Source organism: Onychostruthus taczanowskii, unplaced genomic scaffold (genome assembly GCF_017590055.1).
Source record: "Onychostruthus taczanowskii isolate IOZ18803 unplaced genomic scaffold, ASM1759005v1 scaffold97, whole genome shotgun sequence".
NCBI classification, from domain to species: domain Eukaryota; kingdom Metazoa; phylum Chordata; class Aves; order Passeriformes; family Passeridae; genus Onychostruthus; species Onychostruthus taczanowskii.
The window spans coordinates 737659-806248 of NW_024507768.1; the positions used below are offsets into that span (position 1 = coordinate 737659).

The 68590-nt window shown below is 55.1% G+C and overlaps 2 protein-coding genes across 2 annotated transcripts; one reads left to right on the forward strand and one right to left on the reverse strand.

The window, feature by feature from the left end:
* The first annotated feature begins 3768 nt into the window (after positions 1 to 3768).
* On the forward strand, positions 3769 to 28276 carry LAMB3 (laminin subunit beta 3). The gene is made up of 24 exons (XM_041427176.1): positions 3769 to 3817; positions 4069 to 4193; positions 4644 to 4730; positions 5685 to 5836; positions 14630 to 14747; positions 14887 to 14960; positions 15064 to 15243; positions 15948 to 16011; positions 16280 to 16455; positions 17408 to 17531; positions 17768 to 17956; positions 18036 to 18191; positions 18646 to 18845; positions 19687 to 19798; positions 20077 to 20449; positions 20988 to 21148; positions 22117 to 22325; positions 23249 to 23452; positions 24042 to 24186; positions 24982 to 25189; positions 26160 to 26301; positions 26431 to 26607; positions 27292 to 27445; positions 27836 to 28276. Exons 3-24 carry the CDS (start codon positions 4682 to 4684, stop codon positions 27970 to 27972), a joined length of 3504 nt encoding a protein of 1167 aa, XP_041283110.1. The 5' UTR covers positions 3769 to 3817; positions 4069 to 4193; positions 4644 to 4681; the 3' UTR covers positions 27973 to 28276.
* A 436-nt stretch (positions 28277 to 28712) lies between these two features.
* CAMK1G (calcium/calmodulin dependent protein kinase IG) lies at positions 28713 to 42619 on the reverse strand. Its single transcript, XM_041427177.1, has 14 exons — positions 42367 to 42619; positions 38695 to 38811; positions 36485 to 36613; positions 36159 to 36233; positions 35470 to 35608; positions 34342 to 34465; positions 33773 to 33848; positions 33199 to 33311; positions 32287 to 32365; positions 31759 to 31846; positions 31073 to 31322; positions 30715 to 30892; positions 30187 to 30303; positions 28713 to 29256 (listed from the first exon to the last, which is right to left on the reverse strand). Exons 2-13 carry the CDS (start codon positions 38784 to 38786, stop codon positions 30210 to 30212), a joined length of 1437 nt encoding a protein of 478 aa, XP_041283111.1. The 5' UTR covers positions 38787 to 38811; positions 42367 to 42619; the 3' UTR covers positions 28713 to 29256; positions 30187 to 30209.
* Positions 42620 to 68590: the final 25971 nt, after the last annotated feature.

Below are 68590 nucleotides of genomic sequence, written 5' to 3' on the forward strand. Positions count from 1 at the left end.
GAGTGCAGACTCTGCCCTCCCCTGTGCCAAGATCCTGCTTTGCATAAGCAAATTATCCCTGTGCCAGTTTTTCCACTGTAAATCGGCTGCTCGTGCAGCAAATGTGCTTTCAGGAATTGTGCTTCAGACATTTGTTAATCCTTCAATGGAAAATGTAACAGCAGCATTAAGTATTGTTCCGTTTCTGTGTGCTTGAACTATAAAACCATCCTCAAGCAGCATCCTTCTCCTTAGGGGAGGTTTTGCATTTCAAGGGATTAAATGTTCTTTACGCAGTGCCCTGTCCCTGATTTCCAGTTCCTTTTGTGTTTCTGTCAGCTCCAGAGAGACAAGTTAAAAACTGAACTGAGCAGGAGCATTCCTGGCTGGCCAGGCTGGCTGAGGGTGTCCCAGCAGCCGAGCCCAGCGCTGCTGCACTCGCACAGTGTCCTTGGAAAAGCTCCCAAGGGAGCGAAGTACTCGTGTGCCTCTAATCTGAACAGAGAGTAATGTCAGCCTGGAGGAAGGAAAGCAGAGCCACTCGTGCAGGAGTCACAGCCTTTCCCAGCTGGGCTGCAGCGCCCGAGTGTGCCCAGCCCTGAGCTCAGCCCTGAGCTCAGCCCTGAGCTCAGCCTGGGGCTGCAGAGCGGACCCACAGAGCCCGGGAGGGTGGGTGAGCACTGCAGTGTTCATCCCCCTGCAGAGCCTTCCTCCCTGTGCTCGTCCATCCCATCCAGCGCCTTCCTCCCTGTGCTCATCCCCTGTGCTCATCCATCCCGTTCCAGAGCCTTCCTCCCTGTCCCCATCCATCCCATCCAGAACCTTCCTCCTGTGTTCATCCATCCCATCCAGAGCCTTCCTCCCTGTGCTCATCCATCCCGTTCCAGAGCCTTCCTCCCTGTCCCCATCCATCCCATCCAGAGCCTTCCTCCTGTGCTCATCCATCCCATCCAGAACCTTCCTCCTGTGTTCATCCATCCCATCCAGAGCCTTCCTCCCTGTGCTCATCCATCCCATCCAGAGCCTTCCTCCCTGTGCTCATCCATCCCTTTCCAGAGCCTTCCTCCTGTGCTCATCCATCCCATCCAGAACCTTCCTCCCTGTGCTCATCCATCCCATCCAGAACCTTCTACCTGTGCTAATCCATCCCCTTCCAGAACCTTCCTCCCTGTGCACATCCATCCCATCCAGAGTCTCTTCCCGTTCCATCACCGATGCCAGAGCCCAGAAGGAGCCTGGGGAATCTGCCTGGCCAGGGGGGCTGGAGACCCAAATTCTGCAGGCAGAGGCTGGCAGGGGTTAGCCAGTGCACCTCGTGACAGGTGACACTCGTGGCCTGCCTGGCAGGGCTGTCCTGCAGCCTCCTGTGATGGTTTCTGTCCCCAGCACTGTGGCTTCACCTGGAACCCAAACCCATCAGTCCCTGGATGGCTCCAAAGGCTGCTGCCAGCGGGGCAGGTGTGCAGTGTCCCCTGGGCAGTGTCCCCTGCTGGTGCCACCCCTGTGCACAGGTAGAGCATCACCTGGGGCACAGCCTTCCTGCCCTGCAGGGCTAGCACAGGGATCCTGCCTGGCACAGGGATCCTGCCTGGCACAGGAATCCTGCCTGGCACAGGGATCCTGCCTGGCACAGGAATCCTGCCTGGCACAGAGATCCTCCTGGGCACAGGGATCCTGCCTGGCACAAAGATCCTCCTGGGCACAGGGATCCTGCTGGGCACAGGGATCCTGCCTGGCACAGGGATCCTGCCCAGCACAGGGATCCTGCCTGGCACAGAGATCCAGTCTGGCACAGGGATCCAGTCTGGCACAGGGAATCAGTCTGGCACAGGGATCCAGTTTGGCACAGGGATCCTCCTGGGCACAGGGATCCTGCCTGGCACAGAGATCCTCCTGGGCACAAGGATCCTGCCTGGCACAAAGATCCTGCCTGGCACAGAGATCCTGCCTGGCACAGAGATCCAGTCTGGCACAGGAATCCTGCCTGGCACAGGGATCCTGCCTGGCACAGAGATCCTGCCTGGCATAGGGATCCAGTTTGGCACAGGGATCCTGCCTGGCACAGGAATCCTGCCTGGCACAGGGATCCTGCCTGGCACAGGGCTCAGGCTGCCCTGCTCCCGTGGTGTCCCTGGGCTCCTGGAGAAGAGGCTTTCCCCAGCCATGTCCCCGCTGCCGCAGGGCAGGGGATGTGCCGTGACTCAGAGCACGGCTTCCTGCAGGAGTTAATGGTGTTTGTTTTCCAGGGAATGTCTCGCCCAGCCCTCGGAGGGCTGTGGGCACACCTGGCACAGGTTAGCACAGGCTGGAGAGGAACTGGAGCCCTGTGAGCATCCCCTGTCTGTCCCACCCACCCCAGATTGCTCCAGCGCTTGCATTTATTTGCTGTGGTGCATTTTCAGCAGCAGTTCCGATCTCCATCTGTAACACGTTCCCTCCCTGCTACCCAGGACAGCCCTGGGGCTGTTCCAGCTCCTGGCTGCCATCACGGCTTTCAGGGATCCCCTCTCCCCGAGCACCCCCCGTCCGCAGCTGATTTTCCCTTTCCCATTTCCATGGTTTGCAGTTGATATTCTGAAAAGGAGCCTTTTCCTGGGTTCTGTTCTTGTTTGAACTTGTGCAGCCTGGGACCGCAGGTGATGTTTCACCTTGCCGTGGCTCTCCGGGCTCGGTGGGATCCCTTCACACACACGGGGGGTCACAGAGGGGCTCGGTGTTGGGGCTGTCCGAGCAGCTCGGGGCACGTCTCATCCCTGCCTCCCTTTCCCTTCACACATTCCAGAGTTTCTTCTCGCCTCCCTTTCCCTTCAGACATTCCAGGGTTCCTTCTGGCTTCCCCGCGGCCGCCGGGCGGGGCAGGGGAGGAGGAATGCGGCGTTACCGCATTGCTGAGCAGGAGCTGAGCACGCCCAGGTGTGCCCAGGTGTGCCGCACCTCAGCCCAGCTTTCACACTCTGTAGCCCCAGGGACGAGATTTTTTTTTTTTATTTTTTTTTTTTTTTGGTTTTGTTTTTTTTCCCAGCTCTGTGTGGAGCCCTGCTCGGAGCTGCTGGCCCTCAGCTTGTGCCTGTGTCCCCCAGGGTGGGGATGGGACGTGGGTGACACAACAGGAGGAGACACCTGGGGCCACATGAAGGGTCCTGCTGAGCCCCTCACCATCATGGGAGAGGAGCTGACCTTGGGGTTATCCCACTGCAGGACACGGAAAGGGCTCGATAAAGTTTTGCCGAGGATGAAATGTCAGTTTTAGCTGAAATTCAGCGTGTGGGCAGCGCTGGGGGTGGTGGCTGCTCTCAGCTGCCCTGCCTTCAAACAGGGCTTTAGGAGTTTCTGACTCTGCTGCCGCTGTACAATAATAACAAATCGATAAATAACAAATGCTGCCGTTTCCATTGGCATTTAAATGCTGGAGCTGAGGTGCTGGGAGCAGCACTGCCCTGCCGGCCGGTGAGCACAGCGTGCCAGCCCTGCCCGGAGGGTGGGCGAGCTCTGTGCAGCGGCTCCAGGAGCCCAGCCGGGTTAAACCGAGCCCAGAGGGGATAAACCGAGCCCAGATGGGTTAAACTGAGCCTAGATGGGTTAAACTGAGCCTAGATGGGTTAAACAGGGCCCAGCCGGGTTAAACCGAGCCCAGATGGGTTAAACTGAGCCCAGATGGGTTAAACAGGGCCCAGATGGGTTAAACTGAGCCCAGATGGGTTAAACGGGGCTCAGCCGGGTTAAACCGAGCTCAGCCGGGTTAAACGGAGCTCAGAGGGGATAAACCGAGCCCAGATGGGTTAAACACAGCCCAGCCGGGTTAAACAGAGCCCAAATGGGTTAAGCCGAGCCCAGCCGGGTTAGACTGAGCCCAGCCGGGTTAGACCGAGCCCAGCCGGGTTAAGCCGAGCCCAGCCGGGTTAGACCGAGCCCAGCCGGGTTAAGCCGAGCCCAGCCGGGTCCCCCCGGTGCCCGCGGAACTGCCCTGCCCGCCGTGCCCGGCTGCTCGCGGTGCCCGTGCCCGCCCCGGAGCTGCCGGGAGCTGTGCGCTCACAGGGTGTGGATGTCTGGGGATCCTGAATCACTCCTTTGTCATCGCTGCACCCACAGGCACCTTCTCGGCAGGTGAGGCAGCGCGTTTAAAGCCTGCGAGGATCGGCCGGCGCTCAGAGCTCCGGCGGCTGCGGGGGACACAGGGACACGGCGGGGGACACAGGGACACAGGGACACGGCAGGTGAGGTTTGTGTTTGCTGGGGTGTGTGCTGACAGCATTTCCCCCCCCGGGCTGTCCCACGGGGCTCCTTTCCCTGCAGGAGACGCTCACGGGAGGTTTTTATGGATTTCTCCTTTTCCTGGAATGTCAGCTCGGGCTGGGATCTGGGATCTGGGACTGGCTCTGGGAGCGCAGGGCGAGGGTGGGGCTGGGGCGCAGGGAGTGCCCGGAGGGTGCCCGGGGGCTGCAGGGCTGTGTGTGCACACTCCATCCCCTCCAGCCCCCCTCCTGCAGGGGCTCACTGCATTGCAGGCAAATTCAGTTTCAGCACCTGATTTTCCTCTTCATTATTCTTGATTTTTTTTCCTCCATGCGCTTCTGTGTGGATTAATTAAAAGTATCTCCCTGTGAGGTGAGAAGGAAGGAGGATCTGGACTGAGTTTTTGAACTGAAATTTTCTGCTCTTTTCAGCCTCGTTGCAAACTCCCCCCAGCTGTGTCCGTGGCCGAATGGAGCCTCGCTGCCAGCCGTGGCCGTGGGCTGTGCTTGTGCTGCTGGGTAAGGCTCACCGGGGCTCCCAGGGCAGGGCACAGCTGGCCAGGAGCAACGCTGCTGAGGGAGCTGTGGGGCAGCAGAGCCTGGGCTTGATCCCAGTGCTGGGGGGTGGCAGGAGGCTGTGCTGTGTCCCACCTCCAGGGCTGGCTCTGGGACTGGGGGACACCTCCAGGGCTGGCTCTGGGACCAGGGGACACCAACCTGGGCTGCCTCTGGGAATAGGGGACACCAACCTGGGCTGGCTCTGGGAATAGGGGACACCAACCTGGGTTGGCTCTGGGAATAGGGGACACCAACCTGGGCTGCCTCTGGGACCAGGGGACACCAACCTGGGCTGCCTCTGGGACCAGGGGACACCAACCTGGGCTGCCTCTGGGACTGGGGGACACCTCCAGGGCTGGCTCTGGGACCAGGGGACACCTTCAGGGTTGCCTCTGGGACTGGGGGACACCTCCAGGGCTGGCTCTGGGACTGGGGGACACCAACCTGGGCTGCCTCTGGGACTGGGGGACACCAACCTGGACTGCTCGGTTTGATGGGCAAGGCACAGAGCATCCCTGCAGCCCCAAACCTGGGGCCAGGGCAAGGAAGTGTTTTGGAAGTAACTCTTAGTACAAAGCACTATTATTAAAAAATAAGGGTTTCACCTCAGGGTGAAACACCCTTCTCTTGGTTGGCACGTGCACTGGGAGGGTGTCCCAAGCTTTGGTGCAGCCAGCATCTCCCTGTGCTGTGGGGCAGGTTGGTGTCTGTGCCCCCTGGCCCTGAGCATGGCTGGTTTGGGGCTGTGGGGCTGGTTGCTGTCTGTGCCCCCTGCCCTGACCCTGAGCATGGCTGGTTTGGGGCTGTGGGGCAGGTTGGTGTCTGTGCCCCCTGACCCTGAGCACGGCTGGTTTGGGGCTGTGGGGCAGGTTGCTGTCTGTGCCCCCTGCCCTCAGCCCTGTTCCCCTGTTGCAGCTGCCCCGGGGCTCCTGGCAGTGCAGAGAGCCTGTTCCCAGGGAGCCTGCTACCCTGCCCCCGGGGACCTGCTGCTGGGACGGGCCCCTCACCTGAGAGCCTCCTCCACCTGCGGCCTGAGCAAGCCTGAGACCTACTGCACACCCCATGGAGGGAAAGCCTTCCTCCCCCCATCCTCCTCCCTTCCTCTCCCCTTCCTCCCCACCCCGGCAGGGATGTGCCTGGAGGGGGCTCTGAGCTGGCCCAGTGGGATGATCTTTAAGCCCCTTCCCAACCCAAATCATCCCGTGGTGCTGGGGTTTGTCCCCTCCCGGCCGTGCTGGGTCAGTGTCCCCTGGAGCCCCTCGCTGCCACCCTCCTGGGTGAGCTGGGCACGAGGGCAGTGACAGGACACGGGCAGCAAGGTTCTGGCAGGGAGCACTGGGGGCAAAACATCCCAAAGCCTCCTGTGCCCGGGCATTTCAGTTCTAAACTGAACTGGTATTTGCTTGTCATGAATGAGAACATTCCAGCTCTTTCACAAAGGCTTGGGAAAGCTGCTTGAAGGTGTTTTCAATCCCTGGCTGTGTGGGGGCAGGAGATCCTGCTGGGGGGATGATGCTTCATCCAGCTGCACATTCCCACCCTGCCACTGAGTCAGAGGGACAGTTTAGGGATAAATCTGCCCAGCACAGGGCTGGGAGCTGCAGGTGTGATGTGTCCCTGCTCTGAGCACTCCCTACAGCCTTTGTGTCCCTGCTCTGAGCAGGGACTCCCTACAGCCTCTCTGTGGCCGCTGTTAACCCTGAAAGTGCCTTGGGAGGAGCCCCGAGGGTTCAGTGCAGGACAGGCAGACTTGTCTTGGAAGAGATGCTGCAGAGGAAAGGAGTGGCAGCTCTCCAGTGGGGCAGTGTTTTCTGCACTGCAGCCCAGCTCCTGTGAGTCAGCCTTGTGGTTTTAGCTCCCCTGCAAACTGGAGGCCAAGATGTGGCTGTGAGTGGGTTTGTTGTGGAGCCAGTGATGTCCTGGCTGGGCTGGACAGATTTCCACTGGTCCCTGAGCTCAGGGTGTGAGCATTGAACCCTCCTGGATGCTGGGCTGGCTGCAGCATCTCTCCTCCCTCACGTCCTTTTCCAGGCTGACAGCCACAGCCAGGCATTTCCTCCACTCCCTTTTTCTGGAGCTCTTCTGCTGCTCCCAGGGGTCAGGATTTGTGCTCACAAATAAACCCTTACTGCTTCCCGTGGCTTAATTCATTTTTCCTTCCAAATTTCTGCTTGTAGATGAGGAAAAATGCTCAAAAATGTGCCTCTGAAATCTTCATTTAGCAATGACTTTTGGCAGTGACTTTGAGAAGGGGGCGTGGGGGCCGTGCTTGGGCAGTGAGTGAGGACAAACCTTGATGACTCTGCTCTTGCTAAGAGCAGCTGGAATGGGCTGGGTGCCCCTTTGCCTGGCCCTGGGAGCTCTTTCAAAGGGCATCGCTGTGACCCTCTGCATCATTTGTGATCTCTGAAGAGGGGCCTGGACCCCTCTGTGCTACCCTGGAGCAGGAGTGACCTGCTGGCTGCAGGGGTGGGAGGGAGGGCTCCTGGAGGAAGGCAGGGAGCAGGGCTGCAGTTTTCCAGGCTACAAATCCCAAATCTATTTGTTGTTCATGTCCCTTGTCCCTTGCCTTACAAGCACCAGGGCTAAAGTTGGCATTGTGTTGAGCTGGGTTCTCCAGTTCTGGCTCTGGGAATGGGCTCTTCCCTTCCTTACACTTTGCTCCTTTCCTTTATTGAAATGAGAGATCCAGAGCTGCTGAGAGCAAATCCCCTGATTTCTGTTCTGCAGCTGTAATTGCTGATGCAGGTTTGATTATCCCAGCTCTTAACTCGGGACAAATCCCCACGGCTTCAGCATTTCCTAATTCTTCCCTCCCTTCCTCTACTTCCCTAATTTAAGCAAAACCGAGCTCAATTTCCCTATTCCCACCCTATAAAAAGCAAGCACGTTTAATTTATAGACTCCTAGGGCCCTTTTTTTGGTTACAAGCCTCGCTCTTGTTCGGTTGCCAAATAGGTACAAATCTGGGGGCGGTTTTGCAAGCTCAGCAGAGGGCACGGGACGAGGGGTGGCTGCGGTGCCCGGGCTGCCAGCGCTGCTCCCTGCCGGCCCCAGGGCCCTGTTTCGCAACTCTGGTGGTCACTGACGGACCGCAGCCTGTGCTCCGCTGTCTGCCCGGCTCCGGATCCCTCTAACCTTTATTCTTTGCGCTCCCGATTGCTCCGCGCCCGGCCGGTGAAAGCCGAGCTCATCCCCGGCGCTCCCAGCCCGGCAGGAGCAGGGAGGGACGGGAGGGCAGCGCGGTGGGAAGAAGTCGGGCTCGGCAGCTGCTGCTGGAGCCACCAGGGCCAGGAAACTGGAAATGGAGGGGAAAACGAGCGGGGCTGGGTTTGGGGGCTGGGAGGTGCTCGGTGCGGCAGGCTGTGATGGGCTGAGGTGCGGCTCAACCTCAGCCAGCGCTTCGTTGAACCCTGGAACAGAATATATCAAATATATCTGAAATATAGGTAAATATGAACGTAGGCACAGCACTGGGAGCAGCCCCCACTGTACCTGCAGCCGCGGGGAGGCACAGAGTGGCTTCCACAGACCCCTGAGCTTCCCTTGCCATGCTTGGGCAGTGAGTGAGGACAAACCTTGATGACTCTGCTCTTGCTAAGAGCAGCTGGAATGGGCTGGGTGCCCCTTTGCCTGGCCCTGGGAGCTCTTTCAAAGGGCATCGCTGTGACCCTCTGCATCATTTGTGATCTCTGAAGAGGGGCCTGGACCCCTCTGTGCTACCCCTGGAGGCACAGAGTGGCTTCCACACACCCCTGAGCATCCCTGTGAGATCCCGTGCCAGGGAACAGGAGAGGAGGCAGGGCAGGAGCAGAGCTGGGTCCCTGTGCTGCTGCTCCTGCAGACTGAGACTCCTCACCCTCCAGCCCTGGGAGACTTTTGTGTTCAAAATGTTGTTTGAGTGGGATTTTCTGCCTGTCTCACCTGAGCTTTGTGGGCGCTCGGTGGATGTGGGGGGTGGGCAGTTCCCTTTGCCAGCTCGGGTGTCACGGTGACACGGAGCCATCCAGGACTGAGGGGATTGAGAGGAGAGGTTCCAGAGGAACCTGTGGCAGCCAGGGAGGGAGATGTGAGCCCGCTGGGGCTCCTGGCACAGCACAGGGGGCCCTGCTGCTGATGGATGGTGGCAGCTGCCTGGCAGGGCTGCTCTGCAGCATCTCTGGAGCCTCAGCACTGACTCCTCTTTGGCTGCTTCCAAAAATACCGGCCAATGCCTGCCAGGAGGGCAGTGCCAGACAGGTCTGGGCTGTGCTGGTGCTGGCTGGTGCCTGCATCTGCTGGGCCACCTGCCTGAGTCCCTCAGGGAGCTGGGAGCCCACCCCAGCACTGGAGCAGGCAAAGCTGTGCCTCCCAGCTCCCCTCCTTCATACAAACCCACAGCAGGCTCTGGACAAGGGCAGGGCACCCCCAGAACCACTGACAGGAGCAGGGCACCCCCAGAACCACTGGACAGGAGCAGGGCACCCCCAGCACCACTGGACAGGAGCAGGGCATCCCCAGAACCACTGACAGGAGCAGGGCACCCCCAGAACCACTGGATAGGAACAGGGCACCCCCAGAATCACTGGAGGGAGTAGGGCACCCCCAGAACCACTGACAGGAGCAGGGCACCTCCAGAATTACTGGACAGGAGCAGGGCACCCCCAGAACTACTGGACAGGAGCAGGACACCCCCAGAACTACTGGACAGGAGCAGGGCACCCCCAGAACCACTGGACAGGATCAGGGCACCTCCAGAACCACAGGACAGAAGCAGGGCATCCCCAGAACCACTGGAGAGGAGCAGGGCATCCCCAGAACCACTGGATAGGAGCAGGGCACCCCCAGAATCACTGGAGAGGAGCAGGGCACCCCCAGAACCACTGACAGGAGCAGGGCACCCCCAGAACCACTGGATAGGAACAGGGCACCCCCAGCACCAATGGACAGGAGCAGGGAACCCCCAGAACCATGAAATAACCGTGGCTGGATGGCACCAAAGCGTGGCTCTAGTCTGGGTTTTTCTTTGTCCAGCCAGGGTTTGCCCTGCACAGTCTGTGCTCCTGAGGGGCTGGAGGAAGCAGCAAGCACAGGCTGCTCTGTGCTTATCCCACCAGGCATTCGGGCACACCCTGCTCCCTGCTGCGGGATGTGCCCCTACCTGCCCAGGGAAAAGCCTCTTTCCCGGGATTTTTCCCTCCTCCCTTCTCTGCATCTCATTTTCCTGGCCTCAGGGCTGCAGATTGGCACTTGCTGGGAGACATCTCCTCGCTGCCTCGCACCCCGTGTGGGATCAGCTGCTGCAGTGTGGGGTTTGCAGCCTGTCAAACCATCCTGGCAGATTTTGGATGAAGTTTTGCTGATGTGAGAACAGATGGGGTGAGGAAAACAGCACCCACGAGCTTGCTTTGAAGTGAGGGAAAGGAACTTCATTGCCTTAAACCTCATCCTTGGGAGGTTTGTCCCACTCCTGCCTTTACCCCATCTCTGCTGCCCCCCTGAATTTGGGGTACAACCAAGGTGAATTTGGGGTAAAACCAAGGTGAATTTGGGGTAAAACCAAGGTGAATTTGGGGTAAAACCAAGCTGGGGGCAGAGCCCTCTCTCTGTGGTTTGAGCATAACCCCAGAGCTCATTTTCAGTGTCATTTCCAGCCAGCCACAGTGACACTGCTGTCATGGCAAAGAGAGTCCCAGGCTGGGACTTTGGGGTGTCCTGTGTGGGGCTGGCAGCTGCACTCTGATCCCTTTGACCTCCCTGACTCTGTGCTGGACCCGTGCCCCCAAATGAAGTCCCAGTCCAGTTTAGGGAATAGCAGCTAAACTGGGAAGTTTAACCACCCTGGCAGAGCCACGGGAGCTTCTGCTGCCTTCTGCCATGGCAAAGGAAGGGATTCCTTCCCTGCTGCAGGAGCCTGCAGCTAACAGTGCAGGAACAGAGAACTGTGCTGCACAAAGGGGCTACAATGGGGAATTGCACAGCCTGGCTTTGCAGGGCCTTTGCCCCCCAGGGAGCCTTGCTGCCCCCCGTTGTTTAATAACCCAAAATCTCTGTGTGTGTATGAATTCCCACCGCTTTCCTCAGTGTTCCCAGCCAGAACTGGAATGGGCATTGCTGCCCCTGTGGAATCCTGGCTGTGCACAGTGCTCTCTGCCTGGTCAGAGCTGGCACCCCCGAGGCCCCACAGCCAGGAGAGGTCTCTGCCCCACGGCTGCTCAGCCCAGCTCCCCTCTCTGCTGGTGAACAAGTGCGGTTTATTCTGGGCTCTGCTCCTGTGCCAGGAGGATTTCATTTCAAGGGCTCTCTGCTCCTGTTAAAATGGCAGCAGGAGCTCCTGAAATAACTTTGGTCAGCGGCCACCGGGTTGGAGTGAGTGAGGTTTGAGCAGGGAGGCTGCTCAGGAGCTGGGTCACCAGGGCAGGGCAGGGGGGAGCAGCACAGACCTGCAGACTGCCACTCTCGGCCACTTTCAAGCTGTTCTCCGTGGACTTTCCCCCTTTCCATTTTATTCCTGAGACGTGACTCTATTTATTCTGAGCACAGGAGTTTTCCCTCTCACAGAAGTGGGCTGTGAATTATCCTTCAAAAGTCTGGAATGAATTCCCCTTAACCCCAGAGCCTCCATAACCCATATTTTGGGTGAGTGGAGCAGCTTGGAGGCACAGAGGGTGAGAAGTAATTTCCTTGCACACCCAAAACCCCTCTTACCTCCCTGAAATAGCCCTGTCAGCCCCCAGCCCTACTCAGCAGAGCTCCTGGCCACCCAAAATATGGGTTATGGAGCCCCAGAATAGATCCCAAACCTCCCCTGCCAGTGGGCAAGTAGAGCTGCAGCCCTGGGTGCCCCTGGCCACCCAAAATATGAAAATGGAGCCCCAGAGCAGATCCAAACTCCCCTGCCAGTGGGCAAGTAGAGCTGCAGCCCTGGGTGCCCCTGGCCACCCAAAATATGAAAATGGAGCCCCAGAGCAGATCCCAAAGCTCCCCTGCCAGTGGGCACGTAGAGCTGCAGCCCTGGGTGCTCCTGGCCACCCAAAATCTGAGTTATGGAGCCCCAGAATAGATCCCAAACCTCCCCTGACACTGGGCACGTAGAGCTGCAGCCCTGGGTGCTCCTGGCCAGCTCCCAGGGCTCCTCTGAGCCTGGTCAGAAACAGAAATGGCAAAGAGCAGGGAAAGGTACGTGCTGCTGGGGCTCTCCTCACTCTGGGCTGTCATTTTTGGTAATTCCCTCTGTCCCAAGGAACTTTGAGACACATAGTCACAGCTGGCAAGAGCAAACCCTGCTGTTGTGCAATGCAGGGGTTTCACAACTTACTCAGAGGATGTGGAATGAATTTGGTTTCCAGTAGTAATTTTAGTCTTAATTAAAAAAACGGAGGAAAAAAAAAAAAAAAAGAAAAGAAAAGAGGAGATTTTTGCAGCCAGCAGAGCCCTGGGCTGCCTGGGAAGGGTTTGTCTCACACCCTTGAATCTTTATTTTGATTTAGCACCAGGCTGGAGTGGGGCTGCAGCTGCACTGTGGCTGCTGGAGAGCTGTCCCTGCCTGTGTCAATGGTCTCACAAGTATGCACCAGTCACTCCTAATGAATAATTTAGCCCAGATTAACCTTTCCCCTTGCAGAAAACCTTCCTTTCTCCTTTGCTCAGCACAGTCAGGACTGGTGGGAAGTTTAATCACCGCTGGCAATTGTTCACTAGATTATTTCTGTGGATAATTCCTGCAGCTCTCTGACAATTTGCTGCTCGTGGCCATGATCTGAAATGAGTTCTGCCTAGTCCTGATTAAATGATTTGTGATTCTCACTGGTAGAGCCAGGGAAACTCATGATTATATATTTTCAGTGCTGTGTTTGCTTACTTTGTGATATTGTTATAAATACTGTCGTTTGCCAACTCCTGTGCTGGGGTATTTATAGACAGAGAACATAAAGATTGTGGAAAATATGGAAACAGACGGGTTACACGTGAGGATGTCACTGTGCACCCAGCTGGGGAAGCTTCCCAGGCCTGGACAGGGCAGACTCAGCTCTGGGCTGTGTGAGGAACAAAAACACAGATTCATTTTTGTAAACCACAAATTAATTTTTAAAGGGGGAACCATTAAGTGTGGTGTCACTGTGGCCCAGTGGCTGCCACCCTGCTGCCCTGTCCCTTCCCCAGCCCCACGAGGGGCCCTGGAGGGTTGGGGATGGATTTGGCTCCTCTGTTTTAAGCATCCCAAGGAAGGTTTTAGCACAGGGGATGCCTGTGCAGTGCTGCTTGTCACTTGTCACCCCATGGCCCTGCTCAGGCCCTGAAAGCTGATTCCCCCCGGGGTCCCAGCATGCCCTGGAGTCACCTAAAGCCCCTGCAGCCCCTGCCAGCCTTGCAGAGGGTATCTCATTGCCTTCCCCGTGCCAGCTGTGCCCCTGCCAGGCCCAGACCCCCTCTGCAGACAGGGTGGCATTTCTGAGCCATCAGGGCTGGCTCCTGCCATCTCTGGCATGCTCTGCTCTATCCCCCTGATCCCTGTGGGATGTGGCAGTGTGACAGACGTGTCCCCCTGGGAGGTGGCAGTGTGACAGACGTGTCCCCCTGGGAGGTGGCAGTGTGACAGACGTGTCCCACTGCTCCACTTGGGAGGCTCCTCTGCTGCTCAGGCCACTGACACCTCAGGCTCCCAGAGGGTTTTTTGGGCTGGAGGAGATGATGCAGTTCCAGTGCCCTGCCATGGGACACCTTCCACTGTCCCAGGCTGCTCCAAAGCCCCATCCAGCCTGGCCTTGGGCACTGCCAGGGCTGGGCCAGCCTCGGTTTCTCTGGATAACCCGTTTTCCACCAGGCTGGAGGTGCTGAACCCTTCATTTCATGGTCTGAGCAGCATCTTCCCCCTCCCCGTGGTCTCTGCAGTCCCTGGCCCCACTCCAAGTGCTTCAGCTGGGGCCTCCCTGTGTCCTCTGGGATGCTGCTGTGGGCTCTGGCACCACCTAATTCCCCATCCCCTAATTCCCCATCTCCTAATTAATTCCCCATCCCCTAATTCCCCACCCCGCCAGCCCTGCCCTTCCCACCTTGGCCTCCCCTGGGTGTCTCCATCCCACTATCCTGGTGGTCCTCTCCCAACCTGCTTGCCCACCCCGAGCCTTGGCTGCTGTCCAGCCCTTCCCCGCTCCCGGCTCTTGCTCAATCTCTTTCCTGCTGCTTTCTGCCCGTTCCTGAGCCGGCGCAGGAGCCCCGCGGTGCTGGCTGCTGCCGCTGCGGGGAGCGTTGCCTGCTTGGTGACAATTTGGGTATTTGTTTGCTCCCGGGGGACGCCTCTCTCCCGTCCCCACGTTCCCCGTGCTCAATCTCTGTTTGCTCCTTGGGTTACTTGCTCAAGTGAAGGGCTGAACTTTGAGCCGCTCGACTTCCCACCCCCTGGCTTCTCACCCAGTGCGAGCTCTGCTCTGCTCCCCGGGGAGAGCCCTGGGGGCTGAGCATCGCCCGAGCCCTTGGATAGGAGAGAAAGGCCCTTCTGTTCACCAGACAGCCCCTGGGCTCTGTGGAAAGGGCAAACCAGTCCTGAAAGGCTGCAAAGGGCTTTCTATCCAGCGTTGGTGCTGTGGAAACCAGGGGGGGTTGCTTAAAAAAACCGCAATTTTGATGGTTCGCCAAAAATCTGTGTTAGTCAAAAGCATTTTGGGTTTAGTTTTTAGTCCATAAAACCTTGAGCTGTGGCTTTCAATAAGGTGTGGAGGGGAGCACCTGAGGCTTGTCAGACTTACTGATCGTGGTCCTTCAGCTCTCTCTAACTGAGCTGATGCTCCTTGGCCTCAATGAACCCACCCTGCCTTTCCTCCTCACCCCTGGGGCCTTTCCGGGGGGCTGCTGGTGTGGCCACTCCCGCTGTCCTTTCCTTGCAGTGGAGCATGAAGTGCTGCAGGTGTGACTCGAGGCTGCCCCACAGCTCCAGCGGGCACCGCGTGGAGAACGTGCTGTCCTCGGCCGGCCGCGCGCGCTGGTGGCAGTCCCAGAACGGTGAGAGCCACCAACTGCTGCCCACAGCCCGCCCCAGGGGAACAGGGAACGCTGCTGGGCTCCTGGCTGGGGACGAGAGGAGGAAATGGCTGTCACTGTCCCCAGCGTGTCCCTGTGACCGCGCCCTCTGTGCCCGCAGGTGTGGAGCGCGTGTCCCTGCAGCTGGACCTGGAGCAGATGTTCCAGCTGGACAGCGTCGTGCTGCACTTCAGGGTGGGTGTCTGTGGGCAGCTCCTCTGCTCGCCAGCTGTCACCCCATGGTGCCAGCCCCGGTGCCAGCCCCGGTGCCAGCCCGTGTGTCTGTCCCTGCCCGCAGTCGCCGCCCGCAGCGATGCTGATCGAGCGCTCCCTGGACGCCGGCAGGACGTGGCAGGTGCTGCAGTACCTGGCCTCTGACTGTGCCACCGCCTTCCCCCGCGTGCCCCGCGGCTCCCCCGAGGGCTGGCAGGACCCCCGGTGCCAGGAGCTGCGGGGGCACCCCGTGCATGGGGGCACGGTGGGTACTGGCGGTTTGTGGCAGGGACCCACGTTGGGGTCCTGGGGTTGGGGTGGGTGGGAACACGGGGTGGCCTGGGAGGCTGGCACACCTGGTGAGTGGTGGGGGATGGAAACCTGGCACACCTGGTGAGGGATGGGGGATTGGGGGAGGATGGAAGTCTGGCACACCTGGTGAGGGGTGGGGGATTGGGGGGATGGAAGCCTGGTACACCTGGTGAGGGGTGGGAGCCTGGTACACCTGGTGAGGGATGGGGGGGATGGAAGCCTGGCACACCTGGGAGGGATGGGGGATGGGAGCCTGGCACACCTGGTGAGGGGTGGGAGCCTGGCACACCTGGTGAGGGATGGGGGATGGGAGCCTGGTATGCCTGGTGAGGGATGGATGCAGGAAGCCTGGTACACCTGGTGAGGGGTGGGGGATGGAAGCCTGGCACACCTGGTGAGGGGTGGGGGATGGAAGCCTGGCACACCTGGTGAGGGGTGGGCCCTGTGGCACCCAGCAGTGCTGAGGGCAGCCCTAGGGAAGGTTCCTGCTCCTCTGCTGCTCTGTGACAGGCAGGTGTTGTGTCCTCTGCAGCTCTAAAGGCTGTCCCTGTGTTTAGTGACATTGTGCAGAGGCAAGTCCAGAGCACACAGTGCCCAGAGCAGGAGCAGACAGCAGCTCGAGTTTCCTGCTTTTTAACCTGTTTTTCCCCCTCTAAGGTGAAATTCAGTGTCCAAGACCTGGGGTCTACAATCAGCTCCTCTTACAGCCAGGCCGTCGGGCGTAAGTGACGGGTCTGCTCCAGAGCTGAGAAGGGAGAGGGGAATGAGGCTCCTCGTGCTTCTCCCTGCAGTGTTCAGAAGTGCTGAGCTGGGGGACCCTGAGCTGCACCCCTGGGCTCTCACAGAGCAGCATTTGGTCTTTGCTGATGGCTGACCTGCTGCTCTTTGTGCCACTTCCTCCTTCCCGTGCTCCAAGCCCTCCCCACCAATTGCAAGGAGCTTCTGCCGGGCGCCTGCTGCCCCTGACGCCCGTCCCCTGTCCCCAACAGGGCTGGGGCCCTTCACCAACCTGCGCATCAACTTCACGGAGCTGCCCCACATCCCACGCCAGGGCTACCACTCGCCCAGCACCTTCTACGCTGTGACGGAGCTGCAGGTGCTGGGGAGCTGCTTCTGCCACGGCCACGCCGAGCGCTGCGGCCCTGAGGGGGACCAGCACAGCACGGTGAGCTTGGCTGCCAGGGGCTGGGCACCACTGGATGGCACTGCCATGGGCTGCCAGGGGCCTGGGCCCCACTGGATGGCACTGCCATGGGCTGCCAGGGGCCTGGGCCCCACTGGATGGCACTGCCATGGGCTGCCAGGGGCCTGGGCCCCACTGGATGGCACTGCCATGGGCTGCCAGGGGCCTGGGCCCCACTGGATGGCACTGCCATGGGCTGCCAGGGGCCTGGGCCCCACTGGATGGCACTGCCATGGGCTGCCAGGGGCCTGGGCCCCACTGGATGGCACTGCCATGGGCTGCCAGGGGCCTGGGCCCCACTGGATGGCACTGCCATGGGCTGCCAGGGGCCTGGGCACCACTGGATGGCACTGCCATGGGCTGTCAGGGGCTGGGCACTGCTGGATGGCTCTGCCATGGGCTGCCAGGGGCTGGGCACCAGCGGGAGGGCTCTGCCATGGGCTGCCAGGGGCCTTGGGACCAGTGGGGATGGCTCTGCCATGGGCTGCCAGGGGCTGGGCACCGCGGGATGGCTCTGCCATGGGCTGGCAGGGGCTGGGCACTGCTGGATGGCACTGCCATGGGCTGCCAGGGGCCTGGGCACTGCTGGATGGCACTGCCATGGGCTGCCAGGGGCCTGGGCACTGCTGGATGGCTCTGCCATGGGCTGCCAGGGGCCTGGGCACTGCGGGGATGGCTCTGCCATGGGCTGCCAGGGGCTGGGCACTGCTGGGATGGCTCTGCCATGGGCTGGCAGGGGCTGGGCATCGCAGGATGGCTCTGCCATGGGTCTAGGCACTGCTGGGGTGGCTCCACTGCCTGCCTGGGGTGCTCCTTGGGACACCTTGGCCACAGTGACCAGAAACGGGCTGTGGGAGGCTTTTGCTGGCCATGAACTGCTGAGGCTCCGTGCTGAGCCGCTGCCACCAGGGTGGGTGACACGTTGTCTGTGCAGCAGGTCCCTGGGCACTGCGTGTGCCAGCACAACACGGCCGGGCCGCACTGTGAGCGCTGCGCTGCCCTGTTCAACGCCCGGCCCTGGGCCCCCGCCGAGGACAGCGACCCCCACGCGTGCCAGCGTACGGCCAGAGCTTCCCCCGCCCCAAATCCCGCCCGGCCGCAGCTCCCAGCCCTTCCTGGGGCTCTGTGGGGCTGCTGGCGACACGGTGTCCCAGCCCTGGTGCCCCCGTGGGGCTGTCACGGGTGTCACTGTGTCACACGGGAGCCTTGGGCACCCTCTAGTGCCGCCGCTGCTGCCGCCGGCGGGGTTTGCGCGGTGCCGGCTCCAACGGAGGCGTTTGCTGGGGTTTTTTAGGATGCGACTGCAATGGTCACTCGTCCTCGTGCCACTTTGACCCCGAGCTGTACCAGGCCAGCGGCGGGGCCAGCGGGGGGGTGTGTGACAGCTGCCAGCACAACACCGAGGGCAACAACTGCGAGCGCTGCAAAACCGGCTTCTTCCGCAACCCGCGGCGCGAGCTGAGCCACCCCGAGGCCTGTCTGCGTGAGTGCCCCCCCAGAGCCCCCCAGACCCTTCCCCAGGACCTGCCCCCTCAGCTGGGACGTTTCCTGCCCCTTTGCAGCCTGTGAGTGTGACCCGGATGGCACCGTGCCCGGCTCTGTCTGTGACCCGGGGACAGGGCGCTGCGTCTGCAAGGACAACGTGCAGGGCGACCGCTGCCACCTCTGCAAGCCGGGCTTTGCCCAACTGGCCGGTGCCAACCCCGCTGGGTGCCGCAGTGAGTACCCCTGGGACACACCCCTGCCCCCGGGGTGCCCCCTCCAAAAGGGAGCCGTGTCCTGCCCAGCTGTGGTTTGGGGTTTTCAAGCCAAGGGCCCGTTTTGTAAAGGTTTATAAAATCCCCTGCTCAGTCTGGGGGTGGTTTCAGGCGTAAGTTTAGCAAGAAGCACTGGGCAGGAGGGATTTGGGGGGTGCAGCTGTGTCCTGGGTGCTCCCAGGGCTCAGGGGGTGATGCCACGCAGAGCAGGGTGGGTGGGGGCACTGCTGTGTCCCCCTGGGCTGGGGATGCTGAGGCCCTCGGGCTCCAATCCCCTCTGCAGCGTTTGGGGGACGCTGTCAGAGCCAGCTGCAGATCCCTGAGCTCGGGTGGGAAGGGAGGGAGGAGAACCCCACCTTGGGTGGCTGCGGGCTCCTCCAGAGGCTGCTCCTCACCCGGCCCCTCCCTGGTGCAGGGTGCACCTGCAATGGCCTGGGGACGCGCCAGGACACCGTGCCCTGTGACGGCGACACCGGGAGCTGCTTCTGCCTGCCCAACGTGGTGGGCAGCGACTGCGGGCAGTGCGCGGCCGGGCACTGGGGCCTGGGCAGCGGGCAGGGCTGCCAGCCCTGTGCCTGCCACCCCCGCGGCTCCCGCAGCCCCCACTGCAACCAGGTACCCCCGGCCCGCTGGAGCCTGGCAGGGCTCCTCTCCTGCAGAAGCTTTTCCTTTTCCCTCTCCTCTCCTCTCCTCTCCTCTCCTCTCCTCTCTCCTTTCCACTTCTGCTGGAAGGGGCTCTCAGGGGCTGAGCTGCACCGACCATGGTGTCACTGCCATGGCTCTGTGTCCCCTCACTGGGGACCTGTGAGAGCATCAAGCCCACCTGCTGGGTGGCTCCTTTGTCCTGTGCCACCCATAGGAGCCTGCACAAAAAGTCTGTGTGTTCCCCAGTGCATCCCACTCCTATTTTCCTAATTCTTAGAAAACACCATGACAGACTATTCAGGAAAATGAAAGAAAGTGGTAATTATTGAGGCAAGATTAAGTCACTTTAACAAGCTTGATATTTATCAAGGAAGTCCTAGTAAGACATCTTCATCCAGGCGAGGGAAGTTAATTATGCTCATTTGTCAATGAAAAGCATGTGTGCCACTTCAGGCTTAAGAGGCAACTGGGAAAATTAAAGTTAAATGCAAAAAACCCCAAACCATGACAAATTCTAAGAGCCTAAGATAGGCTCCAAATGAGCTCAGCGTGGGGAGGAGACCTGAGATGGCAAAGCAGCTGCTCGTGGGCGATTGCTTTGTTTTTGAAACAAGGCTGAGCATCCTCCTGGTGGTGCTGAGGCTGTTTGGAGCCTGTTTGCATCCTGTGTCTGAGCTGCAGCCTGGCATGGGCACCTCGGGCATGGCCTGGGCACAGACTGAGAGGGGGAAATGGTCCATGGCTGGTTTTGGTGGTTATGAGGAGCTGGGGGAGAGCTGTGCCAGGTGTCCCTGACGTGCTGCCCTCTCAGTTCACAGGACAGTGCCCGTGCAGGGACGGCTTCACAGGACAGACGTGCTCGGCCGTGGGGCAGCAGCAGTGCCCACCCCGGCACTACAGGGATGCACGGGGAGGGTGCACAGGTACTGCTTTGGCTCACTGCTTCCTGGCTGAGATCACAGAGAGACCACCAGTGCCCTCCCAGCAGCCATGGGCGAGTCCTGGGCCCCTCTGTAGGGTCAGGGGCTGTGCCAGCTCCGGGGGGCTCTTCCCATCCTCTGCTGTGCCACCTTTGTCCCACGGGAGGGGATGGATGTCAGCTTGGGCTGGGGGTCATTAACCCTAATTAAGGGGCTGATTTTATACAGATACAAAGTTATTCACCAGCACCTTCTCTCTCCCTCCGCCTTCCCTGTCCCAGAGTGCGACTGCGACTTCCAGGGCACGGAGGAGGCGGGCTGTGAGCCGGCCACGGGCCGGTGCCTGTGCCGCGCCGGGGCCGCCGGGCCCCGCTGTGAGCGCTGCCAGCGCGGGCACTGCAGCTCGCAGCCCGGCTGCCAGCCGTGCCACCCCTGCTTCCACGCCTACGACGGGGACATCGAGCGCCTGCGCCAGCGCCAGGCCGGCCTGGCCAACGCCACAGCGCGGCTGCCCGCGGGCACGGGGGGCTCCCAGCTCGGCCCCCGCCTGGCGCGGGCACAGGGCAACCTGCAGCAGGCGCTGGGCATCCTCGGCCACCCCGCTGGCACCCAGCAGGGCCTGGCCCAGGCGGGCAGCGCGCTCGCTGCCATCAGGTGAGGGACGGGTGCCGCCCGTGGGGCACAGCCCTGATGCACGGGGAGCTGCTGGGCTTTCTCTGTGAGCTGCTTGCACGGGTTCTGCTTTGTTTCTGTCCTCGCTGTGCCTGGCTCTGCTCACGAGGGGAGCAGGGAAGCAGCAGAGCAACGCTCCCACGTGTGCCTGTCCTGCTTCCACGTGTGCCTGTCCCACTTTCCATGTGTGCCTGTCCCATGCACAGTGTCCCCGAGGCAGGAGGAGCATGGGCAGCCTGCGTGGTGGCACTCAGGGCTGCGTGGTGGCACTCCCAGGGCACATCCAGCATGCCTGGTCCCTGTGTGGGCACGGCCGTGCTGCGGAGGGGCTGCAGCCCAGCTCCTCTCTGCGAACTGCAAGGCCCTGGTGTGTGCTCGGCTGTCTCTGGGCTCAAGTGCACTCTCAAAGTGCCCCTTTGCCAGGTGCTGGCAGTGCCCCAGCACAGGTGGCCCTCTCAGCCCTGCTCTCTGTCTGCCTTGCTCTCTACATCATTCCCATTTTGTTCTTGTTCTCTCCCAGGGAGCAGCTCCGAGGCATAAATCCCGACCTTCGTTTCCTGGACGACACTGCCTCTCTGTCGAGGGAGCTGGAAGCCCTCAACAGCAGCTTGTTTGTCACCAGCTCCCAGTACCAGAGCAAGAAGACCCAGTTTGAAAGCAGCCGCAGCACGGACCTGTCAGGTACAGCTCTGCAGCTGCAACATCTCTTAATTTGCAGTCATTAATTTACCTCAGCGTGACTGCCTGGGGTTTTTCGCTGGCTGGGGGATGAGAAGGGGATTTTAACCTGCTGGCAGGCTCAGAACAGCAAACACATCTCTCTCAGTGAGAGGTGCTTCCCAGGCAGCCTGGCCACGACCGGGGCCTTCACGCTGCTGGGGGATTTGATCTGGTGTTTTGGGGCTGGCAGCTCATTCTGTGTTCCTGTTCCCCCCAGCACAATCTCTGCTGCCAGGGAGGGGTGGGAAGGGGACAGCCCTGCTGGGAGAGTGTCACTGAGTCCATGAGGCAGCAGAGAATGGAGGCTGAGCACAGACGGAAGGGATGGAGGGTGGGGAAGAGGGCCAGGCCGCTGTCAGGCACTGGGGAGGAGAAGAGCTGATTGAGCCCTGTGATGATGCTGGTGCTTGCTGCCATGAGTCCTGCTCCAGCTCCTTCTCTGCCAGTGCCTCGCTGCTGTCCCCTCCCTGCCACAGCACACAGCTTGGGGACGTGCCAGCCGTGCCCAGTGGCACCAGGACAGTTCTCTCTGCACCTCTCTGTCTGCTCAGAGCTCCGTGTCCTGGCCACCCTCCTTCCAGCCTGTGCTGGGGGGGGAGTGATGGGACTGCTCGGGAGCTGGGAAGAGGCTCTGAAATCTGTCCTGCCCTGCCAAAGGCCAGCATCCGCGTGTGCCTTGGCTGGCTTCAGTTTAATTTCAGCCCTGAGTTCAGTTTAGACTCTAGCCCTGAGCTCAGTCCTTCAGGAGACCCCTGAGGGAATGGCTGAAAGGTGTTTGGAACTAAAAGGAGTTTTTGGTGATGCCTTGGTGACTAATCCTGCACCCTCTCCTGTTCGGGAATCCAGCTCAGGGCAGAGGCAGTGCCTCCCCGAGGGGCTGTGCTGCATTTGTGAGTCATTTGTGCCTTTTATCGCCTTGATTCCCGCAGGAGCCTTCCAGACCATCCTCTCTGCCTACCGCAGCTCGAGCAGGGCCAGCAGCCTGGCCGCGGGAGCCCCGGGGCTGCTGGCCCAGGCCAGGGAGAGCCGGCGCAGTGCCGTGGGGCTGCAGGGGACCCTGGCTGGGGACACGGCCAAGCTGCTGGCCCTGAAGGGCGAGCTGGCCTCGGCCCCCGACCTCACCCCTGTCATCAACCAGGTGAAGATGCAAAGCGGGTTTTTGACTTGCCCACAGGCTGTGTCTGGTTCTCAAGGGGGGCCCTGCAGAGCTCGGGGGTCCCATCCTGCAGCCCTGCACCTCTCCTCAGGCACGGCAGGACAAAGCCTGTGCAGACAGACTCGGCTGGAGAGCTGGCTGAGCATCCCCTGCCCGGGATCACAGATCCCACAGCATTGCTCTCCACCCCCTCCCAGCCTGTCCTTTTCCCTCCAGGGACTCTCTCCTGTTGCTTCTTGTATCTCCAAGACCCCTGTAATTTCTGGATGAGATTTCTCTTATTTCTCCTTCACTGCTTTGTTATTGCCATGGAGACCCATTTCGGTGTCGGTTGCTGTGGAGACCACCAGCCTCCCCTCTCTGCTGCTGGGGGCACCAGCACGTTCTGAGCCAGCAGCCTGGCCTGGCTGGGCACGTACCCTGCTGCGCTGTGAGCCCATGGGCAGCTCTGCCAGATGCCAGAGTTAGAGCTGCTGCTGCTCCCAGGGGCTGCTCGTGCAGTTCTCCCCCAAAGCCAACAGGGCAGAGGGGTGGCTCTGCAGAGAGGTTTGCTCCACGCAGATGTGCTGTTTCTCATCGTGAGCCACTGGCTCCTGCTTTGCTCCTGTTTCTGCTGCAGCTCGGGCTGGTGATGCCATGCTGGCCTGGCTCAGGTGGGGGCATCCAGCTCTGCCTGCCCTCCTCTGACTGGCACATCTGCAGCGCTTTGGGCTGTGCCTCCTGTGTCACTGCCAGCCCGCTGGGCTCCCTCCCGTGCCCACACAGCTCCTGCAGCTCGGGCTCAGCAGGTCCCAGCTCCCGTGGCAGGGTGTGCCATCCCTGTGGGGCTGTGCTTGCCTCCCTGCGGGCACCGAGGTGTGTCCAGCCGGGCGCTGCCCGACCCCAGCTCTTCTCTCCCTGCCCAGGTGTGCGGAGGGGCCCGAGTGGAGCCGTGCACCCCTGCCCGCTGCCAGGGGCTGCTGTGCCCAAGGAACAACAGCTCTGTCTGTGGGGCTGGCCGGCCCTGCCACGGCCTCTTCCCGCTGGCCAGCGGGGCCCTGGCTGCGGCCGGGCGAGCGGCCAAGGAGTTCAGCAGCCTGAGCGCCCGGCTGCGGGACACGGCACAGCTGGTGAGTGTGGGCACTGCCCATCCCTGCTCAGGCCTCTGCTTAGAGCGAGGAATACCCACCTCAAACTCTGCTTGAGGCTTAACCCCTCGGGCAGCTTCAGAAATCCAGGGATTTTGGAGTGGGAGGCTCCCTGCTGTGTGTGGGTCCTGCCTCCCCGGCTGAAGGCACGTGAGTGGCACTGGACACAGCACAAGGAAGCCTCTCTCCCTCCTGGGCTGGGATCAGTGGGCAGAAGGGCTGGGAAAATGGAAAACTCTCAGATTCTGCAGGTTTGATGCATTTGCTGCAATCAGAGAGAGTTCATGGGTTAGGGCTCTTGCAGCTCCTTTCTGTGCCTTGCAAAGAGAAAGTGAGGCTTCAAAGTGATTCAAAATGCATTTCAAAGGTGTTTTTAAAAGCTGAATGGTGCTGCCTCTCTTTGAGAGCTTCCTTTGCCGACCCAACCCTCAGTCTTTGACACCTACAGCCCTTTGAAGCTCTGGCACAGTGAGAACAGGGAATAGCACCGTGCCTGGCCCAGGCCAGAGCTGAGGCAGGGCCGTGGGCTCTGGATGGAGCAGAGGCCCCACCAGGTGATTTCTGTGTGCAGATTCAGACGACGGAGCTGTCGGCGAGCCAGATCCAGAGCAGCACGCGGCGGCTGGCGGAGCAGCTGGGGCAGAGCAGGACGCAGCTCCAGGGCGACGTGCGGCGCGCGCGGCAGCTCCTGCAGCGCCTGCGCGCCTTCCTGGCAGGTACAGGGCAGGTACCAGGGCAGGGCACGGCTGCAGCCTGCCTCCTGCATGGCACAGCTGCTCTGTGCAGTGGGCAGAGCCTCACTGGGCTTGGAACAGACCTCCAAGGTCACAGTCCCCATCCCCAGCCCAGAGCAGTGAGTGCCACGTCCGGGTGTTCCCTGGGCGCTCCAGGGATGGATTTGTGGCCAGCAGTGACCTGATGCACAGAGGTTTTCTGGCCATGCTCACTGATGCAGACAGACAGATGACCCTTCTCTGGAGCAGGCTGTTAATCAGATGAGGATTCCTTGTTGTCCTACAAGCTGATGGGATGACTTATTGTTCACAGACAGATTGTAATAACATAATGAGCCTCCTGAGCATTAGCAGAATAAGAAAATCAGGTCATTTGGTGCTGCCTGGTGTTAATGATGAGTGAAGATATTTCTGAGCTAATCACAGGGCTAATGTCCCTTGGGCTCTGCCTGCTTCTGATTTATTTTTATTTGTGAAATGAAAAAACGCTTGTCTTGAAACACACTCTCATCTGCTCAGTGAGGGCTGCCTGACTGCTCTGGGCTCAGCCATGGTGTTAGCATTGCCAAATTCAAGGTACCATTTCAGCTGTTTCCTGAGGGTTTTGCTGGTGTGAATGAGAAGTGCGTGGAATTCAAGGAGATGAGTTCAGAAGGGATCCTGGCAGCTGTCTGGAATGAGGAGATGTGTGTGAGACGTGCATGGGTGTCTGCCCTCCTCCTCCCTTGCGTTTGCACTCCCACCTTCCCTGATGCCGTCTGTCTGCTGGCTCTGCAGACAAGGACACGGATCCTGCCTCCATCCAGGAGATCAGTGAGTCAGTTCTCTCCCTGCGTCTCCCCACGGACGCTGCTGCAGTCCGGAGGAGAATGACCGAGATCCAAAAGCTGGCGACGGAGCTGCAGTGCCCCGAGGACATCCTTGCCCAGACGGCCGAGGACATCGCCAGGGCCAAGAGGCTGCAGCAGGAGGCAGAGCAGGCCAGGTGGGTGGGGGTTCAAGGCCATTGCCAGCTGAAGGTCCCTCAGCTGGGCTGGAACTGGTGGTTTTCAGCTGGGCTCAAATCTTGCTCTGCCCGAGCTGTCCTGACTTGCACAATCTGAAGTTTTAGGATCTTCTGTGTCCATCCAGTGCCTAAAAGAATGAGTCTGCAATCTCCAGACACCTCCCTGGGGTCCCAGTGTGAATAAATCTCCCCAGAATAGATCCTGTAATAGATACCAGGACAAGAAGAGCTTTATGGAAAGCAGTGGAGGCTTTTCTCTTATCTCCAGTGCCTGTGCTGGGAGATGGCAGCATTGCCCTGGTATTAGCTGATATTGGTGACCTACATCCTAATTGCACAAGAGAGCATGGGGACAGTTAATGGGCTATTTGTTTTCTGGGTGAAAGTTGGGATGATTATTCCACAGCCCCTTAAAAAGTAATTACAGGGTGTCCTTGCCAATTTGGAGCATCTGCATTGTCACAAGTTGACTTGCAGCAATACCCCAGCGAGAAGGTCAGCAGGATAAATCTGTAAACTCCTTGGCAGTGTCTGACACCTGCTTAACCTGCTGGAAGTGATGAGACAGGGGAGCCTGGCTTTCTCCAGGGCTCTGTCACCCAGCCTGAGCAGTCCCACTGTGAGCAGAAAACTGTTCATTGGAGCTGCTTTCCCTTTGACACCTTGTCATGCCCCATAAAATAAACGTTTCTGACTAGTTTGAAGGAAGGTGTTTATCCCCCCTTCTCAGTTGTCTCCTCTGCTGGAGGCTGTGAAGCAGAACTGATGTTCCTCTCACAAGGAAACCTGCTGGAGTCCAGATGTGTGGGTTTTGGGGGTGGGACATTGCAACCTTCCCAGCAGCAATCCTCTCCTGCTTCCCAAGCTCCCTGATTTTACCTCTGTGACCTCCACGCCCAGTCTTTGCCCTTATGACACTCACTCCTGGCTGCTTCCCACCTTTCCCTAGGAACCGGGCAAACGCCGTGGAGGGCAGCGTGGAGGAGGTGCTGGGGAGCCTGCAGCGAGCCAACACGGTGCTGCTGGAGGCCCAGGGGGCCCTCAGGGGCTCGGGCTCCTCGCTGCGCTTCATCCAGGAGCGCGTGGAGGAGGTGAGGGACGCCTGGCGGCCTCCCAGAAACCATCCCGAGTGCCTGTGCCCCCTCCTTCAGCCAGCAGAGCTGGCACAGGGAGGGCTCTGGATGTGACTCCGCTCCTGACGGGGCTCCCTCTGCCCGCAGATCGAGGCTGTCCTCGGGCCAGCTGAGAAGAACGTGGTGGCCATGGGGGCCGGGCTGGCCGGGCTGGCCGAGCGGCTCTCGCAGCTGCAGCACAGCACGGAGCAGAACCGCCTGCGGGCCGGGGACACGCGGGACACGGCGGGGACAGCGGCACAGCAGGCCAGCGGGGCCCCGCAGGTACCGGCTCACAGCGGGGCCCAGCATGGCCCAGCTCACAGCAATGCCCAGCAGGTACCGGCTCACAGCAGCTCACAGCAGGGCCCAGCAGGTACCAGTTCACAGCAATGCCAGCAGGTACCAGCTCACAGCATGGCCCAGCAGGTACCAGCTCACAGCAGGGCCCAGCAGGTACCAGCTCACAGCAATGCCCAGCAGGTACCGGCTCACAGCAGCTCACAGCAGGTACCAGCTCACAGCAGGGCCCAGCTCACAGCAGCTCACAGCAATGCCATCAGGTACCAGCTCACAGCAGTGCCCAGCAGGTACCAGCTCGGGGTGTGCCCACTGCCAGCACAGCCCAGCCCAGCCAGCTGTGCCCTGGGCGAGGCCAGGACACCTTCCTGTGCGGTCATGGCTGCTGAGCTGTCACACCACAGCATCGTCCCGCTGCTGAACCTCTCCAGAGCCATTCCCAACCCCAAGGCCCTTTGCTGGGAGCTCAATTCTGGTCTGTCCTGCTTGAGGCAGGGCAGCTCGTGGAGCTGTCTGTCGGTCTGTGGCTGCATCACAAACTGGCACACATTTGGTAACAAAGCTGTGGTGCAGTATCCATTTAATATCCAAACAAGATCAAACACTGGAATTGCCCCTCTGCAGCGCCTGCTGGATGCCACCTGCAGCGTTTTCCTTGCCTTTCCCCAGGCTCTGGCCCAGGTGAAGGAGCTGTACTCGGAGCTGCAGAGCAGGCTGGGGCAGGGCCCGGCGCTGGGCGAGCAGGGCAGGAGGGTGCAGAGCATCGGCCAGGAGGCACAGGCGCTCTTCCAGGAGACCGTGGGCATCATGCTCAGGATGGAAAGTAAGGCTCTCAATGTCAATGTCATCATGTCCTGGGGAAGAGCTTGGACTGCTGCTGTAATGAGGGACACGGCACTTTGGGCAGTGAGAGGGTGGGGTCTGGGCTGGAGCTGGTGGTGCTGTGCCAGGAAATCGAGAGTTTTCGAGGATGCCACCACGAAGGGAAGCCCTGCCTGCAGTACCACTGTGCTCCTCTTTTCCTCCACACACTCATTTCCATTTTTTGGCATTCAGAACTCATGGGAGTGGTGTTTTGGGGGTTTAGAGGGTGGGGGGCAGAGGGAGTGCAGGACGTTGGTTTTCTTGCCCTGTCAGAGCTGTGCAGGAGTGAGGTGGAGGCTCAGCCCAACCCCACCACGTAACCCTTCCCTTCCCTGCCCTCCCTCCTCAGCTCTAGAGTCGGAAATTCAGGAAGGCAACAAGGCTCTGGTGTCCAGGATGTCACGGCTGTCGGGGCTGGAGGAGAAGGTGGGAAAGATCCGGGACAACATCAAGAGGAAAGTCGCCTACTACGAGAGCTGCTCCTGAGCAGCCCCGGGCACTGCTGCCTCCTCTGCACACACCCACTGCTGCATTCATCCCACTTTCCAGCTGGAGCTCTCCTGTGCCCAATATCCCTATTTTTAGCAAGTTAATTTTCCATACCTCTGGAAAATAGCTGCACTGAACCGAAGGAGCAACCCCATGGAGGGGGTTGGACTGGCCAAAGCTGCCCAGTGGTTGGAGGAGAAAGGGGGAGAGACATCAGGCTTCCATGGCAAATAAACACATCCCCAGGTTGTTATTTCCAGAGGGCTTTATAAACCGAGAAATTACTTTTTTTCTTCTTTTAGCCAATTCAAGCTCTTTAAGCTGAATTTCACTGTTCAGATTAAAGCCCTCCTGTGGGGTCTTCTAAAGCTTTTTATCTGTGCTGCAGTTAATTCTTCAAACATGCCATGGCTTCAGTACTTCCCTCTGAGATCTTCCTTCAAATAAGCAGATCAGAGAAATGGAGAATTTTATCTCCCTCTGTACAACATACCTATATTTATACAAATTCAGGAAACACAGGCTCATAGTCAAAGGTGAAGTCAGATGTCTTGTTTGATTTTCTGCCACAATCTGCTTATTTTCCACAGAACATTTTGCCAGAAAAACACCAGTGGGAGCAGGTCTGGGATGCACAGGGAAAGCTTTAGGAGGGACTTAACACACCATTTCCATGTCAGATTTCTATGAATAACCAAGAGGCCCTTTACAAAACAAATCTCAGCTTTATTAAGCAAGTGTTCATTGTGCAATTAACAGCCTTGCAAGGGGAGCTCAGACCTTGCTGTGGTATTGTCACACACAGGGAGGTTTCTAGCAGGTTCTGTCTCCTGTTGCACTGAGGGCTGGGCAGCTGAATCCAGAGTGCCAAAGCCTGGAGTAACCAAGCCCGAGGAGAGGAGAGGAGAGGGCTGTAAAAACAAGGGAGCTGCCACGGGAGTAAAGCTCTGCATGGCTTTGGTTTGTGGGGCTGATGTTGTTCAGGGTGTTTGTGCAGTGACACCTAAACAGGGAGCAGGAAACAGAAGCTCACAGCACTGGTGATGCCCTATGAGAATGTACACTGGGTGTGGGAGCAGGAGCCTCAGACCTTCCCTCGCCTCCTCCCAGCTGGAATGATCCAGAAACACCCCGAGCTGACTGCAGGGATGGATCCTGGCACTGCTGTGCCCCTGGCCCCAGCTGGTCACTGCTCTCCAGAGCTGCTGGCTGGGCAGAGCCTCCTTTCTGCTCCGAGTCTGGCTCTGAAGTGCAGAAAAGAGTAAAAGAGCCCTTCTGGTTCTGCAAGAGAGAGAATTCCAGGTGAGGACTGGGCTTTGCTGCCCTGCCCTGCTCCCTGCAGATCGTGCTGCTGATGAGCCCGGTGGGCAGGGACAGCTGGGGTCCCTTTGTGGCTCTGACAAAGGGCTGCCACAGCTCTGATTGCTGAATGGGCCTCTCTGGAGTCTGCAGCGCTCTGACTCCGCTGGTCTCTGCTGTTAATCCGTTGTGCTTTGCAGTCCTGATCAAACAACCTCATCAGCAGAGACTGGCACAGGGCATGAGAGGAGGGAGCTCGCTTGATGTGGCTTTTGAGGAGAGCTGTGCCAGCAGGACACAGCTTTGGGACATTGCTCAGAGCAGGATCTGACAGCAAAGCTCCTCACTGCTCACACACAAGTGATGACAGCGCTGAGCCAAGCTGTGGCCAAGCGGGATCCAGGTTGCATCATTTTACTCTGCTTTACAAAATGAGCATCTCTGGGCTCTGCTCACAAAGATATTCAAGCCTGCCTGAGCCAAAGCTGGCAAAGAGAGGAGCTGCCTGTGCTGAGCCCTGGAGCTGCAGCTCTTGTCAGCTCTGTGCTCATGGCCACAGCTGAGACCTGGCTGAACAGCCCAACCCCAGCTGAGGGACAGGTTTGCATCGCTGTTTTTCCCATGAATAGCTTGAAATCAGTGTAGAGCTTGGTACGACAAACCCAAGCTTGGCTCCCTCTCTCACCGTGGGCAACCCCGTTGGGATGTGAAAGTTGGATTCTGAGTCAGGGGCCTGGCCCTGGTGGAAGCTGAGAGCTCTCATGGCTGGAGAGGTGCTGGTGAAAGGCTCTTGCAAAAAACCTGGGTTTGTTCATTTCATGTACAGTCACTGTGCTATTTGTGCCTTTCCCTTTTGCCTGCCCTAATTGGATTAATTAAGAGCAGCTTAAGATTGGACTGCAGGGCACTCACCTCTGACCACGTGGCTGCCTCCATCACATGATCAAACAAACTCCAGTTTGCCCAGTGCCACAGTGAGACGAGTGTTTACTGGTTTTCATTGGAACAAGAACCTCTGACTTGAAATGACTGGTTGGGAATGGGTAAAAGGGAGCAGAAAGAAGAGAAATTGCAATTAATTAGGATCATTCTGTAGGGGAATCGTGGTGTCAGTGTACAGAACATCAGCTGTCAGAGCAGGGCTGGGTGCAGTCCCTGCAGCCAAGGCAGGGTCTGGTCTCAGCAGCAGCAGCTCGAGCCACTGGTAACTCTTGTGGAAAAGCAGTGAGCTGCAGTCCATGGGAGCTGTGCCACCCAGCCTGGGCACCCTGCTCACCCGTGCTGGACACCAGCAGAGCCTGGGCTGGGCACAGCTTCCAGCCAAACAAAGCACTGGCTCATCCCTCCCCTTCTCCCTCCAGCTGGCCACGACTCCTGTGCCAGGCCTCTCCATTCCCATTCCATTTGCTGGGAGCTGATGGCAGGGACCTGGATACCTACTGGGATCTTGAAGACTTTTTGAGCAGCACTGTCTCGGAGCAGGAGGACGCCTTCATCTTCTCATGGCCCACACAGGAGGGGCTGCAGCCACAGGAGCTCCTGCCCGGGGGGCTGGGGGTGTCCGGCAGGGCCAGGCTGCTGTCCCCAGGCAGGGGTCCCTCCTCTGGGGGGCTGGGGGTGTCCGGCAGGGCCAGGCTGCTGTCCCCAGGCAGGGGTCCCTCCTCTGGGGGGCTGGGGGTGTCTGGCAGGGCCAGGCTGCTCTCTCCAGGCATGGGTCCCTCCTCTGGGGGGCTGGGGGTGTCCTGCAGGGCCAGGCTGCTGTCCCCAGGCAGGGGTCCCTCCTCTGTGGGGCTTGGCAGCTTTTCCTCCCCCAGTCCCATGTCCTGCTGGGGCTGAGGGGGTCTGGGTGGGTTTGGGTGCCCCTGAGAGGGGCCCTGAGCTGTGTCCTTGTCATCTCTTGGCGCTCCTGGCGGGGGGGTCCCGGTGGGGCTGCTGGGCCTGGGGGGCTCTGAGGTCTCTGTGGCAGGGGCAGAGCCCTCAGCTGCCCCGTGGCCGCTCATGTGCAGCTTCTTCATGTGGTGCACGACGGCCGCGGCGTTGAAGGCTTGCTGGGGAGGGAGACAAAAGCCCCAGTGAGCAGTTGCTGATGCCAGGACACGCTGTGAACCCCCCCCCCAGGTGACACCAGTGCTGTCAGGACTGGCTGTTTGGCATGGGCACATTCCTGCCATAAACACCCCCTTTCCATCGGGTGCAAGCTGCTGATGTTTGGAGCTCACAGCTGCTTCCAGCCAAGAAAAGCAGGGAACAGCAGGGAATGACCCCCTGCCCTCTGCTCTGCTGGGGAGAGCCCTGCAGCTCCATGTTTGTGGTGAATCTCACTTTGGGAATGTTGCTGCAAACAGCCTGTAGGCATCAACTGCAGGCAGCTCCAGCTTTGGAGGATCCCAGGTTCTGGGTGCTCACCCACCCAGCTGAAGCCCTGCTCGGTGCTGGCTGACAGCAACTGGTGTTTGTTGTGGGCTCCCGGCAGCAGCCACTTACCCTCCATTTGCTCTTTGCAAAGTTTTTCTGGATCTGAGCACTGACAGATGGGTAGATGTCACGGTGAAGGGCTGTATTTCCATTAATCCTGCAGATGGAAGAGAAGGAAATGGGCTCGTAGGCAGATGGCATTTGTAAGGCATTCCACATTCTGGAAGCACCGAGCTGCTTTGTACGTTCAATCAGCAATAATTAAACCCAAAGGAAAAACAGCAACAAAATGTAACACAAACACACACTTCAAAGCCTGGGAAAGCTCAGGGTGGGATTTCTCCTCTGCCTCTGTTTGTGGAGGCAAATATGCACAAATTGCATCTTTAATTATTCATGGTTTGCTTTCTTTGCACACAAGAAGGAGCCAGCCCGGAGCGCGGGGGAGGCGGTGACGTTAATGATGTAAATGATGTTAATGACGTTAATGACGGGGTGGGGGACACTCCTGCTGCGGGGACACTCCTGCTCCCTCTCCCACGGAGCACACAGAGTGACACCTGGGGCTGCAGGAGCCCGTGGCACCGCGAGCCTCACCAGGGGTGCCGCAGGGCCTCCTCGCAGGTGAACCTCGCGCTCGGGTTCTTCTCCAGTAAATGCCGGATGAAGTCCTTGGCTGTTTGGGGAAGGGGGAAAAAGCAGACAGGGAGTTATTGTCTCCTTCTTCCAGAGCTGATCCTAACAGGACATGGGAAATGCTGCTGGATGAACAGCACAGAGGTCAGCCCCGAGGAGAAGGGGGTTGTGTCGCTGCACCAGGGGAGGGTCAGGTTGGATTTTGGGAAGAAGTTCTTCACTGAAAGAGTGGTCAGGCACTGGAAGGGGCTGGCCAGGGTGGTGGAGTCACCGTCCCTGGAAGTGCTCAAAAATGAGAGATGGCACTTGGTGAGGCGGCTTGGTGGGATTCAGTCAAAGGCTGGACTTGATCTTGGAGCTCTTTTCCAACCTTAATAATTCTGTGATTACTCCAGTAAAGGAAGATTCTTATAGTGACAAGCTCCAGATGAAAAAATATAAACTCTGGATGTACCAAACTTCACTCTTAGATTGAGCAAGTTGGAGTTGAATTATTCACCAAAAAAATAACTCTAGAAACCATGAAGTGAAAACTGAGCAGATTTAGAAGTTGCCCTGAAGAGCTCTTACATCTCTCCCTGTTTTTTTCCCCCTTTGTTTTTCTTGCAGGAATGATTGTGATGTTTGTTATTAAACCCCAGCACACCCCCTGCTAGGTTTGTTTGTTTGTTTGTATAAAAGATTGATGTTGAAATAAGCCGTGAGGATGCCGCCTGCAGTGAGCTCCACGAGCAGCTTGGGCTGGTGAAGTGGTGGCTGATGGGACAGAGGGAAAAAATGGGGAAAAAACTGCAGTTTCCCTTCTTACAGAATCACAGAAGGGTTTGGGTCAGAAGGAGCCTCAAAGCTGACCCAGCACCATCCCTTCATTACCTGACTCGGAGATATCATCCCAAAACGGAGACTCGAACTCGAAGTAGCCTTCCTTAATCTTCTCAAAGAGCTTGGATTCGGTTTCCTCATAGAAAGGAGGGTACCCACAGAGCCTGGAACAGAGCAGGGACAGGGGCCCTTCAGTGCCAGCACAGAGAGGGCACAGGCTCCTCCACACGCAGCACAGAGTGGCACAGGCTCCTCCGTGGCCACGCGAGCGAGGAGTGACAGCGGTGACAAGGAGCTGCTCTGCCCCCTCCGCTGTCCCTCTCTGCTCAGGGGATCGGCAAAGCTGCACAAAAGAGTTAAAAACTCCACTGCAGCAGCGAGAGGACAAAGCCACAGCTGGTACCGAGCTGAGAAGTGTGGGAGGAAACGAAACAAAAAGTCCCCGGGAAGATGGAACGGTATTTGTAGGGAACTGGAGAAAAACAAACCACAGGATGAGGCACAGACAGAGCACATGGGATTCCTTTCATCTCCTCTCCTGTGCTCGATTCCCCACGTCCCTTTAGTCTCTGTGTTTGGGCAGACTCGGGAGAGGAGCGGGATGCTGCTGCCCGCCGGTACTCACAGGATGTAGGTGATGACCCCGATGGACCAGCAGTCCACGGCTTTGCTGTAGGGCTTCTGGGCCAGCACTTCGGGGGCTGCAGGACAGCAAACCAAAGGGCAGCTCTGAGCAATAGTGAATTATCCAGCTGGGGGAAGCAGCAGTTTCAGCCAGGAACAGCCCCGTTGCCCAGCTGAATTAGTCTGTGGTTTTTGGATCTTTTTTATGTCGTTACACAGAAAGAACCGCAGACAATCTCTGCCTGCATGCTGAGGTTTAACCACAGAGCTGCATCCAGCCAGTGCAGTCTGGTGGGAATTAAACAAAATCCCATTGCATTAAAAGAATTTTTATATATTTTTTCAATAAATATATTGCCCTTAAAATTACCCTTTTCTTTGCATTTTTAAAATATTGAGATTTTTCAGTCCCTACACTCGTTTATAGGGTCTGTGCAGTGCATCTGTGAGTCCCATGTTGTTACCAACATATTGCTGCATTTCTTTCCCTCTTCCAGGCATGTCCTGGGTGTGCACAACCCTTTCTCCAGGAAATCCATCAGCACAAGCCCACTCCTGCCCCTGGCTCACCCACGTATCCTGGAGTCCCACAGGCCGTGGACATGATCCCGTTCTGCTCCATTTTCGACAGGCCGAAATCCGTGATCATGATTTTGGAGTTCTCCTCGGGGGTGAGGTACAGCAGGTTCTCAGGCTGTGGGCACGGTGAATTAGTGGTGAATTCGTGGTGAATTCATGGCGAATTCGTGGCGAATTCGTGGCGAATTCATGGTGAATTCGTGGTGAATTCGTGGCGAATTCGTGGTGAATTAGTGGTGAATTCGTGGCGAATTTGTGGTGAATTCATGGTGAATTCGTGGTGAATTTGTGGTGAATTCATGGTGAATTTGTGGTGAATTAGTGGTGAATTAGTGGTGAATTCATGGTGAATTTGTGGTGAATTCGTGGTGAATTAGTGGTGAATTCGTGGTGAATTCGTGGTGAATTAGTGATGAATTCGTGGTGAATTCATGGCGAATTCGTGGCGAATTCGTGGCGAATTCATGGTGAATTCGTGGTGAATTCGTGGCGAATTCGTGGTGAATTAGTGGTGAATTCGTGGCGAATTTGTGGTGAATTCATGGTGAATTCGTGGTGAATTTGTGGTGAATTCATGGTGAATTTGTGGTGAATTAGTGGTGAATTAGTGGTGAATTCATGGTGAATTTGTGGTGAATTCGTGGTGAATTAGTGGTGAATTCGTGGTGAATTCGTGGTGAATTAGTGATGAATTCGTGGTCAATTCATGGTGAATTCATGGTGAATTCGTGGTGAATTCGTGGTCAATTCATGGTGAATTTGTGGTGAATTCGTGGTGAATTCGTGGTGAATTCGTAGTGAATTCATGGCGAATTTGTGGTGAATTCATGGTGAATTCATGGTGAATTTGTGGTGAATTCATGGTGAATTTGTGGTGAATTCATGGTGAATTTGTGGTGAATTAGTGGTGAATTCGTGGTGAATTAGTGATGAATTCGTGGTCAATTCATGGTGAATTCATGGTGAATTAGTGATGAATTCGTGGTCAATTCATGGTGAATTTGTGGTGAATTTGTGGTGAATTCGAGGTGAATTCGTGGTGAATTTGTGGTGAATTCGAGGTGAATTCACGGCAAAGGAGGTGGGCAGAGCAGGTGAGGGGGCACGGGCAGGGCTCACCTTCAGGTCCCGGTGCACGATGCCGTTCTCGTGCAGGTATTTGACGGCTGTCAGCACCTGGTGGATCACCAGGCTGGCATCCTTCTCCGTGTAAACACCCCGCTCCAGGATCCTGTCAAACAGCTCTCCCCCAGACACCCTGGGGAGAGAGATAAACGCGGACAAAGCTTTTGTGTTAGCTCAGCTGAGTTTCTGCTCCTTTCTCAGCAGTTTTTGGGAGGCTGATGGATGCTCCTGGGTGCAATGCCAGGCTGCCAGTGGGGATTGCTGCCAAAGCTGGGCAGTTTGGGGGAGCTTGTGAGGCAAGTCCTGCTAGGGCTGGGCTGCAGGGACCCAGCCCTGCCTCAGGCTCCCCTCCACAAGTGGCTAGAGGGTTTTGTTCTTTACTAAACCTGCAGTCAAGCAGCAGCAGCCGGGTGCTCAGAGCTGTTCCCTGCTGCTGACACGGTGCCCATTCCATTTCTAGAAACCCTGCGTGGCACAGCTTTAATTAGAAATACTTCTCTCTCTGCCCTGCCAAACTGTGAGGAATTAATTTGCATAAATAGACCCAAACCGTGGTTCAGAAAGCTGCTGTTAGAACGGGGATGGGCCAAGGGGCCACAAGGAGTGTCCAGGCTGGTGCTGACATCCCACACATGCCCCTGCTCCTGCCCTGGCCCCGGAGGAATGGCTCTGCTGGCACTCACAGCTGCATGACCAGGTAGAAGTGGGTTGTGCTCTCATAAATATCTTCCAAAGTCACGATGTTTTCGTGCTTTATTCTGCAAAGGGAAATGTGGGTCAGAAACAAATCCTGGCAAGGACAAAAGGGGGGAAACCCAGCAGACATCTTGCTTTAATCACCAGGGAGAGTTTGCTGGGGGTTCTGGGGCTGCTGTCCCTCCCCCTGCGTGGCAGAGGATCACTGATCCATCCAATTCCTCTTGGAGCACCAGGCACCATCAGTGGGGGCCAGACCCTTTATTTAAAGTCCCCAGCACATCGGGAATGCTCCTTGCACTGTCACACTCACTTTTTCAGCACTGCTATTTCATTCTCCAGGCTGCTGTCCCTGTTGAGAGGAGACTTCTTGATGCATTTCAGAGCAAAGAGCTTGCCAGTGCTTTTCTGCTTCACCAGGAAAACTTCAGAGAAGGCACCTCTGCAGAGAGGGGGAGAAGCTGCATTTCAGGGGGTGCTGCTTCTGGGAACGGGAGGGACAGGCAGAGAGGGGAAACAGCACAGAAAACTGTGTGGTGGGAACTTTATGTGGGTGCTGATTCTAAAGCTGGAACTGTACTGGAGCAGCCCCAAACTCAGGGTGTTCAAGGCAAGGTTATGCAATGTGAATAAAACCCCACGATTTCTCTGCAGGGAAAATGTTAATTCTGCACGGTCCAGGAGGGAGCTGCAGTTTGGGTTGTGTCACCCAGCATTCTGCAAATCCAAAATGCAAAACAGCAGGGGAAGCCCAGTTAATCTTTAGATTCAGCCTCTGCTTTCTCTCCTGCCTGCAGAGGCTGTGGCCCTGTGTCCCCTCGGGGACAAAGTGACAGTGAGTGTCACAGCGAGTGTCTGCTCACCCCCAGCAGCAGCAGCAGGTATTTATAACCTGCCTAAAATCCTGTTACAGCTTTGTCCTGGGAGCTGAGCACGAGGCTGGGGCAGTGACAGTGACCCTGGGCCGGGCCTGACCTCACTAATCCTCATCAAACCTTTAATGATGCAGCTCCTTAATTGGGGGCGTTAAATGGGACTTGCTGTGAGTCTGCAAAGCCCTGCAGGGAGCTGAGGGCAGGGCAAGGAAGGGCAGTGCTGTGGAGCCTGGGAAAAGTGATAACAACTTGGAGGTGGTTTTAAGTCCCAGATCTTCATTTCAATTCTTCAGAGAGCTGAAGCGACGCATGTGGGAAAAATCCCAATTTCTAATGCTAAATTTTCCTATTAAAGCAATAGTAGGAAATGAACAACCTACAAATCAGCTGCTGGGGCATCTGTTCTACATCTCTGTCCCAAACAGTTTATAATAATTATACCCCTTATTAAAAATGATGAATCAACAAGTGGGCTAGGAGAGAACAAATCTTCTTCTAACCTCGTTCCTTTAGTGAAAGCTGCTGGATAATTCAATTAATCTCTGAGGCTGACAAGGCACAGAATTTGGAGTAGCTGCTTCTTTGGGAGCTTTCTTGTGGGCTCAGAAGTCACAGAAAATTTGTCCATGACAGAACTTGCTGGTGGAGGTAATTCAATTCCTCCCCCACAACCTTGGAAATGTTTTGTTGTCTCATCCCCATGAATAGGCAAATGAAGCTGTTAACGCACAGGGAAGGATTGTACAACTCCAACATCCTTGTTTTTGTTTCATTCCCCGACTGAGTCAGGGTTCCTGAGCTAAATATACAACTTGTTATTGTCATTCTGTGCTGCGCCAGCCCCTGACCTTGCAGCAGCAGGAGCGGGGCAAAAACCCCAAAACCTTCCCTGCAAGAGAGGCTGCCTCGGGGTCAGGGGGGCTGCAGGGAGGGCAGGGGGCACCTGGGGCTGTGCCCGGGGCTGGGGGGGCTGGCTGGGGGTCTGATGCTGTTTGGGAAGGGAGAGCCAGGATGGGAGCAGCAGCAGCAGCATCCTGGGCACCCCTCACCTGCTCCTGGGCACCCCTCACCTGCTCCTGGGCACCCTCACCTGCTCCTGGGCACCCTCACCTGGTCTAGGACACCCCTCACCTGCTCCTGGGCACCCCTCACCTGCTCCTGGGCACCCTCACCTGCTCCTGGGCACCCTCACCTGGTCTAGGACACCCCTCACCTGCTCCTGGGCACCCCACACCTGCTTCTGGGCACCCCTCACCTGCTCCAAGAGACCACTCACCTGCTGCTGAGTACCCCATACCTGCTCCTGGGCACCCCTCACCTGCTCCTGGGCACCTCTAACCTGCTCCTGGGCACCCCTCACCTGGTCTAGGACACCCCTCACCTGCTCCTGGGCACCCCAACCCTGCTCCAGAGCACCCCTCACCTGGTCCTGGGCACCTCTCACCTGCTCCTGGGCACCTCTCACCTGCTCCTGGGCACCCCTCACCTGCTCCAAGAGACCCCTCACCTGCTCCTGGCCAGTCCCAGAGCAGCGGGTCCCTGGGACACTGGGCAGGGCCAGCAGGGTCTGGGGACACTGGGCAGGGCCAGGAGGATCTGGGGAGCTGGGCTGGGGCTGCTCCTGCCCCGGGCCAGCGCTGGTACTCACGAGCCCAGGGCCTCCATGAAGATGAAGGTTTTGCGGATGTTGCTGGTCTGCTTCTTCCAGGAGCCGCTGCCATCCTCCTCCTTGCGCCCCATCTCCTCCAGAGTGGAAGCAGGAACGCTGCGAGGAGGAGGAGGAGAGGTCACTGTCACTGTCACTGTCACTGTCACCATCACTGTCACTGTCACCGTCACTGTCACGGTCTGGGCTGGCAGGGAGCCCAGGACTCCCCAGTCACAGCTGGACTCAGAGCTGGACAAGGCCTGGGGGCTGGGAAATGCTCCCCAAATCCCTCAGAACTCGTCATGAGATCGGGTCTGGGGACACTGGGGAGGGACACTGGAACCTGAGACAAGGGAAAATAGATATAAAAGTGACCCTGGGCAGCAGGGAGCGTCCCTGGGAGTGGGGAGCATCTCCTGCCCAGGGCAGGAAGGCAGCCAGGGGCTGTGGGGCACTGCTGAGCCTTCAGAAGACAAAGCAAAAGCTCTCCTGGATGTTTTTTATCCCTTTGGAAAAGGCAGAAGTATTAAAGCAGAGAAAAAGCTGAAAGGTCTTTTTTTCCATGAGAGACTGCTTAGATATTGGATTCCTCCTGAACCTACTTTATCTCCTTAATTAGCACGTTTGCAGGGTTCTCAGCTCCTTGACACAATTTTTAAAGGTTAATTTAACATTATTGAAACCAAAATTGACTCAGTTGTAAACAGTTGAAGCCTTCAGTCCATAAAATCACCAAAGGCCTCATGAACCTGACCTTTATTTACCTCTTGTTGGTGATGCCTGTGTAACTCACAGAAATGCAGCTCCTTCTAGAGCCCAGCCTTATATTGCTTTTGAAATCAGGGAAGGTCAAAAGTCCTTCACAAAAATGCTGATCAATCAGTAGAAAACTTTCTGCCATTACTTGAAGTTCCTAAATAATGTTTTCTTTGCAGTCATCAGCAAAGAAAACCCAAATCTACAGATCTGGAATAGCACAGAAAAAGAATTTGCTGGCAGAGACTTTCAGCTGTGACAGCAGGTGAGTTTTACCCACTTTAAATAAATATCAGACCTGGCAGGGTGGTGCTGAGTGACAGGGAAAACTGAGAGGAACTCTCCATTCCTGTCCCTGGCTGCTGCCAACCAGAGAACATGAGGTGGAAAAAGAGAATAAAAACCCCAAGTAGGTCAGCCTGGCCCTGGGGACAAGTGGCATTTTGGGCTCCTGTGCTGCAGCACGTCCTGGCTGGGAGCAGCTCCTGGGACGGAGGGAACGGGGCAGGGAGAGCCTGGGAACAGGACAGGCAGAGGTGACTGTCCCCAGCACTGGGGGACAGCGGGTGACGGACACTCACTTCTGAGAGTTTGTCCCATCCCAGCCCAGGGGTTCAGTCTGCCCAAGCCTGGCTCATTTCAGCTCCACTCCCTGAGTATTCTGATGTTTAATTCCTTGTGAATTCAACAAGTTCCCTACTCTAAAGGGAGTTTTGCTCCCAAGGGAAGGAGGGTGGTGTTTTCCCCGCTCTCTGTGAATCATGTGCTGGTCCCAGAGCTGCTCCTGCTGTCCCCTGGAGTGTGGCAGTGCTGCTGGGCACAGGCTGCAGGAGCAGCCCTCGCTGCCTACGCCTGGGGCTGATTCCTGCTTCCTCAGTTTCCCTGTGCCATCAGCACAAGTCATGTCCTGCCTGCCCTCGCCTCTCTGGAGGAGCGGGAGGAGATGCTGCTGTTCTGGAGCAAAAGAATGGAATGTCTGAGCTCCTGAGGTGGGAAGCTGCCCGTGGCAGGGGGGAAGGGAATGTCTCTAAGGTCCCCAAACCATCCTGTGATGCCAGCAGTGCTCAGGTGATGGACATTCACCCCCTCTGCTCCTGCTGGGTCACATCCTTCCCCTGGATTTCCCTCTTTTGGTACCAGGGGAAGGGTTTGCCCAGGGGTGGGTGCAGGACACAGCGGCCTCTCAGCCCAGCAGTTGTGGGGTCGGGAGAATGGGAATTCCCTGGGTCTGTGGGAGCTCCCCAGGGTCTCTCACTCTGCCTGAATCACCTGTTGCACTCGCAGCAGTTGGGCACAAGGCAATTCTTGATGTAGCTGCTGTTTGTCTTTTGTTATTTATTCAAGCTGTGGTGCAAGAATCCCCAAACCCCAGACTGGTTTGGGTGGGAAGGGACCTCAGAGCCCCTCCAGTGCCACCCCAGCCACGGGCAGGGACACTGCCACTGTCCCAGGCTGCTCCAGCCTGGCCTTGGCACTGCCAGGGATGCAGGGGCAGCCCCAGCTGCTCTGGGCACCCTGTGCCCTTCCCGGTGCCCAACCCTGGGTTTATGGATGGACTCCCTCAGCTAGAGAAACTTCCCCCAGCAGTGGGACCATGGCAGAGGATGGGCAAACCCCTGCTGCTGGCATTTCCTGCCCTGCTCTGTGCCCACCTGCACACTCCCACCCCTGCCGTGCCCTCCTTCCCTGCCAGCTCCACCCTGACCCCAGCCCTGGCAAGCACACAGAGGGTACCCACGGGCACCTGGAATTCACATTATTTTAAATAATTATTTCAATAATTCACATGATTTTAACCCCTGATCCCAGCAAGGGGCTGTGGTGCCCTTGTGCCCGTTCACCTCCGGGCAGTGCCAGCACACCGGTGTGCCACGGTTGCATAATGAGATTGAAAAGCTCATTAAGTAATGCAGGTGAGACCCTCTGGAGCTGGGAGTGAAAAGCTCATTAAGTAATGCAGGTGAGACCCTCTGGAGCTGGGAGTGAAGTGCATGACACAGCTTTGATTTGTGGAGCTTCCCCATCCTAACAAACACAGCCACATGCAGGGCTTCACCTGGGTTTATATCCTGGACAGGAGATAATAAACAAGTGTGGCATCAATGTCTGACCTCTGGGCTCTCCCAGAGCCTGAGCCAAGCAAGCTCTGCCCTGGCTGATCCTGCACGACACTGCCAGGGTGCAAGACTTGTTATTATGACCTTGCTTAAATCTTTCCCGAGGAAATCTCTTCTGCTTCCACATCCCACGGCAACAAATGCATCTGCAGCCAGCCCCTGGTTCTGAATGGATGCTCTGCATTAGCAGAATGATTGTAAGTCATGATTAATGGTCTCGTGACAAACTTCCATGTGCAGGGGGAGCAGACTTGCAGCTTTCAGGGCTTTGCCTTTGGAATTAGAAGTTTATAGGAAAAAAGGGGGATAAAAATTCAAAGGGCTTTGATTTAAAAAAAAAAATAGAGCAAAGCAAGCAAATCTGCATGTGAATGAATGAATGGATGGATGAATGAATGAACGAAGTGCCAGGGCAGCCTCCGTGTTCAGGGACAAAAGAACAAGAAATTGAAGCCACGAGCTCGCCATTAAAAACAAACCCACATCAAAGCTCCCGTGTCCCCCCACCACGCCATCCATTCCAAGGCAACTTGGGGGACACTTGCAAAATCTCCATTTTCATGGTAAATAGCCCAGACTTCCTACAACACGTTGGATGGAAAATGTCAGAGACAGCTTTCTATGAAATCGCGGAAGGCAACACGAGTGCCGGAGGACACTACGGAGGAGAAGTCCTCTGGTGTTTCCCTGCTACGAGATAAAACCAATCCAAAGCAAAGCAGGTGAGCAGGGCTCCCACCTGCTTCACTGCAGGAGCAGGAACAGCAAACGGCTCGTAAGGAAAGGAAATTTTGCTTACCCAAGTCAGCACAGACAAAGCAACTCCTGTTGGCTGCTCGCGCTCGGCGCCGAGTCTGCGGGGATTAGAGCTCGGCAGGAGGAGGAGGAGGAGGAAGAGGAGGAGATGGAGCCCAGATGGTAACCAGGGAGCCACCAGGGGCACGGGGACGATGCAGCAGGGCTGGCAGCCCCGGTGGCAGCAGGCTGAGGGCTGGAGCTGGGCGTGCAGCAGCCGCTGCTGAGCCATCCCCGGCTGCGCTGCAAACCGAGTCTCCTTCCTCGCCCCGACAGCTCCCCGGGGCTTGGACACCGCCCCACGGCCCTGGCATGGGCTGGCAAAGCTGGCATTTCTGTGGGACTGCCCCGGGAGGGACAGGCTGTCCCGGCAGGGGATGCTCCTCACCGTCTCTGAATGGCACAAACCTGGAGAGCGATCGCTGGGCAGAGGTTAATCCCCATGCCCGGATTTGGGGCTGTTTTACCCCCCACAATGGCTCTGTTTTGGCTTTCAAAACCTCCCTGTGAGTGCCTGCTCAAGCGCAGCACGTATGAAAAGAGGAAATGTGAATAATTCTTTGAATCTTTTCTACGGTGTGGGATTTTTAGAGCTGGCAATAACAACTTTACTGACTGCATTCTCAGCTGATTTACACTGCCATCTAGAATAATGCATGGGAAAAGTCTGTATCATTGTGGAGTTTAGTTTTATGTCAGGAATAAATCAGCTCTGAGGCAATACTTGAAAATCACCTTCTTTTTCTCAGTGTGTTTTCCCTCACGAGCTTGGTTCCAAGGCAAAGGCTCTTGGGTGTTGCTCCTGTCTTTGCTGGTCGGGCTCCATCCCTGGGAACTCCCCAGAGATTTCAGTCAGGATTCCTGGACGTGGCTCTGAACGTGCAGGATTCCTTCAGTGCGAGGTTTGGGTGGAATTTGCAGGGATTTTCCCTTGAAAGCCTTGTAAGGCCTCACCTGTGGAGCGAGGAGTCCCACTGCTGGGGAGACACCAGAGTGGAGTGGGGGGCTTTTGGGGGGTTTATTGGGTTTATTTGGTTTATTAGAAGAGTAGATTAGGGGAGGTTATTGGGGTTTATTAGGGGGGTTTATTGGGTTTATTAGGGGGGTTTATTGGGGGGTTTATTAGATTTAGATATTTATTTATTAGATACCCCTCTAATAAGAGGGGTATATTAGGGGAGATTATTGGGGTTTATTAGGGGGGTTTATTTGGTTTATTAGGGGGGTTTATTAGGAGAGTTTGGGGGGTTTATTAGAGGGGTTTATTAGGGGTTGTTTTGGTGGGGCTTTATTAGAGATTTTTTGGGGGGATTATTAGGGGTTTTTTGGGGGTTATTAGGGTTTTTTGGGATGTTTATTAGGGTTGGTTTTGTGGGGTTTATTAGGGTTTTTTGGGGGGCTTATGAGGGGGTTTTTTTGGGTGTTTCTTAGGGTTTTTTGGGGTGTTTCTTAGGGGGTTTTTTGGGGTGTTTATGAGGGTTTTTTGGGTGTTTATTAGGGGGGTTTTTTGGTGTGTTTATTAGGGGTTTTTTTGGGGTGTTTATTAGGGGTTTTTTGGTGTGTTTGTTAGGGGTTTTTTGGGGGGTGTTTATTAATGGGTTTTTTTGGTGTTTATTGGGTTTTTTTGGTGTGTTTATTAGGGGTTTTTTTGGGGTGTTTATTAGGGGTTTTTTGGGGGGTTATTATGGTTTTTTGGTGTGTTTATTAGGGGGTTCCCAGCCATCCTGGGGTGGTTTGGAGCAGCTCGAGGTGAGCTGAGGAGCACAAAGGGAAGCTCTGCCTGTGCCACCCCCAGAGCTGTTTGGGGGGAGGTGGCTGTGCCAGCCCAGCCCTGCCTGACCCCCGCAGAACCCAGTGGGCACAAACCCCCAGGGCCCTGCTGGGGCTGGCCAGGAGTCAGAGGAGGGAGAAGCATTCCTGGGAACAAGGAAGGGGAGCAGAGCTCCTCGGCTGCAGCGCTCCCACACCCCAGAGCTCAGAGCTCAGCCTTCAGAAACAGCCGGAGGAAAACAGCAACAACCTGCAGGAGTGAGGGGGAGAGCTCCCGAGGGCTCAGCTGGGCAGGAATCCACGGAGATGGGGGGCTCCTGACCTTCCCGATGGAAATCTGGGGCAGCAGCAGCGCAGCGCAGGGCCCTGTGCTGAGCTGGAGCTAAAATAGCTGTTGTTACCCAGAGCAGCAGGGAAAGCTGCACTGCTGGCTGTGAATCAGACTGAGGGGGTGTCAGGGAAACAGCAAATGCTCGGCACAGCAGCCCCTCTGCACGGGGGGAAGGTGCTGCTGCCCCCACCCCTGGGGAGAAGCACCTGGAACACGCCTGGGAGGAAAGAGAAAATATCTCCTGAGAGTCACGGAAAGGATGGAGAGGGGATTGCACAGAGGCAGCTGGTGACAGGACAAGGAGGAGCGGTTTCAAACTGGAAGAGGGAAGATTTGGAGTGGGTGCTGGGAGGGAATCCCTCCCTGGCAGGGTGGCAGGCCCTGGCACAGGTGCCCAGAGCAGCTGTGGGTGCCCCTGGATCCCTGGCAGTGCCAAGGCCAGGCTGGGCAGGGCTGGCAGCACCTGGGACAGGGGAAGGTGGAAACAGATGATCTTTACCATCCCTTCCCCCCCAGACCCTCAGTGAGAGGGGAACAGATCCCTTTGGGCAGCAGCTGCGTGCCCGGGGGGTTCAGGGGGAGGGTTTTGAGCCAGAACCCCCTGAATGCACACACACACTCAGCAGGCAAACACGGGGCCAGGGCTGGCATCCCTGGGCTCTCCTGGAGCCTGGCTCTGCCCTGCCAGCCCCGGCTGTGCCTCACCCAGGGGCAGCCCCGGGTGGCCCTTGGGGACACGGGCGGCTGTGGCAGGGCTGGGCGACGCTGGGCTCGAATTCCTGAAGGTCTTTCCCAACCCCAAAGCGTTCTGTGACTGAGGCCAGGTCCGGGACAGCCCTGGGAGCCGCAGCATCCCGGGCTGGAGCCAGCAGAGAGCACTGCAGCACAGCCGATGAGCGCCGGGCCCCGGCAGCACGGGGAAAGCCTGGAGGAAAGAAAAGCTGGGAAAACACCCGCGGTGCCGCTGGGGCTCCGAGCGGCTGGCCGGGGGGAGTTACAGTGGCACAGCTCCTTGGAATAAAGTGCATTTCAAGAACGCCTTCCTGGCAGCTTTATTTGCCTTTCTGCGTTGCCCTGATCAGGGCTCTGTGAAGCAGGGAGGCTCCTCCATCCACGGCAGGCTGGGAATGGGCCGAGGAGGGGCTGCATCCTTGGAGTCGCCTCGATTGGAAGGAGCTGCTCTTTTCTCCAGGCTTTGTTTTTAAACTTCAGTGGATAAACTGGTGAAGGAGCTCAGGCTCAGGTTTTGCACGTTGTCCTTAACCTGGGGATTCTGGTCCTGGAGACTACATGGTAACCACTCATTTAAAAATGGCAAAGAATCATACCATTAGCTGCTGATTAACACTGCTGTTAATTACCCTGTTCAGTGGCACATTTACTGCACAGCTTCATTATCTGTCCCTAAATAATTCCATCCATCTCTTGCATCTCCATCATTTCCTTACAAACCTGCTTTGGTGGGACACCCAAACCACCATCCCCAAACTGACCCACCAGCCAGGCTTTGGGGATTTGGTGATTTGGGGATTTGGGGCTGCATTGCTGCATGTCTCCAACCTGAGCTCTGAGAGCCCCCACGAGGAGAGGCTGATTGGGCACCCTTGGTCACCCTGTGTGGAATTCCAGCCTCACATTCCCAGCCCACACAGAGCCCTTCCTGTGCTGCCAGTTCATACCCAGAGCTGAGGAAGAGGAAGCCAGTTAGGAACCTAAAAGGGCCTTTCATTAGCCCTTTGAAAAATTCAGTGCTAATTATGCAGGTTTGAATAGATGTTTGCTCAAGGGGTTAATTATGCATCCCTGAAGAGCAAAACTTCCTTTAGTGCATCTGGGGAGGCTCAGGGATCCCTGGCTGCCTTGGGGCCTTCATCCCCTCCTTCATCCCCTCCAGGCCCTGCCCATCTGCTGGGAGAAGCAGCCAGCAGTGCCCACCCCTCACTGGTGTGGGGCTGTGCTGGGCTTTGGTTCATGTCCTTCCCTCAGGGCAGCTCCCAGCACCGTCCCCAGCCTTTGGGATTCCCTGGAAGCTTCACCTGGGACAGGAGCACAGTGGGAATGAACCTCAGCGTCCTCCAGAAGCCCCCAGGGAGGTGCCTGCCCTGCCCAGGGCCCTGTGCTCTTGGGGAGAATTCAATACTTCAACTTTTACGGGCAAAGAAGGCAGCAGGAGCGACGGAATTCAGAATTTCCAGAGCCATTCCCTTTGCACCTCGTGGCTGCACAATATTCCCTCCCCGAGCAGAGGGTTGGCCACAGGATGGCTTTTGCAGTGGGGAGGACAAGGGAGGGATCCTTGGGGACACTCAGGGTCTGGGCTGGCTCCGTGCTCACCCCCAGCCCCCTGCAGCACCTCCTGCCCATGAAATCCCGTAAATCAGCACGAGTTCACTGCAGCATGAACCATCTCGGTGTTTGTGTGCTCCTCTGCTCGTGCTGCACAAGCCCACCCTCACTCTTCCCCTCAGCAAAAACGAATTAAAAGAGAAGGAAGAGAAAACCAGACCGTTTCCCCCAGGCCACAGAATGTCTCAGATATCCATTTCAAGGTGTTTATTGCAGCCTTTCATCCCCCTCCCCGACCGTTTGGGCTGAATTCCCTGCCTGGCAACAGATGGGATACCAATTTATTTTTAGCAGTTTGTTTGCTTTGAGTGAACCCTCAAACACCACCCTGCTTTCAAGCCCGTGAAGCACCTCGGGGGCTGCAAGGTGGGCTGAACTCTGCACCAGGGAGGTCAGGACAGGAGCTCCTGGGCTGGGACATCCCAGCTCGGGGTGTTTGCCCTCCCATCCACGGGGCTCTGAGCCATTAATTCCATTTCACAGGAATTTCCATTTCACAGCCTGACCTCTCCATCAGTGCCACAGAAATTCAGAAATGCCTCACGCAGCCCCAAAACTGGCACGTCACCCCTGTGTGCAGTCCCTGCACAAGATTCCCTCAGCTCTTTGCTAAAATTGCCCTTTCAGGCACAGGGAGCTGCCTTAGACCCTTCCTTTTGTGCCTCCCCACAAATGGCTTTTAATAATTAAGTGTAATGGAGGAGCTCTGATTGGATTCCTCACTCAAATGGTTAATTGAGTATTTCTAAATAAGTTACAAAATGTGTTCCTTTGGACTCAGCTCCTTTTGCTTTATCCAAACTAAAATACACTGTTCTCCAGAGAGTTCTTTTTTGAGAATTGACTGAAGAGAATTCTTTCAGATAATTAAGATCACTGAGCAAAGTAATTTAATTTTCTTCCCTGCCTCTCCCTCCCTCCAAGAAATGTAAATGTCCGTGGATGAGTGGATCAATAGAAGAACCTTTCCAAAGGTTAACTTGGCCAAGGGTGTTGGGAGAGACCAGCATGGAGTGAAATCCAGCAGAGATGTTTGGAAAAGTACTGAAACTTCCAATTAAATTCATCCCCCCCACCAAGATTTTTTTTTTCTGAGTTTGTTTTTGGATTTTTTTATTTCAAATTTTTTTTGGGAGGGTTTTTTTTTTTTGGGGGGGGGGGGTTTTTTTTTTTTTTTTTTTTTTTTTAATTCTTCATGTTGGCCAAGGGCAGAGCAGGGACAAAGAGCTGAAGCTCTATGGCCACATGATTTTATTGAAATCTGCTCTGGGCAGACGCAGCAGTGAGGGAGAAGCAGATGATGAGGAAAGGAGGATTGTGCTCAGATGGGGAATTCACTGCAGCAAACCTTTGGCAAAGCTGTGCTGGGACAGCAGCAGAGAAATGGAACTCGGGGCCTGTGAGGAGTGGATAAACTGCTTGAGAAAATGCATTTGAGGCTTTTACTTTCTTTTTCTGCCTGGTTTTCTGGCTTTTTTTACTTTCTCCGAGCACCTGCTTGCTGCACAGAGAGCAGGGCTGGTCGGAGGGTCTGGCTCCCAGTGTTTGTGCAGGGAGCTGGTGATATTTGTACAAAAAAAAATCTTTTCTGTTCCCCTGCCCTGTGACCTCAGGCTGCAAGGGGAGAAAGTGCCCAGCCTCTCATCACAGACACGGGAAAAATAACAATGCTCAGTCTTTCTTAAGCAGCTTTTGGGATTTCAGCTTGACCCAGGCTGTGTCCTGGGCTGTGCCCTGAGCTCAGAGCTGCTCCCAGCTGGGCCAGACCTGCCTGAGCTGGGCGAGCACCAGCCCTGCCCAGGGATGAGCTGGGGCAGGGGAGGAACCTCTCAGGGCTGCAGGAACCCTGCCAGGAATGGTTCTGAATGCTGGACACCAAATACTGCACACTGGATACTAGATACCAAATGCTAAATACTGGATACTGTACAGTAAATACAGATATGAAATGCTAAATACTGGATACTAAATACTAAATACTGGATATTAAATGCTAAATACTGGATACTAAATGCTAAATAATAGATACTAAATGCTAAATACTAGATACTATATACTAAAAAATAGATACTAAATACTGGATACTAAATGCTAAATACTGGATACTAAATATTAAATACTAGATACTAAATACTGAGCACTAGATACTAAATATTAGATACTAGATACTAAATCCTAAACACTGAATACAGGATACTAAATACTGGATACTAGATACTAAATAGTAGATACTAGGTAACAGATATGAAATACTAAATTCTAAATGCTAAATACTAAATACTAAGTACTAAATACTAGATACTAAATGCTAAATACTGGCTACTAAATGCTAAATACTAAATACTAGATACTAGATACTAAATGTTAAATACTGGCTACTAAATGCTAATTACTATGCACTAAATACTGAATACTAGATACTAAATGCTGAATACTAGCTACTAAATGCTAGACACCAGATAACAGATAGTGAATACTGAATACTGGATACTGAACATGGGGTCTGTGTCCGTGGGAAATCCTCCCAAAGCAATGCTCCCCTGAGCTCCAGGAGGGCACACCCCTGCCCTGTGCTCTCCTGGCAGCACCCCGAGGTTTTGGAGGAGCAGGGTGGGCTGTGGGGTGGCTCTGTGGGGAGGACAGGCTGCACCCCGGGCTCTCTGAGTGCTGCAGCGTGTGGGAGCAGTGCCTGCTCCCCACAGCACCGCCCTGGGAGCTCCCCAAAGCTGAACCTGCCTTATTTCAGCCCAAATCCACCGCTAATGGCTGCACACTTCTATGAAAGCTCCCCGTGGCGAGTTCATTATCATTTCTGTTTTACAAGGGCCACTCAGCAAAGCACAAACACTCCAGTGCCCTGGCAGCGCTGCTTTGAAGCTGCCGGGGAGGTGAGCACCAAAGATCTGCTGTCTTAATTGGAACAAGAGGTTACAGAGATGCTAATACCTGATCTTGCAGGGCTGACAGAAAGGATTAAAGGCGGTGCAATCAGATGCCTGTAAAGCAGGGGGTTCTGGATGCTGGGGGGTTTATCCTGAGCTCACATTCCTGGGTTGTGGCTTCCCCTTCTCGGCTGAAGGAGCTCCTTGGTGCTGGGCTGTGCCTGGGACAGGGATGGGAGCACCAGGAGGGTCTGAATCCCCCAGGAATTCAGGTGCTGGCTCCTCCAGGGTGTCTGTGTGTGACAAGTTACGCTCAACCTGTCTCAAGGTGGTAAAAATCTTGCAGCAATTAATTAACTTATTGTATTTCTGATGTTGGCTGTGCCTCCTTGGCACCCAGAGGATCTCAGCTCTTTGATCTGGGGGTGTGATTTATTGGGCAATTACACATCCCCACACCATCACTCACGCTGGGAAGAGGTGCTGTGATCTCATCAGTCTGGGCAAACGTGACATGGAAGGACTTTTATCAAATGGAGGGGGGCTGATGGATGGAGGAGCCAGGGAAGTATTGATTGGAGCCAATATATTATTTTCTACATGAATATTGTGCAGACAGTGGCAGATAGAGCCCCTGCATGGTCCTGGTGCTCTCCATGATGAAGAATTACCCTTCTGTGCAGTTTCACTGCCATGAGGGATGGGGCTCTGGGACCTTCAGTGACTTCCCAGGGAAATGTTTGTTCTTTAATTATGAAAAGAAAGAGGCAAACTGCACAATTGTTTTTCTCGTGCTATCAGGCAGAAACGACGTCAGGGGGATGCTCTGGGAGCGTGGAGCTCCCTGGGAGTGCTGCTCTACCTGGGGATGGCTCAGGAGTGCTCAGGTGTTTCCTGGGGTGGCTGTGGCACTGCTGGGGTCCCTGTTGGGGTGAGCACAGCCAGGGCTGTGGTGTCTCCCCAGGAACACCGAGTTCCAGGAGCTCCGTGGGCTCCTCCAGGGGCTCCAAAGGGAGCTGGAGCCAGCCCCGAGTGGATAAACGTCACTGCAGCTCTGGGGGCTGAGGAAGGTGGGATCAGGAGAGGTGTTTAGTCTTGGTTTAGTCCTGGTGCCTCTCCTGACTCACATCCAGAACACCAGGGCTTGGGTTCTCCTTCTGTTTCCTCCCATTTCAAGGTGGTCTCTGTGAGTTTAGCACAGGGTGGGACTGATGTGCTCCCCTGCTGTCTGTTCTGCTTTTTAATCCTGCATTTATTAGCCAGAGTTCTGCCCATATTCATCAGGACCAGATGGTGATAAGGACTTGTGGTTTAAAAATTACCATCCTCCTTTTCTTCCCTGACCAACAGCAGGAAGGAGGGGATTCATCTTGGACTGAAAGTCTTTGGTTCTTGGCTGGCTCAGAAGTCATCAGGAGATAACCAGGAATGAGACTGAGCCCTGCCTTGTGCTGACTGATGAAAAGGTGAAGAACCTGCAGGATTTTAGGGTTGGCAGCTTTGTCCAAGGTCCTGTTGTCCAGACAGGGAAGATTTGCACCGAGTTTCTGCACCAGAGGGATGGGGGCGAGTTTGAGCTGTTTCAATAAAAAACGAGGGAGGTTTTCTCGCACCCCTTGCTCTGTTTGTCTGTCCGGGGCAGGACGGGGCAGCCCTGTCCTGTCCACCCGGGGCTGCAGGGTCGCTGTATTCTCGCCGGTCCCCACTGGAGGTCACTGGAACATTGGATACCTTTGTCCCCTAGAACAAAGGAGCTGCCAAACTGACGACTGACGAAATTAATGTTCGAAATTTTCGGAGATTTTTATCAGTTTCGCCTATGAAAATAAATCTCCAAATTGCTCATAATCCCTGTGTGTAATGGGTATTTTATAAACACTTCTTATGCCCCGAGGAGACATCAACAGAGGCTTTATTTTACAAAAGTATGACTCAACTGCCAGGAATTTTGAGCAAAGCTCCTCTAATGGGTTCTCTGTGCCCCAGCTCTCTTTGTCACACCCTGATGGATGTGTCAGAAGTTCTAAAGCACACCTGAAGCCATTCCGTGGTTACCAGCAGGAAGCCTAAAAGTCGCCACGGCCATCACGGCATGGTGTTTGTGTTGTTAAAAACGCTGGGGAGAGGATGAGCAGCTCGAGGTTTGCAAAGCTCATTTTATAAAGATCAGTTCCGAACATGGAAGCAAATACTTTCTTTTTTTTTTTTTTTTCCTTTCTCCCTCTGTCCCGGTGCAAGCAGCTGTCCCTGCCCACTCAGATTTTTGGAAGCCTGCTCAGATCCCTCCTGCCTCAGAACCATCCCCCCCAGCATGAGCAGCCTCAGCACTCGGGGCTGGAGCAGGAGCAGCTGATGAAGGAACAGGAGCTAATTATCAGCAATAAGGAAAGTTTGGCAACTCGTCACAGACTCATCAGTGCAAAGCAAAGCTGCTTCTCAACCCGTCTATCAAAGTGCAGTTGCTGTTAATGATAGACTGAATAATAATTAGTATTAACTAAAAGGATCCCTTTCTATTTCCCAGCGATATTTAAAGCCAAGCAGCAGACTCCTGGCTTTGGGTGAGATCCAGCTTCAATATAGCTCTGGGATTTATAGTTCAGTCTTTAGATGGGGAGCGAATCTGTGGGATTTGTACCAGCTCACGGCAAACGCGGTGCCGTGCGCTGGAAGCGTTCCCTGGATGCACCCGGAGCTCAGAGGGAGAGCTGGGGATTTCCACGGCAGGGCTGGGTGCTCCTGGGAATGTGCTCCCACAGCCTGGATCCTGCAGGGCAGGGCTCACACAGCCACGAGCAGGATCCTGCAGGATCACACACACCCCAAGGAGCAGGATCCTGCAGGATCACACAGCCCAAGGAGCAGGATCCTATAGGATCACACACACCCCAAGGAGCAGGATCCTGCAGGATCACACACACCCCAAGGAGCAGATCCTGCAGGATCACACAGCCCATGGAGCAGGATCACACACAGCCATGGAGCAGGATCCCGCAGGATCACACAGCCCATGGAGCAGGATCACACACAGCCATGGAGCAGGATCCTATAGGATCACACAGCCCAAGGAGCAGGATCACACACAGCCATGGAGCAGGATCCTATTGCAGTTCCAGGGCTCACACACCCCAAGGAGCAGATCCTGCAGTTCCAGGGCTCTCACACACCCCAAGGAGCAGATCCTGCAGTTCCAGGGCTCTCACACACCCCAAGGAGCAGATCCTGCAGTTCCAGGGCTCTCACACACCCCAAGGAGCAGATCCTGCAGTTCCAGGGCTCTCACACACCCCAAGGAGCAGATCCTGCAGTTCCAGGGCTCTCACACACCCCATGGAGCAGGAGGGAGCTGGGGCTGCAGCACTCTGCATTATTTCTGTCAGAGAAGCACGGATCCACGGAATCATCAGTCAGGGTGGTTTGGGAGGGTTAAAGGTCATTTATTCCATCCCCCTTCCATTGCCCCAGGTGCCCCCAGCCCAGTCTGGGCTGTGCAGGGGCTGCAAGAGCTGCTGGGCTTTGGAGGAGCCTCCAGCAGACCAGAAATGCTGAGCTGGCTCTGCTGGCCAGCCTGGAGGCTCTGTCTGGGGTGAAAGTGGCTGCTGAGATCCCCCCCTGCCCCTGGCCCGGCCCAGGGGCTGCCCTGAGCCCTGCAGGAGCTGTGGGGGCTCTGCCAGGCTGTGCAGGCTCAGCCCTGCTGCCAGGGACAGCTCAGCACACACCGTGGGCACTCTGAGCCTCATCCTCCTGCTGGGGAGCCTGGGGCTGGATTGAGGCACTGAAGGGATGGGAAGCTCCCTGGCTGGAGCTGTCCGTGCTGGGAGATGCAGGATCTGTGTCAGGAGATGCTGTCTGGGTGCTCAGAGCTTTGGGCAGATGTGGGGGACAAGGGAGGTGGCTTGGTGTGAGCTGCCAACAGAGGGTCATCCAAAACCGTGCCCCAAACCATCCCTTTATTTGTGCCAGGGGTTTGAAAGGGCCTGGTGGGGTGGGCAGGTGTCTGAGGCAGCCTGGAGAGGAGCCTGGCCTGGCTCTGCAGCACAGCCACTGCTTCATTTCAAAGCTTATCCTTAAATGTTTGCTCCAAAGCCCTGGAGCCCCAAGAAAAGAAGATGCAAATAACTTGACTCTTTTCCCATGGAAGCAATTAAGGAACTGTGTTAATAAGAAATGAAGTTGTTTGTAAATTTTAATGGTTTAAAAGGTGCCCCAGGGAAATCACAGACAAATAGGAGCTGTTTGGTGCAGACCCTTTCTAGCCAAGCTCCACCTCTGTGGTGGATGTGATCAATTAAAAATTATCAGGAGAAAATGACACATTCTTTTTAATTTAATGCCTTTGGCCAGAAGCATTTTCTAACATAATGATTTGGGCTAGGAGGGGAGTGTTGCTTTATTTCCTCCCCATTTCATCCAAAAATAGCCCCAAAGGGAAAAAAAAAAAAAAAAAAAAAAAAAAAAAAAAAAAAACAAAAACCCAAAAACAAACAAAACAAAAACAATAACAAAGCCAAAAAAAAACCCAACCAAAGCAACGACTACCAAACCCCAAAGACAGCCCCATGAAAATGCCTAAATGTATGGGGTTGTTTTTAATTCTGTGACTGCAAAGCCCATCGTCACTCTGAGGCCCAAACCCAGCTCTCTGGACTGGTGTTTGGGGCAGGGATTTCTGCCCAGGGCTGGTTTGGGGCTGGTTTGGGGCAGGGAGAGCTGGACAGGGCTGGTTTGGGGCAGGAATTGCTGACCAGGGCTGCTCTGGGGTTGGTTTTGGGTTGATTTGGGGTCGTTTTGGGTCAGGGATTTCTGCCCAGGGCTGGTTTGGGGTTGGTTTGGGGTTGGTTTGGGGCAGGGATTTCTGCCCAGGGCCGGTTTAGGGTTGGTTTGGGGCAGGGATTTCTGCCCAGGGATGGTTTGGGGTTGGTTTGGGGCAGGGATTTCTGCCCAGGGCTGCTCTGGGGCAGTGGCCCGGTGGCCCCTGGCACTGCCAGGGGTGGCACTGAGGGGTGCCCGGGCAGGAGGGGGTTCCGGGGGTCCCTGGCTGCTCCAGGAGCCCGGGCTGAGCCCACCCTCTCCCGCTGCTGCTGCGGCAGCCCCTCCTGTGATCGGAGCAATTTGTTTCCCCCGGAATTCCTGTAAGGCTTGACAAGACACAAACTTCTGGGGAGTCACACAAAGGCCTCCTTTGCATATTAAAGACTCTGCCTTGTCACTTGACTAAATTTGGGAGAAACATCGGCGCGGTGAGTGTCATTAGGGCTGAGATGAATCCCAGGGCTCGTTAGGGGTGCTGTGACAAAGAGGAGGAGGAAGGACTGCGAAGTGGCGCTGTGCTTTTTCCCCAAGCCCTGTCGAGGCTCATTTTCCCTCTCTCCATCTCCAGCACTCTCAATCCCTTGATAATAAATGCAGCTCACATAGGAACTACCCCCCGGACTGATTTCTTTCCACTGCAAGAAGTGATTTAAAAGAAGACGAAAAAAGACATTGAATGTGTTCATTATTGATAATCTTAAAGATTTACTGCGGGCTTTCAGGAAAGCTGCTGCCTTAAAGCAAACTGCTTTTATCTCCTTTTTGTTTGCTTAGTTGGCTTTTGTGGGTTTTGTGTCTTTTCCCCCAGTAGCTCATGTAGGTAGAAGCTTGAATTATTTTCTCTTTTGCTGAGGGGGAGTTTGCCAGCCCCTGGCAGCAGAGGGAGAGCTCGGTGGGAGCTGCAGAGGAGGTTCCTGGCTGCTGCAGGGCTCGGTGGGCTGCAGCACTGCTGCTCTGGGGGTGCCACTGAGAGCAGCAGGGCTGCCCCTTTTGGGGGAGATTTGGGAGCAGCTCCGTGCCCGGAGCTCTGCACAGAGCTGGGATCCCACCCATAGGCACTGGAGCTCTTTAGAGCAGTTTGAACCAGAAATTAATGGTAAATATTTAGAAAACAAGAAAAAAAAAAAAGCCCACTTTGAGCAGATTTCTGCACGATTTGCCAGCAATTGCAGCTGTTTCAGCCTCTCCCTCCTGAGCCTGGGCTCTGCTCCTGTCCTGGGGTCAAAGCGGTCTCATCACGGCTGGAGGGGAGGAACTGAGGGGGGCTGGCGGGGGGCACGAGGGTCCCTGGGAAGGGTGGGGTGTCACCAGCTTCAGCTAGGCCTGTGCAAAGCTCACTGATACCTCCGAGCCGTCAGAATCCCCGAGTGGCCCGGGCTGGAAGGGATGTCACAGATCCCTTCATCCCTCCCTGCCATGGCAGGGACACCTCCCCTGTCTCAGCTGCTCCCAGCCTGGCCTTGGCACTGCCAGGGGTCCAGGGGCACCCACAGCAGCTCTGGGCTCCTGTGCCAGGCCTGCCACCCTGCCAGGGCACAATTCCAGTGTCCAAGCCGAATGTTGCCCATTTCAGTGTGAGCCCCTTGTCCCGGCCCTGCGGCTCCTGGCGAGGAATGCTCTCCTCGTTTCCTCTGAGGACGGCTTTGGGAAGGGACAACACAAACTGAGGGTCCCTGAGGCTGAGGGGTGTTGGAGCAGAGGAGTGAACTCTGGTTTTTGGGTTTCCCTCAGGCGCTGGGGTCTGGGCTGTGCTGCTCCCCCCTCTCTGCAGCTCCTCTGCCTCTGAGCGTGCCATCCCACCCCACTTTGCACAGAAAACACCAGAGCACAGGCTACCACAGGGTGTCACAAAGCAAAGCCACGTGCTCCAGCCCTGTCACCAGCTCAGAGGCTCTAACAGCATCATCCTTCACCAATCAGAATAATTAAACAGCCTCATTATTTTAAATATTCATTGAGTCCAGATCCCATGTTTGGCTTTCTTGGTCAATTTGGTTCTTGCTAATCTGGGGGAAGGAAAGAATGTTCTCTAGTGCTTAATTTGCATTAAAAACACTATAATTTGTAAGTAAATTGGAAAGCTTTTAAGTGAAGAGGGAACATCAGTGACTTGACAGTCAAAGCTCTCCTTTGTTTTTCAAGCACAATGTTCCAGAAAGATGCTCTTCCTTTCTTGGCATTACATGGCAGTGAGAATGAAGCCTTGTAATTGTTCATTAATCCACGGTCATTAGGAGACCCGGGGAAGGAGACACCAGCACTGAAACCCAAATCCACAGCAGGCAGTGCTCCGCCAGAAAAAAAGTGATTCTGAATTTCTGGAGCTACTCAGGGAGGGTAAAGGGCCAGGAGAGCTGAGGCTGGGAGGGGCAGGGATGCTGCTGCCTCTGTCCCGAGGGTTTTCCAAGGAAAGCCTCTCCCTGAGCCAGCTCGGAGCTGCGGGCTCTGGGCTCTCCTGGGCTGGGCTGAGAGGGGCCAGGTGAGACCCCGGAGGGCTCCAAAGGACACAAAGATCTGTCCCCAGCAGATTTCCTTCTCTCTGACCAGCTGGCACGAGAGCCCGGCTGCGCTGCTCTGGGTCTAAGATGCCCAAGGAGCCAGGCTCTACTTGCCTTCCTTTTTTTGGAGTATCTGATTGTATGGATTTTCCTTTAAGCCCCCTTTTCTCGCTTGTATTTGAGATGTTGCTTTCTTTGTTGCTTCCACCTCTTTATTTAGGAGGAGGAGGAGGGATAAAGGCAGGAGAGGAGCTGATTTCAATGCAAATCTATTGTTCATAATTGCAGTTTTAAAATCTTCTCAACCTTCAGCTGAACAATGATAAAAGAATAATGGCTGGGAATTATTAGCTGTTCCACTTACCTTCAAAATAGTTCTTACACTGTTGTGATACTTGGCTATATTTATTATTGCACTTCTTTTTCCTTTTGTAAGGAGCTTGTGCTTCCTGTGGCCTTAATTTTCTTTTCGGACCTCTACTCATTCTGCATCTGTGTTTTTGATGGGGATATACAGGGCCAAAATCAATTAAAAATCTCTTCCATGCTTCCAGAGTAATTAGATAATTTCCCCGTTTTTCTGTTTCCAGGCCTGTCTGGTTAAGGTAACAAATATGAAGATAAAAATGGAGCAAGGCAATGAAATAGGAGAGTTTTTTTATTGCTCTGCTGGAGGTGTTTGCACACAGGTGGGCTCGAGAAGTTCCTCGTAGCACTGAAATCCAAATTTCTGCCAGTTGTGGCTGTCACACAGTGAGCACAGACAGCAGCTGGACTGGGGCAGCGTTTCACCCCCTTTGTGCAGCATTTCACCCCCTTTGTGCAGCATTTCACCCCCTTTGTGCAGCATTTCACCCCCTTCATGTGCTTTCTGCACAGAAGTGGCCTCAGGTGTGGGATGAAGGGAATCCACCCCCAGGGATTCTCACCTTATGTATGCAAATGTCTGAGTCTGGATAAACTCTCAGTGCAGAGGGAATTCTTCATTTTTATTTGATTTTTTTTTAAAGCATTTTGAGATTTAAAGGCAGCAATGAAAACCTCTCAGAAGGAAAAGGAGAGATTTGAATTGCAGTAAATAATAAGAGAGAGAGCTGAGGCTCCTAAATCTGCTTAAACCCCCCAAGCCCCGGCTTTGCTTCCCCCAGGCTCGGAGCTAAACACCTTTCCTTTCCATGGAGAGTGATGGCTGTGTTTGTCTGGATCGGGATGGATCTGCCTGCAGCTGTCACCTGTCCAAAGTGACAACTGATCTCCCTAATTCCTGCGGGATCAGGCCTTAGCGTTTGGGTGGGAAAGGAAGCTGAGTGCCGGGGGGATTGAGGAGGGGTCAGCACAGCCCAGCACGCCAAAGGAGCAGAGAAGTCTCATCCCCATCCCGAGGGCGGCACCAGGCTGCTCAGGGATGAGCAGGGAGGCGATTTATCCTCTCCTGAACCCCCGTGGCTCGGCTTGTTCTCCTGACTAAACCCTTAAACCAGCCCGGGACGGGCTTAGACCTGGGGGAGAGGAGGAAAAGCCCGACTCATCCCCAGGGGGATCCCACCGCCGGGAATGCTGCACCTCTGCTCTGCTGGCATCTGCTGCCCACGGCTGCTGAGCACGCCTCGGGTTCGGGGACAAACGCGGAGCTGTCGAGGGTTTGATTGCTTCGCCTCAGCTGCCCGAGGAGTGTTAGAACCTATTGCTTTTGACAATGCACCTCAATTAGGTCTTGAAATCAGGACTACACGCTCTGTGAAACCAGAGGAGTGTGGTGGATTCCTCGGAGGACTGAGCTGCTCGATTTCAGCTTAAGGATGATGTTTCTCCACAAGGGAGTCACCAGTCACAATAATTACATTGCTGTCTTCTCATAATATGATTTATTTAGATGTTGCCGTATGAATTAATTCTCTCTAATTGCTGCTCTTCTCACTGTAAATCAAGGTTTCTTGCTTTCTGGAGAGTAGTGAACATGATCCTACACTGAAGTAATTAGTCCAATTAGAAAGGAAAGCAGATGTGGAAAACCAATTACTTTCAGGAATATGTCTGCTCCTCTGTAGCCCAAACGCTGTTCAATCAAAATGCAACAGTAGTTTAATAAAACATTGTTTTATCCATCAACTCCATCCAGCGGTGAGGCTCCACCTGCTCTTTTGGAGGAGCCACTTCGGAGCAGCTTGGAGGCTGGGCAGCTTTCTTCAGCCCTGCTTCGGGAGCTCCAGGGAGAGAGCAGAGCGGTCAGCAGACTGTGGCACCGCGATCCCAGCCACTGGCGAGGAGGCAGAAGAGGAATTGTGCTGGGGAGCTCTGCGTGCACCAGCAGCGAGGTTCCCCGGCCCCTCCTGCCCAGAGGAGCTGTTGGATCAGGGCGTGTTCCCAGTCTGGAGGCCCTGAGGAGCTCTGGTGTCTCTCACCGAGAAGCAGCCCGCGGTGACACAGCCCTGCAGGGCTTGGTTCCGACACATCCCCACAGGCAGGCAGGACCTGGTGAGGCCAGGAGGGGTTCTGTGCTCCCCCCGAGCCTGTCCCAAGGGTTTGGTGTCCTGAGGATGCTCTTGGTTAGCAGAGAGAAGGAATCAAGCCCCGAGTGTGCTGTCTGTAATTAACTGGGCAGTGATGATGGCGAGGTGGCTGTGCCAGCCCCGAGGGCCAGAGCTGGGCACACACAGCTCCTGTGTCACCAAACCTCGTCCCAGAGGCCTCCTCGGCGTTTGTTTTCTGCGTTCTTCATTAAAATACCTGCAGAGGAGTTTTGCATTGGAGATTCACCCATCTATTTTCCTCTATCTGCTGCATGGAAGACAAGTGTTCTCATAATTGGGCCATTAAAGGAGGTGTTGAAATGTTACTAATTGTCAAAGGCAATTAAGTATGGCAACATGTCACAGGTAAATTAACGAGGCTCCAGGTGTTTTGAGCAAACTGCCGATCCCTAGGTGTAAAACACTTCCACTCTGCTTGTCTGTGGAGTTTGGTGTGCTCTGATTTTGGGGTTTTGCATTCACTGAAAAGCTCCTTTTGCTGTTGAAAAGTACCAGAAGAACGCTCAGAGCTCCTGCAGACCCCCCCATGGCAGGCAGAGATCACTGCTGTCCCCTCTCCCTCGCAGGGACACCGCAGTGACCCCCGAGGACATCACCTGCAGGGCTTGAACCCCAAAACGAACCGCGTGGGTTTGTTCCTCGTTCCGCACAGAGCGCCCACATTTGGGGTGCCCGGCAGCTGTGGCAGCGCTGCCACCCCCATGGCACCGCGCCCTCCCTCTGTCCCCTGCCACCAGGCCGTCATTACCAGCCTTTGTTCCTGCTCTGCTGATTGTGTGCATGTGCTCACGCCCGTCGGAGGGAGGGCGGAACCCTAATTGTATGTTATTAAAATATTATGATTTTTTTTTCCCCCCTTTCCAAGCTGCGGCACCTCCCCATGGCTGGTGCAGCTGGCTCCGACTGGCACTTGCAAGGTTGTCCTCCAGGTGCTGCATCAGAAATCTTTTGACACAGTGTCAGTAATTAAGTGTACAATTAAGAGAATGTCTGCAATTAAGTTCAATCAGTCAGTCAATCAAATCTACATTTGTAAAGGGTTTCTAAAGGGCCTCTCATCCAAACCTCCCCTCTGCTTCTGAGCTGGGCTAAGTTAACACCGCACAAGGCAGTGTTTATTTGAAGCAGCTCGAAGGGCTGAAGGTTTATACTGAAATGCTGTGCGAGGCCTGGCTGTCTCCTCAATCAAAACTGGCTTTAAGTGAGGCATCGAGGCACTGCACCGAAATGTAACCATTAAAAAAGCTGCAAACTCGTGGCTTTTCCAGCAGTGTGTCTCCGTGGGCTTAGCAGTGCAATTCCTCACCTTGTTTCCTTTGGGGAATACTCAGAAAGGACAGATATTCTGCTGGAATAAGCCAAAACCTGGTTTTGAGCTGTTTCAGGCATCTTTCAGCTCCTGACAGTTCAGTTTTTGCCAGGAGGCTGCAGTGGGTGAGCACTCGCTGCTGTTGTGCTGCCCAGTCAGTGAACCTGGAGTGGGGAGTGCCCTGCTCAGGGTTATCTGTGTAATTATTTATGCTATTATTTGTGTTATTAATTGTGTTATTCTTTGTGCTATTATTTGTTTTATTATTTGTGTTATTATTTGTGTTATTCTTTATTATTGATCGTGTTATTAATTGTGTTTTGTGTTATTCTTTGTGCTATTATTTGTGTTATTAATTGTGTAATTATTTGCGTTATTCTTTGTGTTACTCTTTTCCTCCTACAGACCAGGGTTACTTGTGCCTGAAGGCTTCCATGCACCTCAGCAGAGCCAAGGACCTGCACCCACACCCTCCCAGGGACACGATCCCCAATTCCAGCCCTTCCTGGTGTTCTCCAGCTCTCCCTCCCGAGCTGCAGTGGCAGATGTGTTTTGTGTTATTCTTTGTGCTATTATTTGTTTTATTATTTGTGTTATTATTTGTGTTATTCTTTATTATTGATCGTGTTATTAATTGTGTTTTGTGTTATTCTTTGTGCTATTATTTGTTTTATTATTTGTGTTATTATTTGTGTTATTCTTTATTATTGATCGTGTTATTAATTGTGTTTTGTGTTATTCTTTGTGCTATTATTTGTTTTATTATTTGTGTTATTATTTGTGTTATTCTTTATTATTGATCGTGTTATTAATTGTGTTTTGTGTTATTCTTTGTGCTATTATTTGTGTTATTAATTGTGTAATTATTTGCGTTATTCTTTGTGTTACTCTTTTCCTCCTACAGACCAGGGTTACTTGTGCCTGAAGGCTTCCATGCACCTCAGCAGAGCCAAGGACCTGCACCCACACCCTCCCAGGGACACGATCCCCAATTCCAGCCCTTCCTGGTGTTCTCCAGCTCTCCCTCCCCGAGCTGCAGAGGTTCAGGGTTTGGTGTCCCCAAGGAGCAGCAGGAGGGGACACTGGGGGTGAGGTGCCCAGAGCTCCTGGTGCTGGAGCAGACCCTGCTGTGGCCCTTGCTGGCTGCCGGGCCCTGATGTCACCGCTGTCCCCCGAGAGGAGCCTTCCCTGTCTGAACTGCCAGATCTGTATCACCAGCTGCTCCCCAAGGCCCGGGAATATTCACTCTCCAGACTGCAGACATTGCTCCAAAGAGTGACTGGAGGGGTTTTCTTGTCGCTGGTGCTACATCAGTGTGAGCAGCAAGCCGTGGTTGCTTTGATAACGAGCTTGCATTTACACAGCACCTGTCAGCTTGAAGGGAGCTCTGCTAACTCAGCCCGAGCTGACAGAGCCTTGTCCACGGCTCTTGGCTGCTGGCTCATTATGTGCCTTGCTTTAATGTATGGAAAGCTCTTACCCAAAATGTCCTTAACACGGGGAAAAAAGAACAAATGGATTGGTAATATGTGACTTGGGGTGCTGCAAACGTTCCCCAGCACGTCATTAATGCCCAGCTTTGTTTGTGTCCTCATCCCCCGGCCTCCAGGGAGGCTGAGGAGCTCAGGGCAGGAAGGAAGGGTGGGAAGGCAAAAAGTGCCTCCAATCCAACGGATCTTCAGCAGAAGAACAGAATTCTGCCCTCCAGACCCGGGGCAAGGCAGGACCCCTTGTTTTATTGATTTTAGTTGGTAAATACACAAAGCTGTGTGGTTTTCATCCACTTGTGCTCGACTTACCCTGGTGCACTTGGACTCCTGGTTTTGCTAAAAGGATAAAAAAGGGGAAAAAACCTTCCAAATTCTTCCCAGTGTCCTTGTCACCCACCACCAGAGCTGCAAAGAGTGGCTTACTGAACTCTCAGAGGCTCTGAGGAAAACCCTTCAGGGAAAGGAGGTGTTGAGGGCAGGGCTGGACAGGGCTCTGAGCAGCCTGGGGTGGTGGAAGGGGCTGGAATGGGACAGCCTTGAAGAACCTTCCAAAGCAAACCATTCCATGAAAAGCTCCCAGGACTGGTTTTGGTGGTGATTACATCAAGAGATAAAGGATTAGATGGACAGGAAAGTACAGAAAACTGAACCAGGGCTGGCCAGCCCCCTCTGCAAACCTCTTGTGCTCTGATCTGCGGCTGGAATGGTTTGGTTTGAACTCAGTGTAAGCTCAGCACTGAGCAGGGAAACCTGGTTTTGGGAGACATTCAAGCAGGAGTGGCTCTGGGAATACACACCAGGAGCTCTGACTCGTGCTGAGAGGGAGAGCTCAGCACCAGGCAGTGGGAGCTGGAGGCTGTGGCTTTGCAGGGAGCAAAGCTTCCTGTGCTTGTAGGAAAAACCATCAGCAAGTGGTTCCTGAACGCTCTTCCCATCAGTCAGAGAGAAGGGGCAGGCAGCTGAGAAATAATACAGGACAATAAATTCCTGAAATCTGCTACTAAATCTATCAAGGCAAATAATACATCCTGATGGGAGCGAGACATTATTTGTATTTTTTTGTTTTAAATTTGCCAGATGTCATTCTTTTTTGCATTTGTCTCAGGGAGGTGAGGACTTGGAAAAGGCAATTACAACTGGTGAATGATTAGCGTTGGATGTGACACATTTATGCATCAAATATGTTTAACTGCATTAACCTTCAAGGAATTTACACTGCCACCTTGAAAGATCTATCCTGTGCTCAGCCTGAAAAATCTGAGTTCTCCCTCAACTTCCATCTTATTTATATTAATTTTATTACAAAATAAATGGGTCTAAAATATTAACGGAGTTTTTACAGGTTCTGAAGGTGGTGTGGCAGGGGAAGTTGGAGGGGAGGAGGCATGACTGGGGATTCTGTAGGGAGAGGTTTTTGAGGGAATGCAGTGGTGCAAGTGCACTGATCGAGGTTAGTTTCTGGTTTCTTCCCTGGCTGTCCCATCCTGGAGGGAAGATGACTGAAAGGGATGAGGTTACACAGCTCATTTATCCACTTTAGGGTTTAATTTCCTGCTAATAAGGTATTTAAACCTTCCAGAAAGCAGCTTGTGGTCTTTGTAGACTTTTTAATCTTTACACACGATGCAGAAGGGAAGCACATGCTGGCAGAGGGTTCTTACTGGGGATTTTCAGGACACACTGGGGTTACTGCAGAGCCCCTCGTGCTGCTCCTCTCCGATGGCAGAGCAGTCTCTGCCCGCTGCACCCCGAATTCCAGGCGGTGTCCCACCCTGCAGCTCCTCTGTGCTGGCTCAGCTCCATGCCTCTTGTGCTTCACTCCACTGAAATCTGGTTAGCTACGAGACAGACTCCGGTGGAATGAAGGACAACAGAACCCATGGATGTCCTCGCTTCCCTCGGGAGCACGGGCGGGCTTTGGGGGGCTCAGGTGCCCTTAGGGAAGCCAGGCTGGCTCAGGTGGGTGTGGAGGTGTGCTTGGCGGGGTTCTCTGGGCTGAAATCCTCCTTTTCCTCCCCCCACACGTCCCTGGTGTTCACCGCTGTAATTTGGCCTGGAACAAAGCAGCCGCTTTGGACACTCAGTCCTGTTCCTTGTGGGAACAGCTGACCCAAGGATGTGGCAGCTCTCCATCCATTGAAGGCTCTCCAGCCACCAGGAGCTTCTGCAAATTAAATGCTCAAGGCGGTTTTGTTGTCTTTTATGGCTTTTACAAGGGAGGTGCCACCAGATAACGGCCAGGGTCCCTCCTGGCCTTAAACCCTGGATTTACAAAATGCCAGGAATGCCTGGAGGCGATTTTCCTCAAAAGACCTTTTTTAAAGACCTCTGGCCATACTGGGAGTGTGTTAAGGTACTGCTTCCCTTTAGCCGAGAGATAATCCCATTAATGCCGGCCCCACGGGATGTGGGAATTGGGGTTTGCTCCCCTCGGGTGCCTCCTGAAGCCCGGGCCGGGCAGGGAACTCATCCCCTGTCCCAGCCAGGCTGCCCCTGTCTCTTCTGGGAGATGCATCCTGGATTTCATGGGATTGCCCTGGAGCACCATCAAGTTTTGATTAGTTAAAAACCCTTTAAAAAGTGTGCAGCCTCTTCCTGAGAGCTTCCCATCTGTGAAAGAGACAAAAATAATGAAAATTAAGACTATTAGGAACATTCCCCCATCAAAGCACAACCCATCCCTACATCTATGAAATAAAGATATTTCTGGGATTCCTGCAAAGGAATCTGATTATAGATTTAAATATTTTGCCTTATAGATATGTCCTGGTTTTATCTATGAAATTAATAAACCAGAATACAATGCAAGTCCTTAGCATTGCATGTTGCTTCTCCTCTAAAGAACCACAATCATCAAAACAAATCGACATCAAAACACACAAATCCCTTGAATGAAATGGAAATTCCACATCCCAGCAAGGAGTTGCAAATGGTGTTTCCAGTTTGGGTGGCTTTGCCAGATGAAGGTCCCAGCTCCTTCCTCCTCAGTGCCTGGGAAAGCCGGGGCTCTCAGGAGGGTCCAGCTCTGATTTTGGCAAGTCTCCCACGCACTTGGGAAACTTCAGATTTCAAATTATAATTTGCTTACACTTCACAGCTTGGGAAAAGAGAGGTTAAGGCGCAAAACTTGCCTTGGAGGCTAACTGAGCCGTTCACAATCATCAAAACAAATCGACATCAAAACACACAAATCCCTTGAATGAAATGGAAATTCCACATCCCAGCAAGGAGTTGCAAATGGTGTTTCCAGTTTGGGTGGCTTTGCCAGATGAAGGTCCCAACTCCTTCCTCCTCAGTGCCTGGGAAAGCCGGGGCTCTCAGGAGGGTCCAGCTCTGATTTTGGCAAGTCTCCCACGCACTTGGGAAACTTCAGATTTCAAATTATAATTTGCTTACACTTCACAGCTTGGGAAAAGAGAGGTTAAGGCGCAAAACTTGCCTTGAAGGCGAACTGAACCGTTTGCCCGCACTTGAATTTAAAAAAAAAAACAAAACACCAAAAGCAACCAAAAACCCAGCCCACAAACCCCAGTGCGGGGGTGCTGAAGGACGATTTAGCAGAACAAATAGTTTGGGGTGTTTCTCTCTCTCTCTCCCGCTGTTAAACCCGAGCTGCCGCTGCCCGGAGCCTCTCCCTGGCTGTGTCAGGACTTGTCGGGAGCTTTGGGTAAGCCCTGAGAAAGGGTGGCCTAGGCAGGAACCCATCAACCGAAATTCCTCCGTGCAGTCCGTGTTTGAAACGCCTTTTATCCGGCAAGTTAGGACGGGCTCACCCCGCAAATGCCTCCTGCTCGGCTGCGGGGCATTAACCCCTGCGAGCCCAGCGCAGGGAGCAGCTCAGAGCACTAAATCAAGGGGCTCATCAGCGAAATCGCGCGTTAAATCAATGCTAATAAAAACCTGAAATACGAGCTCTCCACCTCCAACAGCTCCCCTCAGTCCTGAACAACCAATTTAAAGTGTGGGGGGTTCGGTTTTTTAGTTTTTAATGAGATACCCCTTGGTTTTTGCTTTTTGCTTTTTGCTGGGGTGAAGCTTTGGAGGTCAGGCTGCAGCTTCACCTGAACAGCAGCAAAGGTCTGCAGCATCCTCAGAAGGAGCAAGCCTTCAACTAAAGGTCAGGTAAAATTGTGCTGGACTCCCTGAACTTTAAAGTGAGCAAACGTTTCTCTGTTCCTTTGTCTGTGGGGGCCCAGCAGTCGAGGCAGATCTCTGAGCACTGAAAGGGCTCTGCCTTCACCCCAGGGATGGCAAACTCTGGAAATTCAGTGCCATGCCCTGCGTGCTCTGAGTGCCAGGAGCTCCCCATCCTGGAGAGAAAACACAAAATAATTTCTGTCCCTGTGTCTGGGCTCAGCTCTGACACTCTAAATTCCAGAGGCAGCACTTGCACGGTCCCAGCCCCATCCAGGTGCTGTGCCCAGCAAGGACCTTTGGGCTGGTCCTGCTCATTCAGGGGGTTCCATTTTTTCCTGCCCTTCTCAGGCGTTACCCTCACACTTTCCCAAACATTTTGCTTGCAATTGGCTGCTAGTGCTTTCAAAAGGGAGTTTTCTCTTGGTTTTGAGGAAGTTTTACCCCATAAGAATCAGTTACATTTGGAATTGGCTTTACCCCTGTGCATTGCTCGTGGAGAGGAACCTGATTGTTCAGCAGCACCGAGGTCAAAGCTCCTGATTCTCTCTTGGGAAAGTGAGAGAAGGCCTTTGGGCACTTTTGCTGGAACTCAACAGCCAACACAAACAAGAGATCCACAGCAAGGGGCAGGGGCAGCCTGAGCCACCTGCTCCCTCTGATCCCAGAGACCAGGAGGGAGCTCACCCAAAGTAAGCTTCAGCATCCCACAGCACCACATCACCATGACTTTGGACCTCAAAGACCTTGGCAAACTCAAACTAAAGCAAGTTAAAATTGTCTCCATAAGGCAAATTACCAAGTGTGACTGTTTTCCAAATATTTCACTTCTTACGATACCACTGGGTAGGGATCAATTTTAAGTGATTCACATAGACAATCAAGAGAAGAATCAACTGATTGAAAAGAAGTTAAATCCTTACAAATGGTGGCCTGGACAGCAGCTCAGATCTGGTATTTGTTGCACCAGTGCAAGTCCAGAGGGACTGCACATGTTGTGATTGAACCTGAGTGTTCTTAAACAGCACCAACCTCCCCATTCTTGCTGCTTTAGGAAACAACTCTCCATGTACCACCAGCTGCTTCTTCCAGTATCTTTACTATTACTTAGAATATCCCCAGGAGCTGTTTAAGAAGGTCTCATTTTTCCTTTCAGAAGCCACGTCCTGCCACAGCCAAGGGCAGCTCGTTGGTGTTTGTAGGGAACGGGCTGCGCTCCTGCCACGGGAGCAGGATTAATTAGCACAGCTCGTTAGAGCATCCTGTGCCTCTCTCCCCCGGTCCCCATCCCTGCCCGGGTGGCTCCCAGGCACGCCCCTGCCCCAGGTGTCCCCGAGCCCTCCGGACACGAGGCTGGAGGGTCGCTCACTCACCTGGCTCTGCTGGGCAGGTCCCAATCCCATCCCGCAGCCGCTCCACTGAGCTCCGGCCAAAACAACAGAAACGGGCTGGGGACACGAGAGACTCAACGGGAACTGGGGGGCTCGTTCAGTGCTTGGAGCAGAAGCCGGGGAGGGGCCCAGGACAGAACTGTCCCATCCCGGCCCCTCCCGGCGGCCGCAGGTGCGGCTTTATCCCCGCGCTCACCTGCGGCCGCAGCCAATGGAGCCCCGGCTCCTCCCTGCCCGGCCCGCCCCGCGCTCACAAAACCTCCCAAACGGCCCCAAACCTCCAGCCTGCTCTGCTGCTCCTCATCCTCACAAAACCTCCCAAATGGCCCCAGACCCTCCAGCCTGCTCTGCTGCTCCTCATCCCGTGCTTACAAAACCTCCCAAATGGCCCCAAACTCTCCAGCCTGCTCTGCTGCTCCTCATCCTCACAAAACCTCCCAAACGGCCCCAAACCCACCAGCCTGCTCTGCTGTTCCTCATCCTGTGCTCACAAAACCTCCCAAACGGCCCCAAACTCTCCAGCCTGCTCTGCTGCTCCTCATCCTCACAAAACCTCCCAAAGAGCCCCAAAATCCTCCAGCCTGCTCTGCTGCTTCTCATCCTGTGCTCCTAGGTCTTGCTTATAAACCTAGCATTAATTCAAAGTGTAGGAGAACACTTTCAAAGCACCCACTTTAATTTTTGCCCCATCAATTGCCTTTTTTTTATTTTAAACTTGCCTCTCCATACAAGAA

What these genes read in the sequence shown, in the direction of transcription:
- CAMK1G (XM_041427177.1), bottom strand. Translation starts at nt 38,786, where the DNA reads ATGGGGCGCAAGGAGGAGGATGGCAGCGGCTCCTGGAAGAAGCAGACC. An exon ending in TTGCAAAGAGCAAATGGAGG is followed by an intron (nt 31,323 to 31,758) that starts GTAAGTGGCTGC and finishes CTCCCTCCCCAG; the next exon opens with CAAGCCTTCAACGCCGCGGC. An exon ending in AAAAAGTCTTCAAGATCCCA is followed by an intron (nt 30,304 to 30,714) that starts GTAGGTATCCAG and finishes ATTCCCAACCAG; the next exon opens with TCATTTCAAGTCAGAGGTTC.
- LAMB3 (XM_041427176.1), top strand. Translation starts at nt 4,682, where the DNA reads ATGGAGCCTCGCTGCCAGCCGTGGCCGTGGGCTGTGCTTGTGCTGCTG. An exon ending in ACCCCGTGCATGGGGGCACG is followed by an intron (nt 15,244 to 15,947) that starts GTGGGTACTGGC and finishes TCCCCCTCTAAG; the next exon opens with GTGAAATTCAGTGTCCAAGA. An exon ending in AGGCCAGCGGGGCCCCGCAG is followed by an intron (nt 26,608 to 27,291) that starts GTACCGGCTCAC and finishes GCCTTTCCCCAG; the next exon opens with GCTCTGGCCCAGGTGAAGGA.